The sequence below is a fragment of the Heliconius melpomene genome, unplaced genomic scaffold (genome assembly GCF_056956725.1).
Source record: "Heliconius melpomene rosina isolate 202511_hmr_F unplaced genomic scaffold, ASM5695672v1 ptg000026l, whole genome shotgun sequence".
Taxonomy (NCBI): Eukaryota; Metazoa; Arthropoda; class Insecta; order Lepidoptera; family Nymphalidae; genus Heliconius; species Heliconius melpomene.
Window position 1 is genome coordinate 198,219 of NW_028181862.1, and position 72,089 is coordinate 270,307.

At 35.1% G+C, this 72,089-nt stretch overlaps 3 protein-coding genes and 1 long non-coding RNA gene across 12 annotated transcripts in view; 3 read left to right on the forward strand and 1 right to left on the reverse strand.

Annotated features, from left to right (window-relative positions):
* Positions 1 to 24,319: 24,319 nt before the first annotated feature.
* LOC146526551 (uncharacterized) lies at positions 24,320 to 27,453 on the forward strand. 8 transcript variants are annotated; one of them, XM_085207003.1, is made up of 6 exons: positions 24,320 to 25,920; positions 26,021 to 26,379; positions 26,457 to 26,523; positions 26,600 to 26,728; positions 26,896 to 26,997; positions 27,338 to 27,453. In XM_085207003.1, the coding sequence occupies exons 1-2, from the start codon at positions 25,348 to 25,350 to the stop codon at positions 26,063 to 26,065; spliced, it is 618 nt and encodes a 205-aa protein (XP_085063129.1). In that variant the 5' UTR covers positions 24,320 to 25,347; the 3' UTR covers positions 26,066 to 26,379; positions 26,457 to 26,523; positions 26,600 to 26,728; positions 26,896 to 26,997; positions 27,338 to 27,453. The 8 variants fall into 8 exon arrangements, with proteins under 8 accessions (XP_085063129.1, XP_085063133.1, XP_085063134.1 ...); XM_085207007.1 differs by having other exon boundaries at positions 24,320 to 25,890; XM_085207008.1 differs by having other exon boundaries at positions 24,320 to 25,890; positions 26,942 to 26,997.
* A 3,272-nt stretch (positions 27,454 to 30,725) lies between these two features.
* Positions 30,726 to 36,197, forward strand: LOC146526552 (uncharacterized). Of its 2 annotated transcripts, none has more exons than XM_085207009.1 (2): positions 30,726 to 31,956; positions 35,630 to 36,197. In XM_085207009.1, the coding sequence occupies exons 1-2, from the start codon at positions 31,740 to 31,742 to the stop codon at positions 35,683 to 35,685; spliced, it is 273 nt and encodes a 90-aa protein (XP_085063135.1). In that variant the 5' UTR covers positions 30,726 to 31,739; the 3' UTR covers positions 35,686 to 36,197. The 2 variants fall into 2 exon arrangements, 1 of the variants encoding a protein (XP_085063135.1); XR_014879389.1 differs by having other exon boundaries at positions 30,727 to 34,314.
* Positions 36,198 to 46,427: 10,230 nt separating this feature from the next.
* Positions 46,428 to 47,673, reverse strand: LOC146526553 (uncharacterized). The gene is made up of 2 exons (XM_085207016.1): positions 46,605 to 47,673; positions 46,428 to 46,444 (listed from the first exon to the last, which is right to left on the reverse strand). The coding sequence occupies exons 1-2, from the start codon at positions 47,671 to 47,673 to the stop codon at positions 46,428 to 46,430; spliced, it is 1,086 nt and encodes a 361-aa protein (XP_085063142.1).
* A 14,569-nt stretch (positions 47,674 to 62,242) lies between these two features.
* Positions 62,243 to 72,089, forward strand: part of LOC146526554 (uncharacterized) — a 10,522-nt gene continuing 675 nt past the window's right edge. The window contains exons 1-5 of the long non-coding RNA XR_014879390.1: positions 62,243 to 62,324; positions 62,736 to 62,820; positions 65,293 to 65,474; positions 65,740 to 65,848; positions 66,817 to 72,089. The exon at positions 66,817 to 72,089 is cut by the window's right edge and continues 675 nt beyond it. This is a non-coding gene — a long non-coding RNA (uncharacterized LOC146526554). The remainder of the gene's footprint in view (positions 62,325 to 62,735; positions 62,821 to 65,292; positions 65,475 to 65,739; positions 65,849 to 66,816) is intronic.

The following is a 72,089-nucleotide window of genomic DNA, read 5'->3' on the forward strand; positions in this document are numbered from 1 at the left end:
AATACTGCCTTCTGTATCCGGTTCTTGATCCAACAGCTAAGCGATAGCCTCTTAAGGTGTTGGTCGAGGCTTTTCGCTATTAAACCGTTAACCAAAACCACTATCGGCACAATGATAGTCGCATTGACATCCCACATGGCGGTAATCTCATGGGCTAGGTCCAAATATTTAGATTGTTTTTCTTTTTCAGCCTTCACGAGATTTTCATCATGTGGGATAGTAACATCAACAATCACTGCGCGGCGCGCCACTCGGTCTACTAGTACTATATCAGGTCTATTGGCAACAATATACCTGTCAGTAATAATAGACCGATCCCAGTAGAGCAAAGCACAGCTATTTTCAAGAACTGACATGGGATTGTACCTGTAGTAAGGCACCTCCAATTCTACAAGGCCATACTGAAGAGCAAGTTGCTGGTGTATTATCTTGTCTACTTGATTGTGTCTATGCAAATACTCACCATTAGCAAGATGAGAACAACCAGAGACAATATGTCTGAGGGACTCCCCAGGTCGATGACACGCCCGGCAGATGTCGATAGTGCCATCTTTCATAATATGTCTCTGGTAGTTCCGTGTCTTGATAACTTCGTCCATAATTGCACAGACAAAACCTTCAGTTTCTCCGAAAAGATCCCCGAACTGTAACCAAGATAATGATGAAGCAGTATCCACGTCCTGGCCCACTAGGGCTCTATGGAATCTACCATGCAGCTCCTTGCTCTTCCATACAGCCATGCGATCAGAAGTAGTAAATACTACATGCCGACGCCAGTTCTCTTTGCCCAAGGAAAGAGGAGTAAGGCCTTTGTCAACTGTTACCACATCCTTGTGCATATCCACGTCAATCTTGAGAAAATATTCTCTAAGACTGCATACCTCGTGGTTATGGAGGTTCTTGACATTCAAAAAGCCACGACCTCCACACTTACGCGGGATATACAGTCTCATTACAGACGAACGCGGATGGTGCATTCGGTATGTCGTCAACAGTTTACGTGTTGGCGATCTACGGAGTCTAACTCAGTCTGCGTCCATCTTACAATGCCAAAAGTATAGGCTAAAAGCGGCATAACCCAACCGTTGAAAGCACGCACCTTGTTGCCACCAGATAAAAGGCTGCCAAGCACTTTTTTCAGGCGACTAAAGAAACGCTCCTTCACCAATTGCTTTATGCTCCGCTCATCAATACCCAATGCTTCAGACATTCCAAGATATTTATAAGTCTCACCTTCACCAAGAGTTCTGAAGGAAACAGAATCTGAAATGCAAATATTATCAGATCTTATCACACTCCCCCGCACTACATGCATGCTAGCACATTTATCGACGCCAAATTCCATTTTTATATCACTACTAAACGTTTGAGTTACCTTTAGTAGCCGCATAAGATCAGAACGTTTTGACGCAAATAATTTCAGATCATCCATGTACAGCAAGTGAGACCTTACCCCCCCGGCGAAGACGAAAGCCTAAACCTGAATCCTCTAACAAAGTGCTAAGAGGATTCAGAGCTAGGCAAAACCATAAAGGACTCAGACTGTCACCCTGAAATATACCCCTCTTTATCCTTATCGGTTCAGACGTCGCAGGAATATCACACTCCCCTAGATGACGAAGGACAGTGACCCATTGTCCCATACAAGCCTCCAAAAATGATCTCAAAGTCATATCAATTTTATATAACTCCAAGACCTTCAAGAGCCAATGTGTTGTGTTGTGTCAATGAGAAGAAGTTCCTTTGTACCACGGCCACCAGCCTTACATCCATTCTGAGTCGGTGCCAAAATTTTGTTACGAACAATATGTCCTGTGATTTTTTTATTCAGAATAGATGTAAGGAGCTTATAGATGGTAGGTAAGCATGTTATTGGGCGATAGTTTTTAGGCTCCGTGGTACATCCTGATTTGTATGACAGGAATGTTATGTTGTTAAAATGTTGGTAACGTACCAGAGTCAAGGGCATCCTGGAATTGTGTTGCGAAAACGGAATGTGAACTGCGAAACCACTTCAGCCAGAAATTATGCAACCCGTCTAGCCCGGGACATTTCCAATTACTAGCATAACGAATAGCACACCTCACGTCAATTTCGCTTATTTTTATTGATCTCATTGGTATAATATTTTCGCAATTTTTCGCAATATCACAAAACCATTCACCCTCAGTGTGTTCAACAGGAGCCGACCATATACTACGCCAAAAACCAGCACTAGCATCTGGATTCGGGATCTCGCAATTAACCACACTATCCCCAGAACGTTACCATTTTCTGTATACACTCCGTTGGTTCTTTTGAAAGGCACTATTCTGATTGTATCGATCCCATCGTTCTCTATATCTTCTAATGCGTTTTGCCAATGCATAGAGTTTCTGTTTCAGAAAGTCAATACGGTTTGTGACGTTAGCTATATACTCATTGGGCTTTAAATTTGTTCCAGCAAATGCTTCCGCCACAAACCGCATGACCCTCGGTCGACGATTACCCGACTTGAAACTTATTAGCTTACCAATGAGGATTCTAGTCAGATTGATACGCTTTTCAGTGTCGTACTGCCATGCCGGCACCGCATGCTTTGATGCCTTAGTACCCCCTTTATTTGGGAACTGTACACCAGCAACACGACATACAGCTACAGCACCACAATACAACAATGAATGCGTATCAGTAAGGTAGTTACAGTTGTTAAAATGACTTGGCAAATGTTGATCTAGAATTCTCACTAGCGCTATGTTACGTCTATGCATAGGCAAACGAGGTAATTTATTACTATTATTAATTCATTCATTCCACGTTACGTTTAGGCGTGACCCTCCCAGGCTACTTCTATGTTAGAAGATTCAAACTTGCTTTCACATTACTATTTTAATTTTGTGTACCAACCATAATTTGTATATTTTATACAAAAATATATATTGTACCAAGATTTTTAGATATAATAGACATATTACAATGCTGCAATATTGTACTTAGTGTTTTGTTAAAGTGGAATTAAAAATACATATTTGCGTAATTATAATGAATTTAGTAAAATTATCTGCTGAAGAATATTAGACAAAAAGAATTGTATAAGAAATGGGATTTTTATAATATTAATTCCATATGTTACTTTTTTGTTTATTTTGTTATATTTGACTTTTGTCAATGGCAACAATATTATCCGGGACTTAACTATAGCGGTGGCTAAATTAAATTTTATTACAATTTATGTGATGATGGAGTCTGTTATTCTTTCCGCATATCTTGTAAATTTGCTGTATTCTGACCTTATATATTTAAAATTCTTCTTTATATTTAAGTTTGTTTATTTCTTTTATATATTTACTTTAAGTTTATCTATTAAAATGGCTAAAAACCTCCATAGAAGATGTGCTAAGTGTGGAAAAACACGGTCTGAAGATTTGGACTTTTCCTTTTATAGGTTTGCAAAACCTGGAATATATAATATTGCCAAGGAAGTGATGATATCTCAAACATTGAATTGATATATCTTATTAATAATACTTTACTTTATTCGTGAAATTAAAAATTAGAAAAGCAAAATATATAATGGCGGCTGTTGTGCCACACCCAGTTTTTAAGTGAAAATTAAGTGTACGTGACCTACGTGACCAATATAATAGACTAGCGGACGTGCGCAGCTTCGCTTGCTTATTTAGGAGTGAATTCTAATAAACCACGAAACATGTGCTCAATGAAATATTTTTGAGTCTAAATTCCAAATTTCATCCCTTTAGGGTTAAAAGTTTTCAAAATCGCTTAGTGGATGTCCAGATTACGAAAGTAAATCTCTGTCCAAATATCACGTTTCTACGCACAGCGGTTACGGCTGTGCGTGCGTCTTACCTCAGTCAGTGAGGGCAAGTCCTTTTATATATATAGATTATTCTAAGTACTGTTTGATTTTTTATTTATTAAAAAAAAGATCAATAAATTTATTTTATATTTTCAGAGCACAAGCTTGGGCCAAATTTTGTTGGCCTAATAAAGATTTTATTTCTATAGAATCATTACAATCTATATATAATTCCAATAAAGTCCTACGTACGAGACATTTTAGTACATCTCAGTTTCATGTTATTGGAAAACGAAGACTGATCACGTATGCTGTGCCAACCTTAGTTGAGCAGCATGATTTACCTATGAATGAAAAAAAATATCAGGTTTAGTTTTTTATTGCAACTAAATAATATATTGTTAGCCATTCTGTAACTTTTTTAACTAACTAGACTTTATGTTGTCTATATACTTTTGGAGGGTAGGAGTAAAATAAGCAAGTCACCATTTTGTGCTCTATCTTTAATTTTACTTTTAAAAATATAAATAATTGTGAAATTAAAAGAAATATGTGTCAGTGATTATATATAACCTACCAGCTATTGTTTTTTCACAACTTTAACACTTATTATATCCTGGAATCACCAAAAGTGAATTGTGTTTTTTTATACACAATGGACTCCATTAAAGACACTCTAAATGAATTAACTGTTCACTTCCATACTAGGATGAATGAGTTCCAAAAAGAACTTAAAGGTTCTATTCCAGCCACAAGTCCTTCATCGAATATAAACTCACAGTTCAGTGCATTTCGTTCATTTGTTATGACTGTCTTAGAAAATCTGCAGAAACAAGTAGAATTGCTGTCAAGACAATATGATGAGTTGGAAATGCGTTCAAGGAAGAAGATGATCTTGTTGCACGGTGTTCCAGAGACTGATAAGGGAGATGCAGCAGCCTGTGTCTCAAAACTACTAGCTGACTACTTAAAAATCCCCGAGATTGGCCCAGAGTCATTTAGTCGTTGTCACCGGCTTGGACGTACTGTTTCTGAAAGACCTCGTGCAATTGTTGCCAAATTCAAGGACTTTTCTTTGCGAAATAAAGTTTGGTTAGCTAAGACAAACTTGAAAGATACAGGAGTGACAATGTCAGAGTTTCTAACAAAATGTCGTCGATTGATTTCTCGAAATATGGCGTTTCGAGCGTGCCAGTTGAGCACAATTCATTTCGCCAATGTCACGTTGTATGGAAAACACACGAAGGAAATTGACCGGTAATAAAAAAGATAAATATACACAATTATAGAATACATAGAATAGAATAGAATATACTTTATTGCACACATAAAAGAAATATATAGAAAGAACAACACAAATAAAATTTAAAGAAAAACACGTATGCAAAGGCGGTCTTATTGCTTTAAGCAATCTCCACCAGACAACCTTTGAAACATTACGGAAAAATTGTAATGAGGAGAAAGGGGACAACGTCTCAGTGCAAATCTTATGAAATATAATTAATTATTATATAATATATAATAAACTAAGTCAATAATATAAAATAAACTTACATAAAATGTGTTTAATGTTTATATACTTTACACATACATACATACAAATATTGAAAAATAATATATACTTACACATATATACATACATACATAAAACGTGTTCAAAAATATATACATAATATTAAAAAAAATAAATAAAGATAAACTATTATACTAAATTAAATAAGTACTCTTTTAGACGATTTTTAAAACTGTATAAAGATTTGGAATGTCGAACTTCTGTAGGAAGTTCATTCCAAAGAATTGCAGATTTCATAGTAAAAGACTTGGAATAAAATAGGGTATGGGAAGTTGGTAATTTAAGGAGATTATCACAACGGGATCTAAGGTGGAGGTGAAGAAGTGAATCGGCACCTAGGAAACAAAATCGATCTTTTAAGTAGGAGGGAGAGAGAGAGTTGTACAGGATAGAATAGAGGAGAGTCAGCATGCGGAAATTTCGGCGATGTCGGATAGGAAGCCATCCAAGCTGACGACGATGATCAGAAACATGATCAAATTTACGTAAACCGAAGATAAATCTAATACATAGATTTTGTAACCGCTCTAGTTTATTTAGTTGTTCCTCAGATAAGTCTGGGTAACACGAATCAGCATAGTCTAAAATCGGTAACAGTAGTGAATGAGCTAGAGCAGTTTTGGTCTTTATAGGTAGGAAATATTTCCATCGTTTGAGCGATCCGATAGTGGCAAATAATTTACGGCTAACCTCAGCTATCTGTACTGACCAAGATAGGGAATTGTCTATAATAATACCAAGGTTCTTAATAGATGGACTCAGGCTCAAATCGACGCCGCCAAACTGTATAGCAGGGAGGCTATTCTGGTCAAGTTTTTTTAGTTGCTTAGAGCCACCAATAATACTGACCTGTGACTTGGCAGGATTGACAGTTAAGCCAAAAGATTTGCTCCACCTACTAACATTCCGCAAATCTTCGTTAAGCTTATGAATAGCCTCACTAACATCATCAAACGGGGCGGCTAAGTAAATTTGAAGGTCGTCAGCATATAGATGAAAGGAAGAGCATAGATTTTGGGAAACTGAATTAATAAAAATGGAGAAAAGGAGAGGAGAGAGGACACCACCTTGGGGAACACCGGCAGAAAGAGAGCAAAGGGAAGATGACTTGTCATTGGCTTGAACGTACTGTTGCCGATCACATAAATAGCTTCTGAACCACTCAGTGGCTTCAGGAGAGATATTTATTGAACGCAGAACAGCAACCAAGAGATCAGTATCAACAGAATTAAAGGCGTTGCTAAAGTCCAGCAAAGCAATGACTGTAAGATTTTGTTTGTCCATGCTAAGTCTGATATCGTCACAAACTTTAATCAAAGTAGTGACTGTGCTATGCCCGTTACGGAATCCAGACTGGAACTCGGATAATATATGGTTGTCAAATAGATATTGATTTAGTTGCTGAAAAACAATACGTTCCAAGACCTTTGACAAGAAAGGAAGGATGGAGATAGGACGGTAGTGAGAGAAGGATTTTGGATCTTTGGTTTTGGGTATGGGGATAACGCGGGCAATGCGCCACAAACTGGGAAAAGTGTTATGGGAAATAGAAAAATTTAAAATATGCGTAATGACTGGAGCTAAGACTTCCAAGGGCAAAATAATCATTTTGCGGTTGATACCATCATAACCAGAAGCATCAGATTTGATGGCTAGGATACTGTTTCTTACCTGGGATGGGGTTATAGGAGCAAAGTTAAAAGGAACGATTGTGGGAGACGGCAAGGAGTTGATATAATTCAATGTATTTGCCTTAATTGTGTTGTCCATAGGTGTTATTGAGGCAAAGTGTTTATTCAAGGCATCAACGTCTAGATTGCAATTCAAATCCTTACGTTGCCGGCCAATGCCTAGCGATTCCAGAAATTTCCACAACTTACGTGGGCTTAAGTTTTGTAAGCTCAGGTCAATATAGTTACGTTGCGCGTCCCTGCAAACTCTGCTACATCGGTTACGCAAGCTCTTATACCTTGAAAGATTCTGATCGGTGGGATTATGCTTATATTTGGATTTCGCCACATTTCTTTTAGTCATCAGTGACTTAATATCTGGCGTAAGCCATGGAGCGGGTAAGTGTTTTAATTTAATTGGCCGAAAAGGAGCGTGCTTGTCATAGAGCTCAGTTAAAATAGAATTAAATATCTCCAACTTGTCATCGATAGTTGTTGTGTTAAAAATGACGTTCCAGTCGATGTCATTGAGATCAACCAAGAACTCGTCATTATTAAATTTTTTAAAACTGCGTCGCATGACGACAGATGGCTTGGGCTTAGGGGGACGAACATTATAAGACAAATACATTAAATCATGGTAGGAAAAGGCGTCAGCAGGAAGTTGACCATGGATCATAACATGGTCAACGGAGGAAACAATCATAAGATCGAGTTGGGATGGGGCACAGTTCGGAAAAAAATGTGTAGGATTCGAAGGAAGTAATTTTAAATTTGAGCTATTAATGATGTTAAGGAGTTGTTTTGCTCGTAAATCATTTTTAATAATACAGGTATTAAAGTCTCCAAGAATTATGGTGTGATCAACGCTTGGCACATGTTTCTCCAATAAGGTCTCCAAAGTGTGAAAATAATCAATATGTAGCGAAGGGCTGTAAAATACCCCAAGTAATAGCTTTAATCGACCAAGTAAAATTTCTATAAAAATATGTTCAGCAGTTTCAGAGTATTGCGATGGAGACTTACTAACAATTGTGAAAGGTAAGTGGTTGCGAATATAGATGGCTACACCACCACCACCTTTACCTGTACGGTCATTACGTATGAGATGGAAGTTAGGTATAGAGAAGGAGGAGGAAGGAAGGCAGGGTTTAAGGAATGTTTCAGAAATTAAAATCGCGTGCACGTTGGCGCAATCAAAGGAGGCTAATAAGTCAGGATAATGTGCAGGAACGGATTGGGCATTAATATGTAGGACATTGAAATTCTTGGGAAAATTGGAAAATGTGTCGACAAGTAGATTGGAAAGAGGAACGGAAGTACTATGAAAACTACTTACAGATGAAGATGATAAAGAACAAAATGAATCGTCGTTTGAGTTAGATGAAGCATTATAAACAAACATATTACATATACAATTAAATAAAATAAATAATAAAAAAAATAAAAAAAATATGTAAAATAAATATAAATACTAATTTATATAATATAATAAATGTACCAAATAAAAAAAAAATATATATAAAATAAAATGTGCAAAGATCACATTATTCACCCTTCACCACCAGCAGTAACAAAAGAAAAAAAAAAATTAAAGCGGTAGGAGATTACATACAATATACCTTACAAGAGACACCAGTAATAATAAAAAACCTTACAATCACAGACTACTTACACAAACAGAAAAAAAAAAAAAAAGAAAACTATAATAAAAAAAAAGGACAAAACTAATAAAGGTACTTCGTATCTACACTCTATACACTATAACAAAAATCACTAGAAAGTTAAAATATATATATATATATATATTGACTGTGGTAAAAATGAAACATAACAACTGAAGAATAAGTACACCAAAACTACACAAGATCATCGATAAATATAACTATATATATATATATATATAATAACTGAAATTTACATACTATATTATATACACTAGGAGAAAAAAAAAAAGAAAAATCAACGATTATGATTACATAAAACAATAGTGTCTATGTAATTAAATTAATTTGTCATCTGTAACCGACACCAACAGTGTCAACTGTCAATATTACATGAGTAAAAATAAAAATAACAAAAACAATAAACTGTGCCTGTCAATTAAGATTCTAAGTTGAATAATTAATAAATAGTAAATTTATTTAAATAAATGAAGATTTATCACAAACTACCACAATTAGACATAAATAGAAAAAGCTACATTATTTAAACTAAGATAGATTTTATATCAAAATATAATTATGAACAAAATAGGTAATAAAACATTTATAATAATATGTGTACAGAAAACAATTCAACAACATGATTTATGAGAAGTGAAAACAAACTACCACAATCAGACAGAAAAAGCTACATTATTTAAATTAAGATATATTATATACCAAAATATAAGTAAAACATTTAAAATAATATGTATATAGAAAATAAATCAACAAACAACATAATTTATGAGAAGTGAAAAACAAACTACCACAATCAGACAGAAAAAGCTACATTATTTAAATTAATATATATCACAAACCAAAATATAATTATAAGCTAGATAAGTAGTTAAACATTTATAATGATATGTATATAGGAATAGGATAAAGTAACACTCAACACTATTTAAGAAAAGTGAATACTCACAAATAGTGAACACTATCTACTTTTTCACCACCCTCTTGGGCCTAATATGAGAGACCTTGCTATCCTTATGGCTGGGATTTGGCAGAATAGTAGTAGAGGGAGGGCTTGTGCCTAAGGGAGGGCCATCAGAGCATAACGGTGGTACAGCATCCACTGCAGTCACAGAAGTAATACATCTTCGGGATCCGTCCTCCCCAATAACATATATATTACCATCTTTGGTCCAGCATTTATTAATACCATAATGTTGGCGAGCCAACATAAATGCCTTATGCCTGTCCTTTGTTAAAAACTCTGACATAGTGATGCCAGTTTTCTTGAGGGCAGTTTTAGCAAACCAAATCTTATTTTTGGATGTAGCATCTTTGAATTTAATCAGTACAGGCCTAGGCTTATTGTTATTGCTGCGACCCAAACGATGACAGCGACTAAAATGATTTGCATTGATATCAGGCATTCCAATATGGTCAGAAAATACCTTAGCAGCAACTAAGCCAACATGCTCATTTTTGCTCTCCGGAATACCATGCATCAAGATGATTTTCCTCCTTGACCTCATCTCCAAGGCATCACATTTACTAGTAAGGAGCTTGACCTGTTTGTGGAGGCTATCCAGAGCAGTTAAAACAAAAGTTCTGAACGCATTAAACTCAGCTGCAATATTTGATGTTGTAGGACTCACCGCAGGAATGGATGAACTTTGAAGATTTTGCTGGAACTCAGCCATTTTTTTATTAAAAACTTCACTCAATTCATCAATTGTAAGCTTCATTGACTCCATAGTTATTTATATGTCACAGTGAAATTGTATAAAAAAATAAAATTTGACACTTCAATATTTTGTTAGTGAATAAATTGTGCTTCTAACAAAGGATAATATGTATGCTGGTAGGTGGGATGATTTTTATTGCATTACAACACTAATATACATAAGTAATTAATATAAAAATGAAATAAAACCAAGAGCAACAAAAATTCGCGTGTAAGTATTTTGACGCCTACCCTCGAAAAGTCATGTAAAGAAAATACAAAAATGTAAAGAAAATACAAAAATCGAAAAGAAAATACATGTAAAAAAAAGAGATCCTGTGTTAGTACAGCCTTCACCTAAAACAAAACAAACACAAATTTACAATATATACACAACACATTAGATTAGTAATAAATAATATTTTACATGGGGGTTAATTTAAAGTTTTATTTTGTTAAGTTTAATATATTTACATAAAAATTTACATAAAGGACTAAACACAAACATTAACAAACACTGAACATTTAAAGGACGAGGGACTTTATGAGGGAGGACATCATATAAGGGACGAGTTAACTTAGGACAAGAGAAAAGGATGTGGGAAGGGGAGCCGTCGTCCAGGCCACATTCACACAGAGAGTGGTCCCTGACCCTGATCTTAGCTAGATGTACAGGAGTAGAAGCATGCCCAAGACGTAAGCGACAGATTGTTGTAATAATCCTCCGTTCAATAAACCTTTGAGAATAAAACCAAGGTCGCCTAGGAATATCAGGTTGAATAAGGGCGTAATACTTACCTTTATGGGATTTTGACTCACTCCAGGAATTATTCCAGGACTTATGCAGATGAATATCCGCAAGGGACATCAGATCTTGGGCGGAATTGGAGAAATGGTCTAATGTGCCACACTGAATAGCTGATTTAGCGCAGGAGTCTGCAGATTCATTCCCACTGATTCCAGAATGTCCTGGAACCCACACCAAAGTAACATCCAAACCCTTTAGATGACAAGAGTACAATTCTTTACGAATCCTTAAAACAATTGAAGATCTCAATCTACTATAAAATGGGCTTCCCTTTAAGGCCATTAAGCAGCTTAGTGAGTCAGTAAAAATAACCGTCTGTTTAAAATTGTGGGAATGTGTAAACAGGACTGCTTCTAACAAAGCAACAGCCTCGCCTGTGAACACAGATGATTCGGGAGGGCATTTAAATTGTAATATAATTTTGAATTTTGGTATCCAGCAAGCTGCACCAACACAGCTTTCTTTTGAAAGCTTTGATGCATCTGTAAAGATGAGGATGTGATTTGAAAAATTTTCATTTACTATGGATTGAAATTTTGTGTTGGTGCCAGGATCTCCCTTGGTTAGGCCAAGATTTGTGACGATACAAGGAGAATGAACTAGGGCGTTATACGGTGTAAGGAATAGTGGATTAGAAGGAAAACAAGTCAAAGGATTAGGAAGAGAGGTAAGTCTAAGGAAGCTATCAAGCAGGTATGGTAAAGGTTTGCCTTGAGGAATGAGATCAGCTAGCTTAGATAGCTTAGACCGTAGAGGATGGGAAGACAGCTGCAACATTTTACTCACAAATCGATCGGAAAGGAATTGTCGGCGGATAGGAAGTGGAGGATCTACACACTCCACCTGCAATGCATTGGTAGGAGTAGACTTCATCGCACCTAGGATAATCCGAAGACATTTATATTGTATTCGGTTTAATTTTTCAGTAGGTAATTTATTAAAGGGGTCTAACACAAATAATCCATAGTCAATATGACTGCGAATTATAGCATTGTACAGCAGTTTTTGAGTATAAGGGTGTGCGCCCCACCACCCACCAGACACAGCTCTCAAAGCATTAATGCCTTTTTCACATTTCCTGCTGAGATATTCAGCATGAACAACTCCGTTCAATCGCTTATCAAGTATTATGCCTAAAAATTTGACGTTTTCTGTTAGATGAATGGGAATATTATCACACAAAATTTGAAAATTTGGAATTACTCTCTTTTTTGTAAACACGACCGCTTGACATTTAGCTACCGACAATGCCAGGCCATGCTCAGAGAGCCACTGGTTAAGATAGTGCAAGGCAGTATTTAAACGAAAAGTTATGTCCTCCATAGAATTTGAGCTGTAATAGAGGACGATGTCATCAGCATACTGAAGGATGTTACAGAAATTATTAACAGATAATTCAAGGTCATGTGTGTATATGTTATACAACAGCGGACTAAGAGCTGAACCTTGAGGAAGACCTTTCCAGACAAGTCTGGAAGGTATAGTAAGAAGCGGATGTCTTACAGATACCGATCTCCCGGTCAGCAGATTACATATGTAATGGGACATCCTCGGCGGAATACTCAGCTGACGCAATTTCTGCCTGAGCACCGGAAGAAGAACATTATCATATGCAGATGCGACATCTAAAAAGACACCAACCAAATACTCTCCTTTGGCAAAGGCTCGTCGAATATCTGTAGTAAGAATACTGAGACTATCAATAGTACTTAGCCCCTTTCTAAAGCCAAACTGAGAGGCCGCTAAGATATTCCTACTTTCCACTATCCATTCCAGTCGATTTTTCAAAAGCCGTTCAACAATCTTAGATATAGTAGATGCCAGGGCAATGGGTCTATAGGAATTAAAATCTGAAGGACATTTTCCAGGTTTGAGGATAGGGATAACAATTTGGGACTTCCATGAGTTGGGTATATTGCCTGATTGAAATATTTTATTTATCATGTTTAGAAAATGGTGTTTAGATTTATCATTTAATCTTGTAATAAAGGAGTAAGAAATACCATCCTCACCTGGACTGGTATCCTTTAAATCCGTTAAGACGTTTTTAAGTTCTTCAAAGGAAAAAGGAAGATCCATTTCCTCCGAAGATTCAACCGGCGTGGATATAAATAAATCTTGGGATGGGACAAAAGGAGGAGCCAATTTGTTTGCAAAATCGTTGAGCCAAACAGAAGGATTATTGGAATTGGGACTGCTGACATTGTTAAGAGATCGGCGAAATCTCTTAACATTTGTCCAAACAAGGGAAGGAGAGGAACGAGGACTAAGGGATTCACACAAACTTATCCAACCACGTTTTTTCCTTTTCCAAATGCAATTTCTAAACTTCGCATCCTTGCGTCTGTAGTCGATAAAATTTTCCATAGTCATACAGGCTGCGTATGACTCCTCGGCAGATGTTCGCCGAAGGACAGAATCAGAGCATTCCTGATCCCACCAGGGATTGAAATGCATCCAATTCTGAATGGAGCGGTATTTGGGGATATGTAGGTCAGCAGCAGACATAATAGCAGAGACAAACCCTTCATAGTAAACAAAGATACTCTCATAATTACCAGACTCAGAAAGATTGCACAACATGCAATCCACAGAGTCGGCGTACTCGTTCCAGTTGGCCTTTTTTAAATTAAATCTATGGGGAAGGGAAGGACTAGGAGTGGAAGGAAGTCTATTATTTAAGGACAGCAAAATCGGGAAATGATCACTACCATGGGTAGATGGAAGTACAGACCATGATAGTTGGGAAGCAAGAGAAGGAGAAGATAAGGAAAGATCAATAGCAGACCTAGGGTTCTGATTTGGATTAACCTTACGAGTCGGTGATCCATCATTGAGAATGCAGAGATCCACATCATCAATCATGTCCAGCAACGAAGGCGAAAATCCATCACAGTAGTAACACCCCCACAAAGTGTGATGGGTGTTAAAATCACCCAGGACCACCACAGGGCTGGGAAGCGAAGAGATAATAGACTTAAGCTCTAGAAAGATGGAAGGGGAAGGATGAGGGATGTAAACAGAAAGGAAGGAAATACCAAGGGTCCTCACAGCAACAGCATTCAACTGTTGACTATGAGAAGGGAGAGGAATACGGGAATATGGAGAAGAGTGCTGGATGAGGATAGCACTACCTCCATACCCGTCATTTCTGTCCTCCCTTAAACAGGCGAAACCTGGCACCCTGAATCGGGAGTCAGGCACCAGCCATGTTTCTGAGAGGGCAATAATGACAGGATTATGCAGAGAAATAATAGAAAGTAGTTCATGCTTTTTAGCACGAATACTTTTACTATTCCACTGCAGGAAGAATAGTGGAGCCATTGTTGAGGATTTTAAAGATTTTGAGTAGGTTTTGGGCAACGTAGGACGGTAAAGGAAGTTCATCAGCAGTTGAGATTATGCTCACAAGAGTGTCAGTCAAAGCAATTAACAGATCCTTTGTAGATTCTGCTGGACTGTCAGAACCTTGATTTAGTGCACAACCATTAGGAAGGGACGAGGAACAATTGCTAATAATGGACTGGTGAGCTTGTCTATTGAATCCCTTTGCCATAGGAGCGTGGGGACGGGGAGCTTGGAAAACTGTTTTACAATAGGATTTAGAGGAAGTAGCAGGTCTGCTTTGTTGGGATTGGGAGTTTGTGAAAACAGGAGGTGAGAACATTTCCTTAGCAACATCTGCATAGGAACGTTGGACAGATGGGAACCGAGAGGATGCTTCCATATAGGAAATACACTCTTGCGACATAACCGTCTTAATGTTCTGTTGTCTTACAAACTCAGGGCACCCTTTATCAGTTGCAAAATGTTTAGCTGTGCAATGGATGCAGGTTGAATTTTCCTGCCGGATGTCACATGCATCACCAGTATGAGACTGGGAACACCTATAACACCTTGGCTTTGATCTACACTGTGACTTAACATGACCAAAACGACAGCAATTAAGGCACTGGGTTGTAGGATATTTATAAAGTTCAATATTAAGGACAGATTTATAGGAGAACACTCTTTCAGGCAATTGTTGGCCATGTATAGTAATTACAACAGTTTGAGTTGGAGCCCATGTAACTACACCCTCACTTACATTCTTGCGGTTCATTCGTCATGCTTTTATAACTTCTCCGCATGCACTAGGGAATATCAGTGAGCCAACAAACTCTTTCAAAGACCATTCAACTGGAATTCCTTTTACAATTCCCATCCTTGTAATATTAAATGTCGGGATTACACAAACATATTTACATAGACTAAGAACAGGGTTATTCAAAAATCTATTTGCTGCATCAGCAGATGTAAATTGGACACTGATTTTATTGCGACCCACATTTTTAACTCCATCATTAACTATATCAGTGATTTTATTAGTATGGAGAAATTGACCAAATTTAATGGCTCTTATAGAGGTCCCTGCAGATGGATCAGGAGATTCCCTTGACACATACACAATAAAGGGACCTTTATCAGTACTAATATAGGATTTTGGGGCATCGGATAAGGCAGGGTGGGTCCATACATTCTGGATGGAAGGAGTGGCGGTGGATGGGTCTATAATAGTTTTTTTAATAATATCCTGGCTTGAGGATGTTTCCTCAACTTGCCTCTTTCTATTAAACACTTGAGCTGTAGAATTTACATTACCCCCCCCAGGATCAGGGGGGTCAGGCGGAGGATCAGGATCCATCTTAAAATAAAATAACCTAACTATTAACTAACACTAATCTAAACTATAAAACAGCACAACTACTCACTATTACCAATTACCTTATTAGTATGGATCTATTTACATTATTATATAATGTTTCCACTAAGTAAATAAAGAGTTTCAACACTAAAAAAGATATATTTTCACTAACACGTGTGTCAACCAAAACAAACGTCAGCAAAAAAACCCAAAATGTCGTCACAAAACATTTTTAGCAGCCCGTCAACGTTTTGGTGTGTCTAAGTGTTGGACTCGGGATGGTGTAATAGTAGTGCTGGGCTCTGATGGTACAAAACACAGGATTGTAACTACAGCTGAAATGGATATGATTCCTAACTCTGTCACTGCTCCTTCAGTAATCTCCTCCGTATCCACTGTATCCACTGAAGCAAGGGATGCCAAAGCTACTAAACTTGTGAACCCAAGAACCAAAAGAATTATAAAGAAGTAAGGAGCTTCATGTTTATTGTATATTATTCAATATTTAGTTCTGCATTATGTATTATGTATAATGTTCATTATTTAACATGGCTCTCTAGTGAGCTTGTTGTATCTTCTTTATCATAATTTCCAAGTAGTTTTGTATTGTCATTTATTACAGGTTATTGTAGGTAGACAACTTGTTTAATCAAAGTACGTTTTTTTTTTTTATTTAGTGTGTACTTTGTGAATTGTCACTTTGTATTTTTATCTATTTTTTTTTTTTTTTTACTTTATGTTGTTTTGTATTTTAGTTCAGTTCAGTACAGAACTTAGTATTTTTTGTTTTTTTCTTTTATATAAAGAAATATATATAATAGATTTCCAAATAGTTTGCGGTAATAATACTATTCAATTAGCAGAAAATGTTAAATTCTTAGGCATGGTTCTTGATAAAAGACTGAACGGAATTGCTCATGCTGAACATATCAGTAAAAAATGTGAAAGCGGCATCAATGCTTTGAGAGCGGTGTCTGGTGTGTGGTGGGGTGCACATCCATATACTCTTAAACTACTGTACAATGCCATAATCCGTAGTCACATTGACTATGGATTATTTGTTTTAGACCCCTTTAACAAAGTTGCTACTGAGAAACTCAATAAAATTCAATACAAATGCCTAAGAATTATTATAGGTGCAATGAAGTCGTCCCCCACCAACGCACTGCAGGTGGAATGTGTAGATCCGCCTTTTCCTATCCGTCGACAATTCCTATCTGATCGGTTTGTTGGTAAAATGTTACAGCTTTCTTCCCATCCCCTATGGTCTAAGCTATCTGATTTAGCGGACCTCATCCCTCGAGGCAGGCCTCTCCCTTACTTGCTCAATAGTTTCCTTAAATTTACCTCTCTTCCTCATCCCTTGTCATCTTTTCCATCTAATCCTTTATTCCGCACGCCTTATAAGGCTCTAGTACACCATCCTACTGTCATCACTAATCTTGGCCTAATCAAGGGAGATGTTGACACCAACACAAAATTTCAAGCCATAGTAAATGAAAATTTTTCAAACCATGTCCTCATCTTTACAGATGCATCAAAGCTTTCTAAGGAAAGCTGTGTTGGTGCAGCATGCTGGATACCAAAATTCAAAATTATATTACAATTTAAATGTCCTCCCGAATCATCTGTGTTTACTGGTGAGGCTGTTGCTTTGTTAGAAGCAATCCGGTTCATACTCTCCCATGACTTTAAACTGACTGTCATATGTACCGACTCATTAAGCTGTATATTGGCGATAAAGGGAAATCCATTTCGTAGTAAATTAAGGTCTTCAATTATTTTAAGGATTCGTGAAGAACTGTACTCATGTTATCTAAAGGGATTGGATGTTACTTTGGCATGGATTCCAGGGCATTCTGGAATCAGTGGGAACGAATCTGCAGACTCTTGCGCAAAATTAGCCATCCAGTGTGGAAATTTAGATAACTTTTTTATTTCGGCCCAGGATCTGTTGTCACTTGCATTAACTCATTTGGATGTGTCTTGGTCTGAGTTCTGGGAATTATCAAAATCTCAGAAAGGTAAATTTTATGCTACTATCCAACCCAATATCCCAAGGCGACCTTGGTTCTTTTCTCAAAAATTTGCTAAACGGAGGATTATATCAACTATTTGTCGACTGCGCCTTGGGTATATAAAGAAATATAAATAGCTTATGATTCCATTCTAGTACTGACAAATGACAGCTGTCATTGCACAGATAATTGTGTTTAAAAATAAAATGTCAATTTATTTTTCGTTTAGTTTTGTAATTGATTTCAGTTATGATATTATTTTATTTTCTTTTTAAGTATAGTTGTTAATTGTAATAATTCCTTCTTTCAAAATGGCTGGCAGGTTAGGTTAAGTAATTATATTTCATATTATTATATATATTTTTAATATATATTATATTATATATTATTGTATTATTTGTATATATTTTGATTAAGTACGTATATTTGATTTAATTAATATAATTATTATTTTTCTTGTATTTATACTTATATATATACATATATATTACGCTATTATTTGTCAAGATGTCTGACAGTAGTGATTGTCATTTATCTTTATCATCAGTTGAATCATCAAGTGACGATAGTTACCACAGTACATCTATTCCTACGCTCAACGCCACCATTGATTCTTGTTTCTCAGACTCTCTGAAAAATTTTAATATTCTTCATATTAACGCACAAAGTATTCCGGCTCATTATCCTGATATGCTTGTATCATTTGAATCCCGAAACATCCATGCTATCCTAGTATCGGAGACTTGGCTTAAGCCTTGTTTACCTAACACATCCTATTCCCTACCAGGTTACCATTTGATACGCAATGACCGTATTGGTAAAGGTGGTGGTGGTGTCGCGATCTATTTACGATCCTATATCCCTTTCACAATAATTAGTTCGTCAACTCAACCACCTTTAGCAGACACTGCGGAGCATTTGCTTATCGAGGTTATCCTATCCCATACCAAAATCCTGTTGGGGGTTTTCTACAGTCCTTCTCCTTTACTTAATTATTTTCCCAGCTTTGAAAATATTCTAGAAAACCTGGTTCTTAACTACGATCACTCTATTATTATGGGTGATCTTAATACCTGTCTACTAAAAGATGACCATCGTAGCCGCAATCTGTTAAATGTTACAAATTCTTGTAACATGCACATTCTACCCCTAACAGCTACTCACAATTTTCCTGGCTGTAACCCTTCTCTCCTGGATCTGATTATAGTCTCTTCTCCCGATTTTGTCTCAAAACATGGCCAGTACGCTGCCGATTTATTTTCTTATCACGACCTACTTTACCTTTCGTATAAAATTCGTCCTCCTAAATTTAAATAGAGAATTCTTCTGCAGCGTAACTTTGGTGGAATGGACACTAGTCGTTTGCTTGACGACGCACGTTTGATTGACTGGTCTCCTGTCGTTAATGCTAGGTCAATCGATTGCAAAGTGGATGTTTTTAATGACATGCTGATTAAGTTATACGACATTCACGCTCCTATTAAGCCCGTTAAACTAAAACATCTACCAGCGCCTTGGTTAAATGAAGACATAAAGTTATTGATTGACAAGAAGAATAAAGCAAAATATAAATTTAAAACACATCAAACTGACGCCAATCATATTAAGTACAATAAAGCACGAAATCGCTGTAATACATCTTGTAGGGATGCTAACCGCCGTCATATCTACAAATCAATCGAAAATGGTAATTCCTCTAAAACCTGGAAATTTCTTGAATCACTCGGAGTTGGTAGATGTTCATCTAACAACAACTCTTTTAATATCGACATTGAGCTTCTCAACAAGCATTTCTCATCCTCTGATGCTCTTGATTGCGTCAAGAAAGAAGAATTAATAAACGCTCTTTCGTCTTTACCAACTCACGAGTTTCCACCATTCTCTTTTAGTCCTTTCACGGAACGTGATGTTAAAAGGAGCATATTGTCTATCTCTTCGAACGCTGTCGGTACTGACTGCATTAGTCGCAAAATGATCACGCCTATCCTTGATACTGTAACTCCTATCCTGACCCACATTCTCAATTTTTCTATTTCTGTTGGCAAATTTCCTGAAACATGGAAGAATGCACAAATTATCCCTTTTCCAAAAAAGCCCAATCCTCAACATCTAGCTGATTTCCGCCCTATTTCTATTTTACCGTTCCTTTCAAAAGTCCTAGAAAAGCTTATACATAAACAACTTATTACCTTCGTTAACAATCACTCCATTCTTAGTCCTTTCCAATCAGGCTTTCGTTCTGGTCATAGTACTACAACTGCGATAATAAAAGTCACAGATGATATTCGAAGAGCTATGGATAATAAACAACTCACAATTCTTGTACTCCTTGACTTTAGCAACGCTTTTAGCAACGTAGATTATGAAGTATTGTTGAGTTTGTTAAGTTCTATTAACATATCTCCGTCTGTGGTGGACTGGTTTCGAAGTTACCTTAATGGCCGTAAACAGCGCATACGAATTGAGGAAAATTTCTCTTCGTGGCGTGTTGTCCAGGCTGGGGTACCTCAAGGCGGTGTTTTATCTCCTTTGCTCTTCTCAATTTTTATAAATTCTATCACTAACCACTTTTCGTGTCCCTATCACATGTATGCAGACGATGTTCAAATTTACGCCCACTCAACTCCAGAAAACTTGGTAAATTCCATTCAAACTATTAATAATAATCTCCTTGCTATATCAAACTGGAGTAACTATTTTGGTCTGAAGGTTAACCCTATAAAATCTCAGGTTATAATAATTGGGAGTCCAGGTATGGTTTCGAGGGTTAAATACACATATTTACCGCCTGTTGTATACAATGATACGCATTTACCATATTGCACGTCAGTTAAGGACCTTGGGGTACATTTAGACCAGAACATGTCATGGTCCGTACATGTAAATAATATAAGTCGGAAAATATTTCATGCGATAGGCTCTCTCCGACGTCTACGATCTGTGTTACCCATTCCAACCAAAATTATGTTAGCAAATTCTCTATTACTACCAATTCTCGATTATGCCGATGCAAGCTATCCCAACTTAACCGAGGACTATCTGAATAAACTTGAGCGACTTCAAAATCTCGCTATTCGGTTCATATTTAATTTGCGTAAATATGACCACGTATCTGAATTTCGTGCTAAGCTCAAGTGGCTCCCAATACGCAGTCGCCGGAATCTACATACACTTTCTCTTCTGTACTGTGTGTTACACAACGAAAAATCGCCTCCTTACCTAAAGGAGATGTTCGAATTTTTAGGTGCGCATTCAAATAGATTGAGATCCTCCGAGAATCTTGCTCTTAAAACTCCTATACATTCCACTAGATTTTATGAGCACTCCTTTGCTGTGAAAGCAACTAAGTTGTGGAATGATCTACCGCTAAGTATTAAACGTTCTAAATCTTTAAATATATTTAAAAAATTAGTTAAACATTATTATTTGAAGGATGATTCACCTTGAAATGACATCAATATGTACAACTCATTGTTATAAATAGTATTATTATATATATTAGTATATTATAATGGTATGTATTTTTTCAAATATATATGTATTATGTTTATGTATTAGAATTTAATATGACATGTAAGTTTATTTACACCACCCGCTCTATTTTATCACAGATTTCCTAACCCAAAGGTTGTCTGGTAGAAATCGCTGATTAGCGATAAGGCCGCCTTTTGTGTGTCAATTGTTATATTTTTGTCGTTTTTATACTCTTCTTTTTCTTCTTAATATGTAATTGTGCACAATAAAGTGTAAATAAATAAATAAATAAATATTTTTGCAGATTGATAATCAGACAAATAAAATGATGGATCAGAAGCCATCAACCTCTAGAATTCCTTTGACACAAATTGAAAATGTGAATGAGCTCAATGCGCAAATTACAACAAATTATTTTCTTCAACAACCCAGAGACATAATTATAACTACACCTAAATCAACAACAAAAGTAAATGTATTTTATAAGTATTTTATTATATTATTTTTTTGGTAAAAGTATACAAAACTGTTTGTGTTTCAGAATGATGATTATGCAGCGGTAACCCCAAAATCAATAGAAACACATTCACTTCCCCACTCTTCTCCTAAAAAAAGAAAAGGAATGCTCAGATCCTCGACCGTGAGTAAAATTAGTGACATGAGCCCCAAAGAATTGAAACTATACAATATATGCCAAAAGAGAATAAAAGAAATTATGAGATTAAGGAAAACATTAAAAAGTAAAAAAAATAAAAATGTTATAAAAACATTAACAGAAGAAGAAAATGTCCAGAAGCTGTGCAATTTAAATATGGGTCATAGTTTTGCCATATTATTGCAAAGCCAAATAAAAAATTGGCCAAAAAAACCGAGAGGTAGAAGATATTCTCTAAACCAAAAAAATCATGGCTTTGGTTATTTAAAAACGATCACCAGCATGTTATAGACTTTTAAGAAGAATTTTTGCTCTGCCATGCCAAAGTAGTCTGAATAAACTTCTGAATAGATTGCCCTTGAAACCAGGAATAAATGGACACATATTTTCTGCTTTAAAAAAAATGGCTCAAAACTATAGTGATGAGAACAACATTTGTATTTTGTCATTTGATGAAATGTCCATTAAAAAACATCTGTATTATAATTCTCAAAAAGATGAAGTTCAGGGCTTTCAAGACCACGGTCACCATGGCAAAAGTAATGGAGTTGCTACCAAAGCCCTTGTATTTATGCTTTCTGGAATTAAAAGAAAATGGAAGCAGCCTATTGCTTTTTATTTTTCAAACACCTTAAATGCAGATAGGTTGACTGTGATTTTAAAAGAGGTAAATTTATTAACTATTTTAAAAGATTAATTTAATTTTTGTGACTTCACTAGTGTTAAACTTTTTTTTTTCAGGTGCTGAAAGAATGCTTCGATGCACACATGAATGTAGTTGCAACAGTGTGTGAGGAGGAGGGGGCATTCAGGAGCCATTCTTTACTTTGTATGGACGAGAAATTTGTTCATGAAGCATGATATTGAGTGCAGTACTGATATTCAAAATAATGAAAACCCTGTAAAGGGTAAGCACATTATTTTTATTTTGCTTACTTATAATAGATTTCAGTATTATTTTTTAGATTATAGTTTTGTTGTTTTTATCCACTCTATAATTATACTGTTTAAAATAGTTTTTTTTTTTTAGTTAATTGTCACATTTATCAAGTGTATTGCAAACTACTCTCCCAGACCATTTATATAGTCTGTACATTGTAGCACATTTTATGGAATAAGCATTTTTAATTTATTATATATAAAAATTGTTTTGTTAAAGGTGTTGCAAAATGGAGTCACATTGAGGCATTTTATAAATTAGACAAAAATAATGCTAACTTTGTCTTTGCTCCTGCTCTGACCGAAAATCATTTACATCCAAATTTAAAACAGCAGATGAGGGTAAAACTTGCTGCACAAATATTTAGCCACTCTGCTGCTGCTGGGATTTTGGCAAAAATTGTATCCAGTGAGTATTCTCATTATCTATTGAGAAACAACCATGGTACATCCATATAACAATTATTTATTACACATGTCTCTAATATTTATTCTAGTATAGAAAAGAGAGCTACCCTCTATATATAGGAAATATTTAAGAAAGAAATATAGTATAATTGTAATTAGTTCATTAAATAATCTATTTCTTATTATATTCATTTAATATATAATATAAAAAAATAGCAAAAAATTGTAAAAAAAATATCTAAAACAAAAATAACTATATATCCTTCATATTATATTTAGGTTATGCTTTTATGGTATATGTAAATGTAAAAATGTGTATGCATAGATATATATATGTAATATTTATGTTTAATTGTATGTATTTATTTATGTGTATGTTTCTGTTGTGTAAATGTATTTTTTTATGTTAAATGCAATAACGAATATTATTATATAACATGCAGCAATACTAATTTTAATATGTTTTTTTTTATTGCAGATGAGCTTCCCTCTGAAGCTCACGCTACAGCAACATTATTAAAAAAATTTGATAATTTATTTGATAGTGTTAATGCTGACACCGCGGGCTTGCGACGAGGAAAAAAATATTCAACTATTATGACCAAAACAAGCCCTCATTTAGCTTTATTTTTTGAAATGAGGAAATTTATTTCTTCAATGAAATTTCTTAACAATCGTACCATGCCTCCTTCCCAAGAAGGCTGGATACACACACTTAACGCAATTGAATAACTGTATGATAATCTTAAAAAAATTAATGTTAATAAGCTTTCCACCCATCGTTTAAATCAAGATCCCTTAGAAAATTTCTTTGGATGCGTCAGGTATAACTGTGGGTCAAATACAAATCCGACGATACAACAATTTATTGCAGGGATAAAAACGGCTTCTTCTTCTTCTTCCTGGCATTAATCCCGGCTATTACCAGGGTCTGCCTTCCTAGTCAAACTACTCCATTTTGCACGATCTTTTGCGTCCTCGGTGGTTAGACCATTGGCTCTCATGTCCTGCATCACGACATCCAACCAGCGCTTCCTTGGGCGTCCGGGAGGTCGCGTCCCAGGAACTGGTATACCAAGGCACTTGCGTCCGACATAGTTCTTAGGCCGGCGCGTAACGTGGCCAAACCATCTCAAGCGACGCTCTTGGAGCTTATCCGCTACGTCACGGACCCCAAGACTACCTCGAATGAATGTGTTGCGTATGCGGTCAGACCGCGTTACGCCGCACATCCACCTCAGCATCTTCATTTCCGTGACGTGAAGCTCCTGAGTGTGCCGAGATAGTGCTGGCCAACATTCGCTGCCGTATAAAAGAACCGGTCGGACGATGCTCTTATATATCAGCCCCTTGAGCTTGGGCGACCACACCAGTGACCTCCCGCCATTTGGCCCAGGCAGCGCTTATCCGGCCATGGACATCGTGATCGATGCCTCCAGACTCGTGCATAACGGATCCAAGGTACCTGAACTTCTCCGACTTAACGGCTGGCTCAGGACCTATAAGGATGGTGCTCGAGTCGCGGCTCCTGCAGGCCATGTACTCTGTCTTCGACACATTTAGTTTAAGACCGCCGTTCTCAAGCGTACCCTTCCAGAGGTTCACTTTACGCTCCAGCGTCAGTCGGTTCTCGGCAATGAGTGCTATGTCGTCGGCATACATCATCAGCCATGGAGGCTGGTCCTGGATGTGAGCCGAGACAGTATCGAGCACTACATTGAATAAGAACGGACTAAGAGCCGAGCCCTGGTGAACCCCCACTGTAATCGGGTAGGGTCTAGTGTCGCCAACAGCAGTCCTAACCATAGAAGCGGAATCGTGGTACATGTCTCTGATAATCTCAATATAGGCCTCAGGGATCCCTTTGGATCGCAATGCCCACCAGATACACTGACGAGGCACACAGTCAAAGGCCTTCTGCAGATCTAAAAAGGCCACATGCAGAGCTCTCCTTTTTTCCCTGTATGCCTCCATCAAAGTTCTGAGGGCGAAAATGGCGTCCATGGTGCCCGATCCTGGCTGAAATCCATATTGAGACTCAGAGATAGTACACTCTCGGCGGAGCCTGAGGTCGTTCATGCGCTCGAAGAGCTTCATGGTATGACTCATAAGCTTAATGCCCCTATAACTACCACAATCTTGAACACTGCCCCTTCTCTTGTAAATAGGGGTAATAAAGCTAAGCCGCCACTGATGCGGCATCTTACCAGTGTTCAAGATATGGTTAAAAAGGTCAGTAAGCATGAGCACACCAAGAGAGCCCAACGATTTCCAGGGATAAAAACGGCTATTGTCAGCAACTTGCGACATTCAGGACAAAAGACAAATTGCGAAAATGATACTGCTCAAATTGCTGACAATTTAATTAGTTTTCTTACAGAAGAAGAATCTATCATAGAAAAATTTGACGATATGAGTGACATTGAGTATGACATTGATTTTGGAAAGGTGGCAGCTGGAGCAGTTGACGAAGTAGAGAAGGTGACACCAGAGTCTCAAGCTTGTGCATATGTTTGTGGCTTCATTTTTGAAAAACTAAAGAATAAGAACTGTGTACATTGTAAAAATGCTTTGCTTACAGTTTCTGAAAATGCCATTCATATATTTACAGGCCTTAAAGAATATGAAACTAACCTTAACACCTCAACCTCTTTAAATTATGTCAACGAAAATTTTGTAATAAGTGTTCAAGCTTTAGCTACAATTATAAATAAATATTTAAATGTATCAGCATGGAAACCACATCTAAAAAAGAACATGTTACTATCTCTTAATCAATTTAACTTTGATTTTCTCTATAATTGTAGAGATCATTTAAATACAAATATAGAGCATATAAAAAACTGTACATTTCATACAGTAATATAACGTTTAAACAGATATATAACTTTAAAAAATAGAGAAATGATTAAAGATGACAAACAGAAAGTTTTAAGTTAGGAAATTAAAAATTTTCAGAAACAAATAAAAGTATGCATGTGTGTTAATATTCAATTTTAAATTTATTTGCTTTTTACTAAATACAATAAAAAAATCTAAATTCGTAGGGCGGAGCTAAAGCTACTCCCCTTCAAGAGATCAAAAAAACCGAAGAACAGCCTGTTCCAGAGCAAGGTAATCAAAAAACAAATTATTTTAAACTTTACCATAAACCAACACACATAATTATTATTCTTTTAATTCATAATAGATTAAGAAGAAATGGATATAGATGACACCACCCCAGGGAGAGGACACTTCAGAATCTGAACAAGAAGAAGCTGCAGGAAACTTCAGAGCGGAAGCGGCATTTCCTGCAGTTAAGTTATTAGACTTTTAAGTAAGTATTTAGACTATTTTTAAATTGGATGTTTAATAATTTAAATTTCACATATGTTGTGTTAGTTGATAATATATTTCAATGTTTAATTAAATTTGAGTATCATTTTTTTCATAACACCAAATCATTTTGCTCTGCATGCTGATGTTCCCTATGGCACGGAAAAGTCCCCTATGTTCGACTGTCCAGCAATAACAATTGAAGATGTTGCAGTAAATGCTGCCTTAGCACCATAAAAATTGGAAAATGTCCCATTGCAGATGATTGAGGTGTGTTTTTTTAAATCATGTACATAGCAATAAAAGAGATTTTATTTGTTTAGAAAAGGAATAAATTATAAGTTTATTTTAAAAAATGGATTCCATAAAGCAAACTTATATGTCCATAACATAACCATCATGTATTAAATTAATCAATTTATTGCATGATGATTATGGTTTATTACTTTATATGATTACTAAAATATATAAAATTTTCTGGCCGAAATTGAAGATAATCATCAAAATCAGATGTACCTATGACATAAAGAAATAATAAAACAAATAAAGAAAAAAAATAATAAAGAATAAAACTATATATAACTATATACAACTATATATAAACTTGCAGGCCGCTACTGAAGGACCCTCGAGAAGAATTCCCAGTTCAGTGTATAATAAATAATGAGAAATGTGAAACAGCCATTTGTAATTAATGTTTGATATAAAATAAAACATTTTTACATATTTATGTTCTTTTAATAATATACTTACCAGTATCATTATAATTTAACAATAGATAAATTTTTATTACAGTATTCATGGAAAATTCAAAATTCTAAATTCACATACAGGGAAAATTCTAATTCAAAAGCATAATTACTAGTACGCAGCATTGGGGTAATTTTAATTGCAATTGACAATTAAATATTAATAATAAAACATTTGTCTGTAGGGAAATCAAAATTACCAATTAATTTTGATTGATCATAATAAACAATCAATTGTGATTTCCGTACAGACAAAATATGTTAAATTGTTAATATTTAATTGTCAATTACAATTAAAATTACCCCAATGCTGCGTACTAGTAATTATGCTTTTGAATTAGAATTTTCCCGCTTTTCCGAAAAAGTTTGGTGCTATAAAATGCGGCGCTAGTAGTATAAGCGTGTAAAGCTATTGGTAAAATTTTTTGTATGGGAGTTACGCTTCTTCTAGTATATGTTCCTTGGACCGACAGTATGAGGCTTTATTTCTACAAATTGTACAATGTTTATGCTTTACAAATACTATTACATTTTTAAAACAAAATAAATTCAAATTACTTTTGGCTAGTACATCAAGTTTGATGAATTTAAATGTTTCTTATTTAACATATCTGATAAATTATAATTTTTGTAAATAAAACACTTACAATAATATACAAACAATATTAAAACTATTCAGTAATGACAAAGTACCAAAGTTAACCTTTAAAGTATTAAAATTCAAAATTATTAAACAAATTATTATTATTTAATCATACTAACAAGTAAATATACTTGACTGAAAGCATTTCAAAATAAAGTAAAAATTAAATTCAAAATGTGTCTTGTATGTCTTCTTCTGTATATTGCCCTCTGAAGCTGATTGTCATTGTATACAATGGTTCCCGAGGATGAATCCTAAAAATAGGAAAAAAGAAAGAAATATTTAATATATTTTAAAACTTGTCATTTCCTATTTTAGATTTTTTTATAATAATGTAAACATTCAACACTAAACAATATAAACCTATTTTCATATAGCTATACATATTTTAGCCATAATGATGAGAAGGCAGGCATGCTTGATAATTACATTAATATGATTCTAATGGACTAACTTCAATGTAAAATAAATATTTTTGATAGTTTATGAATAACAGACAAACAGTGGCGTAGCTAGGGGGGTGCGAGCGGGGCGGTCGCACCGGGCATCAACAGGAAAAGGGCATCAAAGTCGACGATTAGTGTGTTTTTTCTTTGTTTTTTGGACTTTACCATTTTAAAGGGCATCAAGTCCTCTAAGCCGCACCGGGCATCAAAAGGAAAGGGGCATCAAAGTCGACAATCACTTTGTTTTTTTTTTAGAAGTCATCGTCGATGATTACCTTTTTTTTTTAGAACTCATCAACAGAAAAGGGGCATCAAATCCCCCGAGCCGCACCGGGCAGCAAATACCCTAGCTACGCCACTGCAGACAAAGAGATATTATTAGAGTTACTTTTACCTTGCTTCTGTGATTATTTTAAGCATTTAAATGTTTATTGATTTCACCTGGATAATGTCCTATCATCCTGAGAATGCTGTACTTCTAATAAATCTGACCTCATCAGTGAATACTCTAAAAAATTTACAAAATTATTATGATTTTCATCATAAGTAAACTTTATGAATGTTATTCACTTTAAAATATACAATGATTAGTAACTCTAATCTTATAGAAGTATCTATATTCTATACAGTTAAAATAAAAAAAGAAATACATGTTTATTATAATACTAGTAATACATACCACTTATGTTGTCTTCAGTAAGAGAGATTATTAAGTGTATGGAGTTTTGTAGCCATTATTTTACTTAGGTTTAGAATTGTGCAAAAGATTTTTTTTTGTATAGAATATTTTAACATACTTAAACAATGCACTAAGTATAGTCTGGCAAATATGTTATTGATAATGGGAAGCACGCGCGGCAAATTGCGCAGAAAGCGTATTTTGATGTCTGCACATAGACACCCGCTCACGCCGGACCGATTCCCCGTTAGGGCTCGCGGGGAATCGTTGCGGGGTGTGACCGGGCTACGGTACAGTCGAGTGCAACGCTATCAGTTCATTACTATGAAATATGAATATAATATCATATGCTAGCATCATATATACGGAATGGCGTAGTAGAGCATATTTTTCTTAAGCAACATGCAAAATGAACATATGGTAAATTGAAAAATTAAATAAAAAACTGAATTAAATTATTATAATGAGGCCACGGCCACATACAAATCTTCTCAATCCAAATTCAATAAAAAAAGTAAAATTTAAAAAGTAAATTTAATATATAAAACAAGCAAACAAATACAAGATTTTGGCGTTAGGCAACATGCAAAATCAACTTATGGGTAAGTAAAAAATTTTTTAAATAATGAAAATAGAGGTCTTACCAATAAATTATGTTAATAAATTATATCTCCAAATTAAATCAAAATTTTATTACCGTTTTATTTAAAACGTTAATTAATGCATGCAAGAAAGTAAAAAATGAAAATTGACAAATAATAAAGCAAATAATGAAAACGGTAAAAGGCATTTTTGTTTACAATTAATTATATTCTTGTTTGAACAATATAGTGTGAGCTCGATAGTACCTTTAAAGATGTGTGGGTGCGAATTTCCTGTAAGGACGTAGCGCTCACACTGACGCAAATGGCAAACTATGGCAAAGGGATACCGCACTCTCATTTTTTGTACCTCAAAATTTATTGAAATAATTTACCCAATATTATTTTCTTTTATATAATCTTTAAGAAGTTTAAATATTGCCAGATATTTCTTTATTCATATTGCATAGTTTATAAGCTTGTATTATGCACACTGAATGTTTATCTTGTACATAAGTGTGTATATACACATCTACGTAAATATCATGTGCCATTAGTTATATAAACAGAAGCTTAGAATTGATTAATTATTTATTGAGTCAAAAATGTTATTATACTTTTCGGGCTAGTCTTGATTTTATTCTCGACAACAATGTATAAAACAGCTGATTATTTTGCGATATTTAGATATCCTCATTAAATTTTCGTTTTGTATAATTTACTTCAACATAAACATGATAAGATATTTTAATTATCGTATAGGTAAATGTGATTTGCTAAGCGTGAGGTAAAACAACATAACAGGTAACACTGATCGAACGTTCTCTGCGCATACATATACTGCGCAATTTACCGCGCGTGCTTCCCATTATCAATAACATATTTGCCAGACTATACACTAAACTTTAAGCTTCACTTCAATAATAATTTAAGACGTGATAGAATTAAATTTTTCATATAATGTAATTAAAATATAGTTAGGAGACTTCTGTGCTACAAATGTCAACTGTCAAATATAGTACTGCAATATGTCAATGTCACTGTCAATATCAAAATGCCCGCGCTTTTCATTTGTTATTAAGTTACTCATTTTAGCGGGAAGACATATTTGCCCCTCATATACTTGAGGTTACACGTGTGGTATTCGATGTGATTTGTTACTAGGTTGTTAATAGATCATTATTAGCAAGTTATAAAGTAATTTAAATGTTTTAATTAATAAATAATGTGAATTGGTTAAAAGAGCTGCTATAACTAACACTGAGTAAATACCTATATGTGTTTTCGAATGTTGTTGGTGTTTTATATAAGTTTCTAGTTATTTATACTTCAGTTTATAGTTATTTAGATTTTTAATAAATAAGATTGTATTTGTAACATTAGTGTTGTATAGTTTTATTTTCATATTTCACTTCTGAAACCTAATTTCAGAAGTGGGATACCTATCTAAGCCCATCAGGCCAGATCCTTGTACCTTATAATTTTGTTATTTTTGTGAAAGCAAATAAAACACCAGTTTCATCATTTCTCTTTTCTTAAATTATTTATTGCCTATATAGAAATACAGTGTTAAATATGGGTGATGCTGGAAGTAAATCACAAAACAAATCACGTCGACCGGACACGACACGTGGTCGCGGTTAGCGAGATAGGTTAAGTCATTTGAAAGCCATGTTGTGGGACTCGAGCGCTCGCGCTGGTGCTTTCATGGTTCTGTTGCAGGGCATTCATGCCGCCGCTGTGCCGCTATGAGGTGCTTCTACTCTCACGACAAGTGATGCGTCTCTGTGTACCTCAGCTCGCGATGCGCGACGCTTACCTGGGCGTCTTGGTGTGCCTCTGCACGCCCTCAGCTCGCAATGTCCGACGCATTCCTGCGCATCTTGGTGTGCGTCTGCACACCCTCTGCTCGCAATGTGTGATGCGTCTGCGAGACTGCTTGCGATGCGGTCCCCGCGCATATCTGCGCGCCACTGCTCTCGATGCGGTCCCCGCGCGTATCTGCGCGCCACTGCTCTCGATGCGGTTCCCGCGCGTGTCTGCGCGCCTCTGATACAGATGAGCGACGCGTCCCCGCACGTGTATGCGCGCTTCTGCTTGCAATGCGCGACGCGTCTCTGTGTGTCTCCAGGTATCTGAGTGCCTCTACTGGTGAGCATTACAATGCATTTCTTTGGAGATTAGACAAACTTGAAAAAGGTACACAAAATAATATTTCTTCTCATAATTCAACCTGTCATGCTAGTTTGTTAAAAACAAATTTAAATGATTAACTGTTAGATTTGATACTTTTCCCAAAGGTGCATTATCTGAAAGTATGGCCTCTGATACCTCATCACCTTCTCAATGTACTTCAGGGGTTACCAAGTTAGCCCGTAATCTTTCTGATGCAATAAAATCTTTAAATAGTTGAATAATACAAAACTATTTTATATCAAACTGACTCTGTTATCAATAATATTGAGCTATAGTGTGAGGAGGTGGAGAGGGTTAGAAGTGCTAGTAACTGGAATGATTCAGAATGTTTATCACATGACTCTGGGCGCCTTAAGGGTGATGTTCATGGTTGAATGAGTGAGTGAGTGATTACTGGTGATCATAGGTGGTTGATGTTTTATGCAGGCTGATTCTGAAGAGTCCTGTGGTTGTGCTTAGTGTGCTAGAGGAGAGACGGAGAGAGTTTGCCTTGAGATGATTCTTGTCAATGTATATAGGGCTTAGTGAATTGAATTAAATTCTTGATATATGGCGTTTCGAGCATGCCAGTTGAGCACAATTCATAGTGACTAAAAAAAAAATAAAAAAAAAAGAAGAGATTCATAGCTTAATAATTAGGCGTTCGTTACACAATTCTTTTAGATTGGAACAATTTTATTGATGGTGAAGGGGGTGTGAGTAACATTGGATAAGGAAACCTAGAAATGGTAGCAGTATGACTTGTAACTTTTGTTTGTTCTGAACTGTTTGTTGTGTGAGGGAAAATCAATAAACTGTACCTTAGAGGGTGAATAATACTGTTACTTTGTTGGAAGGAAATGGTTTTGTTTCCTTGGCTATTGATGAGCTCTCACTTGGAGGGTGAGTAATACTGTTAATTTGTTGGAAGGAAATGGTTTTGTTTCCTTGGCTATTGATGAGCTCTCGCTTGGAGCCGACTTGATAGTTGTTCTGAGATCTTGCATGCCTGTTCTAGTTATTATAGATGCTGATGTTATTGTATGTAGAATGTGTGTGCTGTTATGTACATTTGACTTAAAGTTGTTTTAAAAAAAAAAGATTTAATCAATTAAAAAGAGATTTGGTAATAATTTAAAACATATTAATTAAAATCTCAATCATAAAACAAATAGAATTGAGTCACAGTGGAGATAGAAAAATGTGTAGCTGTTAGGAGAGTTTCAGGTAGACTAACTATGTTTTATACTAATGACTTATTAATGCATACATAGTATTGAAGTGATGCAATGCTGCAGATAAGGGTGCAAACCTTGTATATAACTTAGGATTTATTAAATTAAACAAATTAGGATTATTAATATTTTTAATTTATGTGCAATTGCAACAATTGTCTGCTATAAGATTGAAATCAGAATAAGTAGAATTTAATTTAATTGTTGGATTAATTGAACTAATAAATTTTACATAACAAGTAAATATAAAAATTGTAAATTTTATGTTAATAAAACCAAATGTAATATTTTCATGCCTAATGGTATATGGAGACTAAATATTAATAATTAATTAATTACATCTGTAACATATGTTGTAGGTAACATTCTGAGTAAATAAATTCAGCTTCAAAGTTAAAATTCCAGTGTCAAATAAAGTTACATTGAAATAATTGTTATTACAATTAACATGCAATTTAGTAGATTTGAATAAATAAAGACTCATCAGTTATTACCTAGTGATTGACAAAAATGTAAATTTCCTAAAATAAAATTTGTTTTACAAATAGTAGGAAGTGAATTAAAAGCCATAACATACATAGACATAATTTCAGTTTCACAAATAGGATTATCGATTACATCAAGTTCATTAAGATTACTACATAAATAATTTTTGCTAAGACTAAGTTTACAACTATTACTTATATAACTGAGGATACAATATTTAGACTTACCTCTATTAATAGCTATATAAGTAATTAGCGGGAGGGATTATTGTAGCAAAAGATTTCTGTGTATTACTATTATGAGGTTACAGAGTTTGAATTATTTTAAACAAATTAAAATGGGAAATTGAAACCAGAAGAATGTTTATAGTAAATAATAATTTATTGTTTATGATATAGGAGACAATTTCAGACAACTTAATTAGTGAGGAGTAAACAATGCCTAGGAATGTCTATTGAAGTGTCTGTCAGCACATTCAGCGTTTGGCAACACATTAATGTACCACTTAAGTTATTAGCTGGATTCTCTTATGTACATAATAAATAAATTTTCACATTATTTGATCGCCGGTGCCATTAAATGTGCAAACAACGGTAAATATGGAAAAATGCTTATCTTCTATATGGGGTGGGGACAAGCTTAAAGTACATGAAATTGTCAGCTATCTTGAAGAGAGGAGTGTAGTATGTGTATTGGAGGGTGCAATCCAAAGTGTGTATGACTGGATATGTGTTGATTGTGGGGCACTGAAAGGGTTGGATGTCAGAGGATGTTATCTTCTCCCTTTGATTGATGATGACACAAGGATAATTTGGGTGGTTATGAATATTTTATGTAAACATGTGTTGAATGTTGTCATATTTTATGTAAACACATATTGAATGTGGTCATGTTTTAGAATATGTTGATGACGTGTTGATAATGCTTTATGATGGGATTCAGTTACTATTAATACTCAAACAAAAAAAAAGAAAACCGATTTTCCCATAAAATTTCGAATATGTTTATTACTTCAACAGAAATTGAACATGTTGGTTGAATTATAAATAGAGGTCAGGTTAGGCCGAGCTTCTATAACACTGAGGCAATTAATTATTGAGTGGTGGTAGTTAAACCACTCGAGGAGCTCTAACATGGTACAATGGCATGGGGATTAGTAACTGAAAATTTGTACTGCCTTTTTCGTTGTCAAGTTATTTTAACTGTATTGCATTAATTCTTGCTTTGTTGTCTAGCATAATTTCTTTCTAAATCATTACATGCTTACATACATACAGACCAACATTTTATTTTTCTCTTCCTCCATTAATTCTTTTTCTAAATGTTTAATTTTTGTCTGACAACCAAGGTGGGGCTTAGTGTACAATACTGGTGTAATGTGGCAGTTTGTTTATTGAGTTCAATTGGATGTGTGGTCCCTTTGGGCACAGACATGGGGTTGGGTTGGGTGTTTTGACTTTGACTTTTGACTTTGACTTGTATCAGACGTTTGGTCTGATGAGGCATATGGCCTGAGAAATTTTGACGGGTGTGTGGCCCTGAAAGATTTTGTGAAGAGCATGTGGCTCTGAAGGACGTTTGGTCCTTGTGGTCAAGGTGGACATTTGGTCCTTACTGACATTATGGCCTTGTGGACGTTTGGTCCTTGCTGACGTTTGGTCTTTGTGGACCATGTGACGTCTATGTGGACATTTGGTCCTGGCAGACAGAGGGGACGCCTTCTGACTGTTCTGTTCACAGGTTCCAGAGTTTGCTGCACCGGACTGAACATACTTGGATATGAAGATTTTACAGGGTTAAAAATGAGAGCTCTCAAAACTTTTTATTTTTATATCTTTTGTCTGTACCTTTTGATTGCCTATTCATTTATGTTGTAATGTTTAGACATTTATTAACTTTAAATTTTAGATGATGAAGACAGCGAATATGGTACTACTGTAGAATTTTCATCAATACAGCCATGAAACGACGCCGATGACTTTGGGGCTAATCGGGATGCACCAGCATGTGATCAGGCAACTGGATATTAATTCAGCTACGTCGGGGACGACGCAGGGTCAGAATGGCCGAGTTAGGAGACTTCTGTGCTACAAATGTCAACTGTCAAATATAGTACTGCAATATGTCAATGTCACTGTCAATATCAAAATGCCCGCGCTTTTCATTTGTTATTAAGTTACTCATTTTAGCGGGAAGACATATTTGCCCCTCATATACTTGAGGTTACACGTGTGGTATTCGATGTGATTTGTTACTAGGTTGTTAATAGATCATTATTAGCAAGTTATAAAGTAATTTAAATGTTTTAATTAATAAATAATGTGAATTGGTTAAAAGAGCTGCTATAATTAACACTGAGTAAATACCTATATGTGTTTTCGAATGTTGTTGGTGTTTTATATAAGTTTCTAGCTATTTATACTTCAGTTTATAGTTATTTAGATTTTTAATAAATAAGATTGTATTTGTAACATTAGTGTTGTATAGTTTTATTTTCATATTTCACTTCTGAAACCTAATTATATATTTAACAAAATAAATCTTGTTTAACTTTCACTAACAAACTATATATCAATCATTTTTCTCTTATTAAATAATAAGAGAAAAATCTCTTTATTTGTAATTATTTACTAAAGACATCATCGAATAAAACACCAGTTGACGGCTGTCAACTTTAATCATACTGCGTAGTGCGTAATATAAACTACTTATCTCCAAAGCGCCATCTTGTATCTAAAAACTTCCATATAATACTAATAGATGGCAATGAATCAAAAATTATAATAAATAATACGAAATTCTTTAATAATTTTATTACGATAAAAAAATATATATTACAAAACGATAAATTAAATTTAATAGATAACGTTTTTTTTTTGTAATTACTATTAAGCTCAACAAATGTTTTAATCGAAATTGTCATTTTTTTTTGTTTATTATATATTTTTTTAATTAGTATAATTTTCATGTTATATTGAAATCTGTTTTATTTTTTTCTGTTTCTGTTTAGGTTTAGGTTTAGGTTAGGTTTTTTTTTTTTTTATACTTGCAGCCTCCATCATGAGGAACGGAAACTTTGGTTTCGAATTGTTGTGTTGTTCTCGGCTTTTGAATAATATATTTATGGGGATACTACTTTATTGTGATATTTTACTGGTTTTTAAAATTGAATCTTAAATTACGAAGACTAGATACTGTTTTCTTTAGTAAGCTATATGATAAATTTGCTATTTGCGGTAATTTGGAATTCGTTTCTAAAAATACACTTTTGAAGTTATGAATTTCAATGTTATTACTTTTTTCTTTTTGATGATGCGCTTCCAACTTTGTGAGGCCCTTTCTGGCGCATTGGTGTTTTGTCACTGCTACCCGTTTGTACCATTTTCCAGAATGTGCTAGACACATTCTGGTCAGGAAACACATTTTCCAGTCCGGTGTATATTGCCGGGGAGTGAGGACCACATTTTGCCAGACATGCCATTTTTGCGATGCATGTGGCCTGGATTTCTGCCCATTTTACTGTGCTGATGAAATCCAGGCACATATGTTCCGCTGGCAGGAGGTGCACTCGCTTGGTCTCAACGTGTTTCGCCGACACAACTTCAGCAGTAAGCCACACTTGAGCGAGCCAGGGATTCCCACCGCTTCCGGACGGGACAGTCCTCGCTGAAGGCGTTGTGATCCGTACGGTCAATCTTAGCCCTAATGCAGTTTTTGCAAGTAGGGGTAACATTGACCGACAGCATTTCACAAGCTGCCTTTAGGTGTGGGCCCCCACAGTGGCTGCAGACGTCCGCCTCCTCAGTGCAGTACCTCTTCTTGTGGCCGTATGCCAAACACCGGGAGCACTGCACTAGGGGCGACTGGTCCAAGACCCTGACCCTCTGCAGATCCACTCTTAGAGCTCCTAGTTCTGTCGTTCTCCTCCATATGATAGGGGAAACCGACAGCACCAGGTGGCTCGTGTGGGGGTTTCTGGCCTTTTTTCGGAACCTGACCTGGATCCTGCCGTCCTCCTCGGCAAAGCCGTCCTCGGCAAGGCCGAGCACCTCCTCGTCTGAGTTGATGTTCAACAGGTCTCTCAGGACAATCATTGGGTGTCGGTTCTTGACCTCCTCGACGCGGAGGCGACCGGCCTCCAGTCGTTCCCTGGCTTTGTCCCTGTCCTCTAGGGTCGGACAGCCGAGGACAATCCTCGCGTCCTTAGCTTTCCGGACCCTCTCTACCTTAATCCAACCCTCTTTTGCGTCCACCGCTTTGCGTACTCGCTCCAGGACCTCCTCCCCTGTCTCCAATACATCCTCCGAGGAGACGATGATGGAGTGCAGGGCAGGTTGTACCGGCTTCGGCTTGGACGCAAGTGCGGTGACGCAGGCATACGAAGAGGGTGGATTTGCCATTGCAGTGGTTTTTGTATCGAGCGCCATCTTTAATTCTCGCATTTGCTCTGCATTCTCGATCAACAGCCTCGAGTGCTCCTCGATTTTTCGAGCGAGCTCCCCCTCCTGCTCATTGCACTCGGGCTGTTTTTTAGGCGGCTCCTTTGACGCCCCTACGCCATTTTGTTCGTCCTCGAGCTCTTTGACAAGGGCATATAGTCTCTCCAGGGCCTTTGTTACGCCTATTTTTATGTCGGTGTTTAAGTTTCGAGAATTTTTCAGGTGGAGTTTGGCGCTCGTCAGACACGCCTTCGCCTCTGAGGTCCTACTGAGGTAAGTCTTTTTCTCTGCGGTCTCGCTGTTCTTCGGTTCTTTAGGTTTCCTCATTAGGAACATAAATTTTAAAACTAAACGTATTTATAAAACAGTAAATTTAAAACTAAACATATTTATGCATAAATATTTTAAATAACATTTTAAATTAAGACAGTTACTACTGGTTTTAAATAACAATTGTGTGTAATTTTATTTACAAAAATTATAACATAATGATATTAATTTATGGTAATGTATGTACCAATAGAGGGCGCTTTTAATGTTTTAGTGGGAACCATAATCAATTTTGTTTTTTACTTGATTTTTCATATAAATTACAGTTGGACAAGAATTTGACATACCGGAGTGTTCACAGTTTAAATAAATTAATTACTATTAGTTTTATTGTTAAATTTATTACAGTTGTAACATTTAGGGATTGTATTGTTTACTAAATTTGGACAAACGGGATGTTGGTGGTTCACATCAGCGCAGTGTGAACAAGGCTTGCAGTCGGACGCACAGTTTTTACTGATGTGTCCAAACTGCAGGCACTTGTAACACTGCATGAAAGGTGAGAAGTCACCAACATAGACCTGCTGGTGGTCTATATTAAGTCAGCCCAGTCGGTTAGCTTCCCGCGACGACTTACTATAACGACACGACTGGACTTACTATAAAAACGGCATTATATAAATTTACATTGCGATTATTATTACGTTTAAACCTAAGTTTAAAATCATTCTCTTCGTTTACAAGTGCTTTAATTGATAAGTTTTGTTGAATTATTATTGTAGCCAAATCGTCAAGGGAAACATCAGTAGATATTCCCTTTAGAATAAGCATAGGTCGAAGCTTCTTGGCGGGTTCCGCGGTAACTATTTCAGACTGTTTTAAGTGTTCTAGTGTTTCATTGCAATGCAATTCGTTAAGAAATTCCACCCATAATTTATTATTTTTAATAATTTGTACTCTAGTGCATAAGATTTATTGCGGAATGTGATGCTATTTTTGAATTTTTTAATTGTGTCCTGCTTATTATTAGTATTTTCTTTGGGTGTTATTACTAAGGCGGGCTTATAACTGTGCTTTGGAGATTTTATTAAGGGTGGCTGGGGTTTATCTACTACTATTTCTAATTTAAATTTCGATATCTCCTCCCTAACTGCTGCCACATATCCTCTCTCAGTGTGCTATCGTCCACTGGGGGTGCTATTGGGGGTGTGGGGGGTGTTGCTGTTGGAGCTGTGACCACAGGTGTCGGATTCGAATCCCCTGGTTCCATCACAGCCTCCATGTATATGTCTGTAGCTAGTCTAATCTCCTGAGCGGCTTGTACAATATTTTTTTTATTTTCAGAGGTAACTCTTTTGTGTTCCTCTATTGCAAAAACTATGGCCCGAGTCAGTTTATGGACGACAGCATACATCGAGTGAATATCCTTCGCTTCCACAGCAACAGCAGGGAGGGGCCTCGCGACTTTCGAAGCCTTCGACCTAGACTTATTTTTAGCTTTAGGTGGAGTTTCGGGGCGATCTAGACCGAGATCTAGGTCGAGTTCCCCATCGAGAGACATTTCTAAAAGTTGAGCAACTGAATCTGGAGTGCTGCACCTGCTCTCTGTGGCCTCAGCAACTTCAGAGCCAGGGTTTTGAGTTATATTTTTCCTCTGGCTACTCGCCCCGGCCTCCAAAGTAGGCTGAGTCGAGGTCTTTTTAATATTACTTGGCGGCGTTGAAAACATACGCTTGTAATCCATTTTTTAAAATTTAAAAATGAGAGCAATAAAAATTAAAAATTAAAATTAAATTAATTTAAAAATAAAAACAAGCTTAAAAAGGTTACGGTTAAAGATATTTATTTCCATTAAAAAAAAGATATACAATTTAAAGTTTTAAATTAAATTTAAAATTTTAATTAATTTTATTTACATTAGGATACAGCGCGAGCCAAGATAACTTTGTATTAATCTAAATCTGAAAAGTAGAAATTTGCAAAAAAATAATAATAATATTTTTTTATAATAATAATAATAAACTAAAATTAATACTAATATACTATATAATACAGTCACCAAATTATACCTCTCGAAAGGGCAATTCTTACAAACTATTACAAGCGATTTTTACTATAAGATAGAATAACGTCGACTATTGCATGAAGATTGATTTACGTAATAATATTCGGAAATTCACTTTTTTGTTTTACGTCGGATTTTAACACTGTTTTTTCTAAAAGGTTGAGCAGGCCGAAAAAATGATTTTGGGAAAGTTTCGAAAATGTGGCTTATATATAAGTGGGTGTTTTAGAGTATTTTAGATACTCTAATGAAGTTTTACAGAATTACACTATGGAGTCCGCTGGTGTTTCCTTAATATCTATTTTATTTATTGTCCGAAAATTCTAAAACTTAACACAAAAATCTTCTTTATTAGATTGTCTTTAAGTAAAAATTTTAAAAAATATGGGATTGTCGATTTTGATTTTTTGTAACTGACCTTTAAAGTTTAAGTTTTTGATGCACTGTGTCCGTTTTCGAGTTTTTCCCGAATATCTCACGATTTTCCGGCTGGATTTTCAATCAAAAACTAGATTCTTGATGGTCTCGTCCAGGCGCATGGAACTATGTATATCACTTGACTCTACTTATCTCCGTTTGGAAAATGCCCCAAAGGTCATTCAAGGTCAAACTACTCTAAAAATGCTAATAACTTAACAACGGAGAGTCCAAAAATTCTGAAATTTTGCCAAAACGTGCGGGGCCACTATATACACTGGTTAGTAAAATAAAAAAGGGGGGTTACTGATCTTATTTTCACACCGCACGCGAAAAACTAGTCTAAATGTTGCACTTTTTCACTATTTTGAAGGTTAAACTACAATAACTCAGTAAATAACTGTCCGATTTTAAAGATTTTTAAATATAAATGTTAAAAAACTTACTGGCTATTACTGTGTGATAACTCAGCTCGATACACAAAGATGTACTATTTTTAAAACGCTTATTTACACTATTTGAGTCAATTTCTCCACTAAAATAACAGTTTTTTGGCACTTTCACTAAACGGATTTTCACGATTTTTTCACATTAATGTAGATGAGTTCAGAGCGCTTCTTTTGACATATTTCACAACTTTCTACGATAACTTTTGAGTAACTTATGACTTTATCTTAGGACTTCAAAGTAATTATGAGACTCAAAACTTTAATATAACATACAGGAATTAAGACGCTTTTTATACAAAGAAGATTTTGTTGTTCACATGTTATTTCGTTTAACAAAAATAAAATAACTTTCATATGACATAAAAAATTAAGACCATTTTTGAACAAATAATATTCAATAATCACATATTTTTTATATAACTTATTATATATACTATTTTTTAACTTACAATTATTTAGATGTAGCTTATACTATATATATATGTATAAATACATACTTTTTTTTTTTTCTCTTTTTTGTATATTATATATATATATCTTTTTATATACTATTTTTATATATTTTTTAAATATTTTTATATATTTTTATATGTACATATATATTTTTTTTATATTTTTGTATATTTTCAAAATTTACATTTCGTTTGAAACACTTTAACTTTCTTTAAACTAAACTGTACAATAATCTTTGTAGCTATAAGCTATGACCTTAAAACTATACATAATTATAGAAACATAAATTTATGACTAACATACTTATAAAAACATAGATTTATGACTAAACATATTTATATAAACGTAAACTTAAAACTAAACATATTTATAAACCATAAATCTAAATTAAAACATATTTATACATGAATATTTTTAAATAACATTTTGAGTTAAGACACCGGTTTTAAATAACAATTATGTGTACATTTTTGAACTAAAATTATAACATAATTATATTAATTTATGCAAGAGTATATATCAATCAAAGGCGCATTTGGATTTTAGTAGGAACCATAATCAATTTTGTTTTTAACTTGATTTTGCATATAGATAACAGTTGGACAAGAATAAGACATGGCAGAGTGTTTGCAATTTAAATTACTGTTAGTTTTATCCCATCAAAAACATAAATGTAAAATGAAAGCCAAGTTTTGTAATAAAACGTATGCTTTCAGCGATAAAAGAAGTGAGATGTAAATGTATGCCAAGTTCAATGGTCAGTCCTGAAATTTATTTTTAACAATATAAAATATTTAATAACAACTGAAAATGCCCATTCTTCTTACAACTTGGGGACTTTATTTATGTGTAATATCTGACTTGGCTAGTTTTCAAATGAATTTACATCGATATAAATGAATGTATTCAAATTCTATTCTATTCAGATTCTATTGTAAATTCATATGAAAACTAGCCAAGTCAGATTTTACACATAAATAAAGTCTCCAAGTTGTAAGAAGAATGGGCATTTTCAGTTGTTATAAAATATTTTATATTGTTAAAAATAAATTTCAGGACTAACAATGGAGAATAATCACAAAATTTAAATTCTAGCTCATCGTATTGTCTTTTAAAAACAAAAAATACGTGTGAAAGAATTATTTTGATACGTCTATTAGTTTTTGAGATATTGTCCTTTAAAGTAAGCGCGCGACGCGAGATTCCGTCGGGCCATAACCGACTCGCGTGACGTCACAGGTCTTGCAAAACTCGCTCGCTCAGTTCGTCTTCGTTCACTCGCAGTTCGCGCTCTTCTTTAGCTGGCGTTCCACCACAAATTTAGTTTTGTTTAATAAATAACATATAGATATATTTTTAAATTCTTTTTTTTTCACAAACATAATGTAATAGCGAGCATTGTATTTTAAGATATTGAAGTTTTGATAGTACTTTGTCAAAAAAACAGTTCTATCTTGCTCGGTTTCATGGCGTGTTGTACCAAAATCTTTAGCTTTGATTATTTTTATTATAGTATCGATACTAGAAAGCTTGAATTTTTTCCAACAAGACTTAGCTTGGCTTGAGCGTTACCACAAACTTAATTAGTACTTTAATGGAGAGAATACTCAGAACTTTGATGGAGGCATACAGGAAAAAAAAGAAGAGCTCTGCATTAGACGGCCTTTGTAGATTTGCAGAAGGCATTTAACTGTGTGCCTCGTCAATGTATTTAGAGGGTATTGCGATCCAAAGGGATCCCTGAGGCCTATATTGAGATTATTAGGTATATGTACCACGATCCCGCTTTGCGATTCGCGATGGTTAGGACTGCTGTTGGCGGCACCAAACCCTTTAGATCACAGTAGGGGGTTCACCAATGCTTGGCTCTTAGTTTGTTCTTATTTATTGTAGTGCTGGATACTGTCACGGCTCACATCCAGGACCAGCCTCCATGGCTGGTGATGTATGCCGATGACATTGCACTCATTGAAGAGAACCAACTGATGCTGGAGCGTAAAGTGAACCTCTGGAAGGGTGCGCTTCAGAACGGCAGTCTTAAAATGTGTCGAACTCCGAATACATAGCCTGAGGGAGCCCGGACTCGAGCACTGTCCTTATAGGTCCTGAGCCAGGCGTTAAGTTGGAAAAGTTTCAAGTACCTTGGATCCGTTATGTGCTGTCTGGGCCAAATGGTGGGAGGTTACTGGTGTGGTCTGCGACCGCAGAATATCACCCAAGCTCAAGGGGCTGATATATAAGAGCATCATCTGACCGGTTCTTTTATACGGCAGCGAATGTTGGCCAGCACTATCTCGGCATGCTGAGGATCTTCACGTCACGGAAATGAAGAAGCTGAGGTGAATGGGCGGCGTAATGCGGTTTAACGCATACGTTACACATTCATTCGAGGTAGTCTTGGGATCCATGACGTAGCGGATAAGCTCCAAGAGTGTGGCCTAAGATGGTATGGCCACGTTGCGCGCCAGTTAGGAACTGTGTTGGATGCTGGTGCCCTGCTATGTCTATCCTGTCCCTGGAGCTAGACCTCCGAACGCCCAAGGATGCGGTGTTTGGATGTCGTGATGCAGGACATGAGTACCAATGGTCGAACCACTCAGGACGTTACAGATCGTGTAAAGTGGAGTAGGTTAAGCAGGAAGGCAGACCCTGGCAACATACGCCGGGATTAATGCAAAGAGAAAGAAGACTTGGTTGCAGTTGTTGAAGACTCGTCGCTTCGACGATGTAGCATATTATAAATGTCATGGTATGTTTACAATCACCTCTTCTGGCGGCACAATCTTCGCAGATTACGTATAAACTTGTTGGTTCTTTTCATTGCATTCTAAACTGCAATAATATGGTTTAATACGTGCACGGTGTTCTGCTGTAATCTACATTTGGCAATACATACATTACCTACTCTTTTAACTTATGCGTACGCAATAGCATCATGACCATAACTCTCTCTTGCCGATATTATTCAGATATACATATATAAAAATATTACAAATCTACATAAAAGAAAATGTACATCTGCTCAACTTACTGCATGTATTTAGTTATATTATTATTATATTATTTTCACTTATAAAACAATCTTACTACTTTGAACTGGAATAAAAGGTTTGGAACTTTTAACGCAAATAGCGTTACCTCCAATATGAAACTAGTTAGGTTAGGTTACATTACAGCTTTAAATAAATAATTTCAAATAAATTAACATAAGATATTATTATCTATCCCTACCCCAAATCGACATAATATTACTAGTTAGACAACAAAACTTATCTTCGCATTTTTACTCCTTGCATTTCTGCGGCGATGAAATCACTATTATTCCATAAATAATCGGCAACCATAAATCCATCTATTACGGGTAGGTTATCCGATTGCCCTTTTTCGAATCCTTCATCCATTTTAATTAATTGGATTAACACTTTAGCACAGGTAAGTATCAAACAAACAAAGTACTGCGCGAGATCTCCTATCACCGTTGGCGACTAGTGAGTTCTGCCAGACCTGTGACGTCACCGTCCGACCGCGGGACTGTTAGCGGCATTTAAAATTTTTGCAAACTTCAAATGCCTGTAAAATCATAACTACTTGGTTTTTTTTAATGAAACAAAAACTAGTGTATTTGTATACGTAAAAACATTACTGTAACGAACTTTGAAGCATTATTTCATACCTATTACCATTCCTCATTGAACTTGGCATACATTTACATCTCACTTCTTTTATCGCTGAAAGCATACGTTTTATTACAGAACTTGGCTTTCTTTTTACATTTATGTTTTTGATGGGATATCATTACTTTTTGTACAGAAATTATAAGTAGGAAGGTTCATAGTGTTATCAAAATCAAAATATTCTTTATTCAATTTGGCCATTACAAGTACTTTTCCTATAGGAAATTACTACGGCAAGAAACTCAAGAGTTGCTCTTTTTAAAACATAGTTTAGAGTAAGTGCTTCATAGGACATTTCTCTTCGCCGAATAAACCAAGTAGGACACCATTGTGATAATACTCTTCTATCTTAATATTGTATAAATCTACTGCAGCCTTTATTTCGGAAGTAGCTCCGTACGTAGTTAAGCAAAGCATGTCTTCTTTAGAAGAGTAAGGATTCCCGTTTCGAGCGCTAGTGTAGATACTTAAATCATTCCAGTTACGACATACGTACTCTACTATAGTCTCGCGCAATTTATTAGTTTGTTGTATATCAATACGCTCAAACAAAGAATATGCAATAGCATGGAAGAGACAGCTCCCATCGGGAGGCATTGGAACAATTCGGTGTAAGTTCTTGTTTCAACCACAAGCAATTCTATTGAACGACTCATTGTTTAACATGTCTTGGAAAAAATATAAACAATAAGTTTATTAAGTACTGACAGTACAAATCTGAATTGATATGATCCCAAAAGTCGACTTCGTTCTCTGCCGTTTTCACAAGCGTGGTATGGCATGGTATGGTTCTTTAAATCTGGCGTTCCGAGCGTGCCAGTTGAGCACATATCACTTCGCCAATGTCACGTTGTATGGAGAAGACACGAAGGAGGTTGTACGGTAAAAAATAGACAATGTTACACGATAGGAAAATGCATGTAGAAAAAAAAGATCCAGTTAAAAATTGCCTTCACCTACAAATAAAGTTAAAATTAGTATAATACATTATATACATAACACAGAGATTAGTAATAAGAAATATAATACAGAGGTTAGCTTATAATTTAATTTTGTTATATCTAATATATTTACATAAAAATTTACAAAGAGGACTAAACACAAACATTAACAAACATTGAACATTAAGAGGACGGGGAACTTTATGAGGAAGGACGTCGTATAAGGGACGGATTAGCTTCGGGCAAGTGAAAAGGATGTGAGGAGGGGAACCGTCGTCTAGGCCACATTCACACAGTGAGTGGTCCCTGACCCTGATCTTAGCTAGGTGCACAGGCGTACATGCATGTCCTAGGCGCAAGCGACAAATAGTTGATATAATCCTCCGTTCAGTAAATCTTTGGGAGAAAAACCAAGGTCGCCTGGGGATATTAGGTTGAATAGCACCATAGAATTTACCTTTCTGAGATTTTAACAATTCCCAGAATTCAGACCATGACACATCCAAATGAGTTAATGCAAAAGACAACAGATCCTGGGCCGAAATAGAAGAGTGATCTGAATTACCACACTGGACGGCCAATTTTGCGCACGAGTCTGCAGATTCATTCCCACTTATTCCAGAATGACCTGGAATCCATGCCAAAGTAACATCCAAACCCTTTAAATAACATGAGTACAGTTCTTCACGAATCCTTAAAATAATTGAAGACCTTAGTTTACTATGAAATGGATTTCCCTTTATAGCCAATATACAACTTAAAGAGTCAGTACAAATAACAATCTGTTTAAAGTCATGGGAGTCTGTGAACTGGATTGCTTCTAACAAAGCAACAGCCTCTCCAGTAAACACAGATGATTCGGGAGGACATTTAAATTGTAATATAATTTTGAATTTTGGTATCCAGCAAGCTGCACCAACACAGCTTTCTTTTGAAAGCTTTGATGCATCTGTAAAGATGAGGATGTGGTTTGAAAAATTTTCATTTACTATGGATTGAAATTTTGTGTTGGTGTCAGCAGCTCCCTTGGTTAGACCAAGATTAGTGATAACAGAAGGATGGTGTACTAAAGCTTTATAAGGTGTACAGAATAAAGGATTAGATGGAGAAGAGGACAAGGGATGAGGAGGAGAGGTAAATTTCAGGAAACTATTGAGCAAGTAGGGTAGGGGCCTGCCCGGAGGAATGAGGTCCGCTAAATCAGATAGCTTGGACCATAGAGGGTGGGATGACAGCTGTAACATTTTACCAACAAACCGATCAGACAGGAATTGGCGACGGATAGGATAAGGAGGATCAACACACTCAACCTGTAGTGCGTTGGTGGGAGAAGGCTTCATTGCACCTATAATAATTCGTAGGCATTTGTATTGGATTCTATTGAGTTTTTAACCGACTTCTGTAAGAAAAGGAGGTTATCAATTCGATTGTTTTTTTTTTTTTTTTTTTTTTTAATATTTGTTACCTCATAACTTTTAACTGGGTGGACCGATTTTGATTTTTTTTTATTTTATTTGAAAGGTATAGCTTCCCGAATGGTCCCATTTTTTTTTGGTCCATGTCTGACAATGGTATCCATGAGAAAATCACATAAGTCTTAAATATGCATTATGCATGTGCGCGACTAATAGCCGAATAACTCAATGTCGCGCTAACCGATTTTGATGATTCTTTTTTTATTTGAAAGGATACATACACTTCAAGGATAATTTGGTGAAAGTTTGGTTAGGTTTCGATTATGAAATCCGGAGAAAATTGAGAAAGTTTGTTTTTTTTGGTCAAAAATTTATTATACTGTAATAAGTAGTTACAAAAACTTTTTAAATTGATGTCAGAAGTGAGATTCCTGATCGTTGCATTTCTTTTCAACCAATCTCAAAAAAGAGGATGTTCTCATTTTCAACCAACTTGTAAAATAAATTAATTTTTAACAAAAACAAAAACCGACTTCTAACAACGAACTAAAAAGTGAAAAATAATTATATAAAGATTTTATAATTTTGAAGTCGGTGTCAAACTAATGCTACAACACCTTTACTACAATATCTATTTACTAAGCCTCTTTGTTTTACTTGGCACCGACTTCAAAATTATAAAATCTTTATATAATTATTTTTCACTTTTTAGTTCGTTGTTAGAAGTCGGTTTTTGTTTTTGTTAAAAATTAATTCAGTAGCAACTTTGTTAAAGGGGTCTAAGACAAATAATCCGTAGTCAATGTGACTACGGATAATGGCATTGTACAGTAGTTTGAGAGTATAAGGGTGTGCACGCCACCACACACCAGACACAGCTCTTAAAGCGTTGATGCCGTTTTCACATTTTTTACTGACATGTTCAGCATGGGCAATTCCGTTCAGTCTTTTATCGAGAATCATGCCTAAGAATTTAACATTTTCTGCTAAATGGATAGTATTATTACCGCAATAAATTTGAAAATCAGGAGTTACTCTCTTTTTGGAAAATACTACCGCCCGGCACTTTGCTACTGATAGTGCCAAGCCATGATCAGAGAGCCATTGGTTTAAATAGTGTAAAGCAGTATTCAGACGATAAGTTATGTCCTCCACAAATTTTGAGCTGTAGTAAAGGACGATGTCATCAGCGTATTGAAGAATGTTACAAAAACTATTAACAGACAATTCAAGGCCATGAGTGTATAAATTATACAACAGAGGACTGGAGGAGCAGAACCTTGAGGCAAACCTTTCCAGACAAGTCTGGGAGGTATAGTAAGAAGTGAATGTTTCACAGATATTGATCTACCGGTCAGCAGATTACATACGAAATGAGCCATCCTCGGCGGAATACTCAGCTGGTGCAATTTTTGCCTGAGTACCGGAAGAAGAACATTATCATATGCAGATGCAACATCTAGAAAAACACCAACCAAATACTCTCCTTTGGCATACGCTCGTCGAATGTCTGTAGTAAAAACACTGAGACTATCTGTGGTACTTAACCCCTTTGTGAAGCCAAACTGAGAGGGTGCTAAGATATTTCTGCTCTCCACTATCCACTCCAAACGATTTTTTATAAGCCGTTCCATAATTTTTGATAAAGCAGAAGCTAGAGCAATGGGTCTGTATGAATTAGGATCAGAAGGACATTTTCCAGGTTTTAGGATGGGAATAACATTTTGGAACTTCCAAGATTCGGGGATGTTACCTGATTGAAATATGTTATTGATTAAATTTAAAAAGTGCCTCTTAGACTTCTCATTTAGTCTAGCAATAAAAGAGTAAGAGATACAGTCCTCACCTGGACTTGTATCTCTTAAATCCGTTAAGACATTTTTGAGTTCTTCGAACGAAAAATTTGCATCCATTTCATCCGAAGATTCAATCAGTGGGGATACAAATAAATCATAAGATGGTACAAAGGGAGGAGCAAGTTTGTTAGCAAAATCATTAAGCCATAGAGAGGGATTATTGGAAGTAGGACTGGAACTATTGTTAAGAGAACGACGAAATCTCCTAACATTCGTCCATACAAGTGAGGAAGGAGAACGAGGACTAAGGGATTCACAAAAATTAGTCCATCCAAGTTTTTTCTTTTTCCCAGTTAAGTTTCTAAATTTCGCATCTCTGCGCTGGTACTCAATTAGATAAATAATTCTCCATAATCATACAGGCAGCATATGATTCTTCGGCAAATGTTCGCCGATCGACAGAATCAGAGCATTCCTGATCCCACCAGGGATTGAAATGCATCCAATTCTGAATGGAGTGTTTTTTAGGGATATGCAAGTCAGCTGCAGACAAGATGGCAGAGACAAAACGATCATAGCAAAGAATGATATTCTCAAAATTACCGAATTCAGGAAGATTGCCCAGCATGCAATCCACAGAGTCGGCATACTCATTCCAGTTAGCTTGTTTTAAATTATATTTAGAGGTAGAATTTAGAGGGGGAGCAGGGGAATGTCTATTATGTATAGAGAGGAGTATAGGGAAGTGGTCACTACCATGGGTAGAAGGAAAAACAGACCATGATAGCTGGGAAGCAAGAGAAGGAGAAGATAAGGAAAGGTCAACAGCGGTCTTAGGATTCTGATTTGGGTTAACCCTACGAGTCGGAAAGCCATCATTGAGAATGCAAAGAGATACATCATCAATCATGTCTACCAACGAAGGAGAAAATCCATCACAGTAATAACATCCCCACAATGAGTGATGAGTGTTAAAATCACCCAGGACCAACACAGGACTAGGAAGAGAAGAGATAATAGACTTTAGCTCAAGGAAAAGAGAGGGAGAGGGGTGAGGGATATAAATCGAGAGGAAAGAGATATTGAAAGCCCTCACAGCAACAGCATTAATCTGTTGGCTGTGAAGAGGGATAGGGATAAGGGTATAAGGAGAGGAGTGCTGGATAAGGATAGCACAACCTCCATACCCGTCACTTCTGTCCTCCCTTAAACAGGCGAAACCTGGTACCCTAAAACGGGAGTCAGGCACCAACCATGTTTCCGAGAGGGCAATAATGACAGGATTATACAGAGAAATAATGTTAAGTAATTCGTGCTTTTTGGCACGAATACTTTGACTATTCCACTGTAGGAAGCTCAGTGGCTCCATTGTTTAGTATTTTATAAATTGTTAGTAAATTCTGGGCAACGTTGGACGGTATAGGAAGTTCATCAGCGGTTTGGAAGATACTCACAAGGGTTTCAGTTAGTGCAACCAATAGATCTTTTCTAGATTCCATTGGACTGTCAACACCTTGGTTTAAAGCAGAACCATTAGGAAGGGAAGAAGGACAATTGGCAATTAAGGCTTGATGAGCTTGTCTATTATATCCCTTTGCTAAAGGAGCGCTGGGACGGGGAGACTGGAAAACTGTCTTTCGGTAGGATTTATATGGAGTAACAGGGGCAGCTGAGTTGGGTGATAAGGTATTAGAAGGTGCGGGTGGGGAGGATATTTCCTTAGCCATATCGGCATAGGATCTGCGGACAGGAGGGAAACGAGCGGAAGCCTCTATATATGATATACACTCCTGAGACATTGTAATTTTGATGGACTGTTGCCTTGCAAACTCAGGACAGTCCTTGTCTGAGGCAAAATGTTTGCTCTCACAGTATAAACAATAAGAATTTTCCCTGCTTCTGTCACATGCTTCACCATTGTGGGACTCTGAACACTTGTAACACCTTGGCTTTGATCTGCACTGTGATTTTACATGACCAAATCGACAACAATTTAAACATTGGATAGTAGGGTATCTATAGGGTTCAACTGGGAGGGATGAATGATATGAAAAGATCTTTTCAGGCAACATTTGACCACGGAATGTGACTACAACCGACTCAGTCGGGACCCATGTAGTCACACCCTCACTGACACACTTTCTATTTAAACGCCTTACTTTCATCACCTGTACACCACTAGAGGGAAACTCCAAGGAACTTACAAATTCATCTAGTGAAAAATCGACTGGGACGTCCCTTACAATACCCATTCTAGTAATATTGAACGTTGGGATAACAGCAACATATTTACATAAGCTGAGTATGGGATTGGATAAAAACAAATTCGCTGCAGTAGCTGTTGAGAATTCAACGCTAATTTTGTTGCGACCAACACTCTTTTATTTTTATTTTTTTTTTTATGTTGTGTGAAAGATATTTATTTGAAAATAGTTGTTTGAGGCTTTAATATGCTGTAAATATTAGCATACCTGTTACTAAATACTCCTTTAAGTGCACCTATAATATAATTCTTAAGAATAGTGAAGAAATAAACTACCTACAATAATGTCACAAGTGGAGGTTAGTAACACTCAATGGCTCAACTTTCGGAACATTTCACTCAGCAAATGGCAGAATTTCAAAAAAACCTACATAGTGCTTCATTACCAGCCACCAGGCCCACAGCTACCTTGACTACACAATTCAATATGTTCAAGAATTTTGTGATGACTTCTTTGGAGGCGCTGCAAATGCAAGTTAATCTTCTTTCTAAAAAGTTTGATAATATGGAGATGAAAAGCAGGAGGAAAATACTTTTGATACATGGTATTCCAGAATCTAAGAAAGAAGATGTAACTCAAGTCACTGTGAATGAACTATCAAGTCGCCTAAAAGTGGATGGTCTTTCCCTTGAAACTGTAACCCGATGCCACCGAATGGGTAAAAATTCTTCTGATAAACCAAGGCCAGTATTAATTAAATTTAAAGAGCTGTCCCTAAGAGATAGAGTGTGGTTTGAAAAGTCTAATCTCAAAAGTTCTGGTATTACAATATCAGAATTCTTAACTAAAGAACGGCATAGTGTCTTCATGGCTGCCCGACAACAACTTGGTGTTTCCAAGTGCTGGACAAGGGATGGTTCTATCTTTGTTGTCGATGCAAATGGTAAGCGTCACCAGATTTTAACTGTAGCTGAGCTTGACGCAGTGGGAAATGGTTCTGTGCAGGTTTCTCAAACATCTGTGATATCCACTGGTGCTGGTGCTCGTAACATCCATAAAGACAATAAGCAAAATCTCCAAGCTATGAGATCTAAAAGACTTGTTAAAAAATGATTGCATTATTTATTTTGCTTAACTAAATAATTATTTTTCTTGTTCCTTTTGTGTAAAGTGTTATGCTACAATAGTTTGGTTTGGTTATTTTTATTACTTTTAATAACTACTTTCATCACTTTATTTATTGAGATTAGTAATTACTGTTTTACCTAGTCCACAATTGATTGTTATTATAGTTACATTGAAATAAGAAACTATTGCCTTACTATATGTGTATTAAATTATTATATATGTAAAAATAAAACAGCTTCAATTTTTTTTTAAATTATATATTTGCTTAGAAATCTATTTTATTTGTCTTTTACAGAATTTAAATTTAGTTTTAGTTAGGATCTCTTTTAAGCAACAAATAAATACTACTTTCCATATTTTATAAGCATTTGTCACAATATCCAGTGTCAATAAGCAACAATCGACTTGGCTGATACACCGTGTGATTACTCTTCTTAAATAATATAATTATCCATATTACTTTAAATTAGTTTGGTCCTCCCTATTGTATACTTTGGATTTAATAACTAATAAACTAATTAATTAACAACAATCACACAAGACACTGTATCTAGTGACAGCTGTCATTTGACGTTGAGTTAAATGTCAATGTTATTTCTCTTTTATATTTATAGCTTAGAAATCTTGTAAACATTGTTTTATGTCATATTATGTAATTGATTTGACTGGTTTACACATTATCTAAAATGTAGGTGTAGACTTCTTTTTTTTTAATTTATAGTTTGTTTATAATAGCAGGTATGTTAATTGTTGTTATTATTATTTTTTTTATTTTTATATAAATATATTTATATATTTATTATAATTATCTGTATTGTCTTTATATGTATTATTTATATTGATTTTATATAACAATAATCTATTATGAGCCAAATATTGAATATGTCCAATAGTTCATTGAACGCTGATAGTATATATGATTCTATTACGGATTCCGATGACAGCTTTCACAGTACTTCCTTGCCTTTAAACACGCTCTTGGATTCCAAATTCTCCTCTGTTCCTAAAAATTTTAATGTCATTCATATAAATTCTCAAAGCATTCCAGCTCACTATCCCGACCTTCTTTCCTCACTTGATGTAAAAAATGTGCATGCTATACTGGTATCCGAAACCTTCCCGAAACCCTGTCTTCCTTCCACTTCCTACTCTATTCCAGGTTTCCATCTGATACGTAATGATCGAGAAAACAAAGGTGGTGGTGGTGTAGCTATATACCTCCGCAGTCATATACCTTTTACAATATTAGATAAATCACACTCCCAGTACTCGGAAGCGGCTGAGCATATTTTTGTTGAAATACTGTTTGGTACCTTAAAAGTTCTGTTAGGTGTCTTTTATAATCCATCATTGCACATTAATTATTTTGAATCATTTGAAATACTATTGGAGAAATATGTATCTACCGTAGATCATACTATACTTATGGGGGACTTTAACACATGCTTAATTAAAAATGACAAACGTGCAAATTCTTTAAAAAATATAATTCTTAGCTCAAACTTACATCTACTTTCATCTAGTGCTACTCATTTCTTTCCTCATTGTTCTCCTTCACTCCTAGACCTGATCATTGTTTCCTCTGTAGATCATGTACATTTCCATGGCCAACTCCCCGCCGAAGCTTTTTCCTATCATGATCTCATTTACCTCTCCTATAAAATTAGACCACCAAAATTAAAACCCACGGTTGTCATGCGTCGCAACTTTAAAAATTTTGACAAACTTAAATTTCTCTATGACCTAAATTTAATAGATTGGGAAAGTGTGTATGCTGCTGCAACAGTGGATTTGAAACTTAACATCTTCAATTCCATTTTAACTGAATTATTTGATGTTCATGCCCCCTTAAGACCTATAAAACTAAAACACCTTCCTGCACCTTGGCTAACGCAGGAAATAAAGATCTTAATGACTAGGCGCAACAGAGCTAAAGGTAAATACAAGCGCGATTCATCTGAAGCTAATTTGACGAAATACAAGCGATTGCGTAATGAATGTAACAAGGTGTGTAGAGATGCGCAGCGAAGGTATATTTATCAATCTTTAGATGTAGGTGATTCGGGGAAGGTTTGGCGGTTCCTTGAGACTATGGGCATTGGACGACAAGCAAAGGATGTGAATCCCAATATCAATATAGATAGTCTTAATAGTCATTTCACCTCGGCAGCTGTAAATGTTCAGAATAAATCAAATACGCTTTACCATCTAAAGTTACATTCAAAGCAAGCTTTGACTGGCTTTATGTTTGATGAAGTCTCTACTGATGATATTATAAAGAACATAAAAGCCATACACTCGGATGCCATTGGAAGTGATGGCATTAGTCGCAAAATGCTAGTACTGTCCCTTGATATCATCCTTCCAGTCCTATGTCATATCTTTAATTATTCCTTATCCTCTAGTTCTTTTCCTAATGCATGGCAAGCTGCTCACGTTATCCCTGTACCCAAAATATCTAACCCCACATCTTATTCCCACTTCCGTCCTATTTCTATCCTTCCCTTTCTTTCTAAAGTTCTTGAGCGTATTGTCCATCGTCAAGTTTCTCAATTTCTAGTAAAAAATGACCATTTAAGTATATTTCAGTCTGGTTTCCGTCCTGGGCACAGTACTACCACCGCCTTGCTTAAACTATGTGATGATATTCGTTCTGGAATAGATAACAAGCGGGTCACTGTCCTAGTTTTGCTTGACTTCTCCAATGCATTTAATACTGTGGACTTTGACATTTTGCTTGCTACTCTTGAACACCTAAATATGTCCACTGACGTCATCACATGGTTCCACTCCTATCTACATAATCGCCAACAGAGTATACGTTATGATAATAAAATTTCCATACCTTGTTACCTTAAAGCAGGAGTTCCACAGGGAGGAGTATTGTCTCCTTTGCTATTTTCAATATTCATTAACACTTTAACCAATTTACTCACTGTACCTTTTCATCTATACGCTGATGATCTGCAAATATATGTATCGTCACCTATTGACACCTTATCAGAAGCTATTGAACGGATTAATCGTAATCTTCAAACAATATTTCTATGGAGCAAAACGCATGGCTTAAATATAAACACAAGTAAATCTCAGTATATTATCATTGGTAGTCAAAAACAAATTGCTAAATTCAATATTACACATTTGCCAGCAGTTACTTATGATGGTAATCCTATTTCCTATAGTAATTCCATTAAAAACCTAGGTATCATCATGGATAACACCTTATCTTGGGCTTCGCAAATTTCACATGTTAGTCGTAAAATATTTGCGACGATAGGTTCTCTCAAGAGATGGAAAAATTTCCTTCCTATCAAAACAAAAATATTATTATCCACTTCCCTCCTTCTTCCTATTATTGACTATGCCGACATTTGTTACCTTGAACTTTCACAAAAACATCTAGATAAGCTTGAGCGTCTACAAAATCTCTGCATCAGATATATATTTGGGTTTAAAAAATTCGATCATATATCAGCTTTTCGTGATAAGCTTCAATGGCTAACAGTCCGGCATCGTCGATATCTCCACGTCCTATGCACACTTTATTCTATCCTTTTCCATCCCAACACTCCCCGTTACCTTAAAGAGAGCTTCACTTTCCGTAGCACCGATTCCACGCTTCAGCTCAATCTTCGCTCCAAAAGTGACAACAAATTAAAGATACCTACCTTCAACACGGTAGGTTATAAGGAATCTTTCACTGTTAAAAGTGTTATCTTGTGGAATGATCTTCCACGATATATCCGACATTCAGAATCAATTAGTATATTTAAAAAATCCCTTAAGCGTTATTATTTGGCACAACAAAAAACTTTATAGTGTATGTATATATATGTGTGTATTTATTATCTATATGTATATTGTATGTATATATATAAAATATGTATTTTATTAATTATCTAACATGTATAATTATTATATGTACCCTTTTGAATATATTATAATTTGTATATATAATATAAGTATCGTCTATGTATAGTATATCAAAAAATATTATGTTATCTATTGTATTCATATCGCTCTTTATTATTTATGCACTACCGATATATCCTGCTCTATCATAAGTTTATGTTAGTTAAGGTTACCTGTAAGAGATCACTAATAGTGATAAGGTCGCCCTTGCATGCTACTCTATGTCTTCTGTCTTACTATATAGATATGTGTTTGTTTATGTATGCAATAAAGAGTTTTATCTATCTATCTATCTATCTAACTTTTCACACCATCGCTGGTGATACATATTTGTTATTTTATTTATGTGAAGGAATTGGCCAAATTTAATGGGTTTAATGGAAGTCCCAGCTGCAGGGTCTGGAGTTTCCCTTGACACATATACTATGAAAGGGCCTTTGTCTGTATCAAGGTAGGACTTAGGACTTTCAGATAGGGAAGGGTGGACATATAAATTTTGAATGGATGGAGTCGCAGTGGCCGGGTTAATGATTGTTTTTTTAATAATTTCATTATTATTAATAGGTGTATCATCACCTTGCCTTTTTCGGGAAGTCGTTTGTAAATCACCTATGCCACCTCCAGGGTCAGGGGGATCGGGTGGATGCTCTGCATCCATTTTAAAACTAGCTAACCTAACTTACCTTTTAATATATCTTATCTAACGACAAAAACAACACAAACACTTACACAAACCTACCACCTTAATAACACAGATCTTTTATTTCAAAAACTGCAATTTGTACAAAAAAATTATGAATAATATACACAAAAACAAGAAACTTTCATTAACACGTATGTCAACCAAAACAAATGTTTGACGAGATCTTCACAAGCGTTCCTAAAACCAGTAGAATCATGAAACCCAGGCCAAAAAAACCATTAAAATATGAGTGTGTTAGAATCATGATAGTAGATATAATAAATAATGATAAATTAGAATAATTGTCTAAATGAATAAGAGGATTGTCGTATCGATCAAACATCAGAAGCAGTTGGTAGCTATAAGTAATGTTATTCTACCTTTTAAATGATCTGAAGCTTGGAGCAGTGCCGTGGACTTGTGACCACATCTGTAGGCTTAAGGGATCCCTTTACAGTACTAACACTCGCCTTTCACTGCTCCAGCCCAGTGTAATTACATATAACTTACCTGTACTATACTTATCCCTTTTGCAATCACAGTAATATTTGATTATATTGATGATAAATCTATTAACATTTATAATTAAGATAGCCGAGGATATATAATACATTTACAATAATACTATAAGTCAAATATTATCGTAATTCCATTGTTTTATATCACCAGCCAGCAAATCATAGGCAGATGTATCAAACTACAAATCCTAGACAAGTGTCCATTATCAATTATAATATATTATTTATTGTAATTATCATATATGTATTATTTATTATTTAATTACTATTACCTTTATTAATCTATTAAATATAATCATAATTCTATAGTAATCCATTACTTAACTACCAAATCATAGACGGATATTTTAAACGCCAAATCAATGACAAGTGTCAAATGTCAATTACAAAACATTATATATGATAACAATCATGTATGTATTATTTATTATTTAATCACCATTAATTCTATAAACCTATTAAGCGCCTTCGTACAATAAAATATATCTAATATAATTAGGTATTTACTTTTTTATTATGGTCAATAATATTATGTTTTATTACTCTTCAGACGATATTTAATTATATATGAAAATAGATTATATTTATCTATGAATCTCGAGTATAGTTTTTATTTTGTTGATTAAATGACAGTTGTCAGATTAGAAAGTAATGAATGTATGCTGCGTTTAGAAATCTGATATATTTATTATTATTTTTTTCCAATTTTATTATTTTGTTGGAATAACTCAACACGCAATGCCTCCAGAGTCCGATGGAAAGAGGGGAACTGAGTGTCTTAACACTAGGTTCCCTCTGTCTACCCCGCTATGTGTGGGATGCATCGTAAAGCGGATTTATTTATTTTTTATTATTTTGTTAAGTAATTTTTAATTTTCTCATGTTTAAGTAATTTTTTAATTTTCTCTTTTATTCTCTTATTTTTTTTATTAACAATTACTTAAATTTTTACTGTTAATAATTACTTTATAATTACTCTGTTAAGATAGCTGGTAGGCTGACAATATATCAAATTAAAAATCAAACCAGCTTCACGCTGTATCCCGCACACAGCAGAGTAGACAGAGAGAACCTAGTGTTAAGACACTCAGTAACTCCACTTTCCATCGAATTCTGGAGGCATTGCGTGTTGAGTGGCGGAACTCTACGCCGCGCCTTGCCTCGACACCAGAGCGAAAAAATGGAAATATAAGTTTAAATAAATATTTCAATTCCTCGAGTGGGAATCGAACTCACAACCAGTCGGTTTTACAGACACACTTTGTGTCCCCGTGCCACGACTAACTTTACAGATAGTATATTATTATTAAATCTATATATATAAAGTCTAGTCTAGTCTCTGGAGGAACTCAGTACCATGCTAGGGGACCTCCATAACGCCTCAAAACGGGTGGGTCTTAAGATGAACATGGACAAGACAAAGATCATGTCTAACGTCCATGTAACACCCATACCGGTCGTTGTTGAAGGCGAACCTCTGGAAGTTGTTGACGAGTACATCTACCTGGGACAAGTGATCCGAATGGGTAAGTCCAACTTTCAGAGAGAGGTCACTCGTAGAATCCAACTCGGCTGGGCAGCGTTTGGGAAACTGCAAAATATCTTCTCGTCCAGTATACCTCAGTGCCTGAAGTCAAAAATGTTCAATCAGTGTGTGTTGCCAGTGTTAACGTATGGCGCTGAGACGTGGTCTTTCACCGCAAGCCTTATCCACAGGCTCAAAGTCGCTCAGCGAGCGATGGAGAGAGCTATGCTTGATATTTCTCTACGCGACAGAATTCGAAATGATGAAATCCGTAGACGAACGCCGGTTACCGACATAGCTCTCAAAATCTGCAAGCTAAAGTGGCAATGGGCAGGCCATATTGTCAGGAGGACCGACAACCGATGGGGAAGAAAGGTCCTCGAATGGCGACCACGCCTCGGCAAAAGGAGTACAGGCCGCCCTCCAACCAGGTGGACCGACGACCTTAAAAAGACAGCGGGAACCCGCTGGATTCAAAGGGCGCAGGACCGGACGGAGTGGCGAGCATTGGGGGAGGCCTATGTCCAGCAGTGGCCCTTAAAAGGCTGATGGATGGATATATAAAAGGACTTGTCCTCACTGACTGAGGTAAGACGCACGCACAGCCGTAACCGCTAATAGTAGAAACGTGAAATTTGGACAGATGTTTACTTTCATAATCTGGACATCCACTAAGAAGGGATTTTGAAAAATTTTAACCGTAAAGAGGTGAAATAGCGGTTCAAAGTTTTTATGGAAAAATTTTTAAATTGGCACCGATTTTTCTAAAATTTGAAATTTAGATTTTTAAAGGTATTTAATTGAACACGTGTTTCATCGTTTTCTAGAATTCTCCCCTCTTATTATTCCCCCCCTAGAGAGAACCCTTAGGGGTGCAAATATTCATAAATTTTCATAAAATTTGAAATTCAGACTCTTAAACGTATATAATTAAACATATGTTGTATGGTTTTCTAGAATTCACCCCCTAAGGGTGCAAATAAGGGGTTGAAAGTTTATATGGAAAAATATTTAAAACGCCACCGATTATTATAAAATTTTAAATTTAGACTCTTTAAAATGTTTAATTGAACATGTGTTTCATGGTTTTTTAGAATTCACCCCCTAAGGGTGCAAATAAGGGGTTAACATTTTTTTATGGAAAAATCTTTAAGTCGTCACCGATTTTTATAAAATTTGAAATTTAGACTCTTAAAAATATTTCATTGAACACATGTTTCGTGGTTTTTTAGAATGCAACCCTAAATACGCAAGCGAAGCTGCGCGCGTCCGCTTGTTTTATATATATTTCTATCAATATAATTTTTTTTTTTATATTTATTTTTTAGTGTATTTTTATTCTATTTTAGGTTTCCGTACCTCGAAAGCAATAAAACAGAACCCTTATAGGATCTTATATAGGACTTAGTACTTAAATATTGTAATAATAATTTAATATCAAATACGTTAATCGAATATGCAAATACTCTTAGTATAATAAGTACTAAAACATATGTTTAAATTATAATAAATAATAATGAAGGATGTTAATTCATTTATTATATTTTTATATCTTTACGTGAAGCCCTTGAAGTCCACATGATGGCAGGCTTTCTCAGGACATAAATTAGAGTCATTTTCAGCTACAAATGGAGACATATCTTATCTTAAAATATACTTGAAAGCATCGTGTTGTTTGAGATGGCTTACGTAAGTAATAGTGAAGTCTACAAAACAAATAAAATATTTACTAACGCGTGACATAAATTAAAGCAACATAAAATAAATATATATATAATATATAAATAATGCATTGCTCTTATTTTGTTGGCAGGCGCTATGCCTAAAAATCAATTATCATGAACTTTGATTGCTATGCTTTCATTACAGGTGCTATAAGTAAATGTTCCTAATTGAATCCATTTATTGAAAAATTATAAGAAAATATTTTAAAAAATACTACTATATATATATAAATAATACTAATAGTTTCGGATTTTTCCCTTGACATACACCCAATTACTTAACCGGATGCTAAATTTCACCATTCTAGGTCATCTGGAACTTGGTTAACATTAAGGTTTATAGGTCAGTCACCCAGGGGGTTTTTTTTAGGGAAAAATTAACGATTTTTGGACGTCATTATCTAAATAACTGTTTGAGCTGTGTTAATGAAATTTAATGCACGTATACAGGTAGGGGGTCTAAATATTTGAGCCAAATATGACAGGTTTAGGTGGAATAGTTTTTGGGTTACGAATAGGTAAAAAGTGGCTTCAAATGGTTCGTGTAAAATAACACACGGTGCTGCTCGCCAGTTCTGTTTGTAAAAGAACTTGGCCAACGCGCTCCGCGGGTTTTAAATTACTTTACTCTTTGCCATAAATGAAGGCTAAACGTTTGTGAAGCCTAGGAGTTTGTAAGCGTTTGCCGAGCCATCACAAGCGTATGAAGCACATATTATAATAATATTTTAAAAAGTTTGTAAGCGTATAAATTAATAAATTTATAAATATTACATACAAATTTTAAAACAATAATCTTTGAAATATTCACTATTTTAGGTAAAAAAATAAAAAGAATGATACAATAATATTCTAGATAAATGGTTTATAATCTGTGATAATATGCTTATATTGAAGCAATAATTATCTGTGCGGACAATCGTCATCAGTAATTTTGAATATCATTCCTGTTTCCACTTTCCCTGTGTTCGCCGAACGACGCTGACGGGTAAGTGTACTTCATTAGTTCATTTGTTTGTGTATTTACTTTATTTGGTAATTTCACTTTGCTTTGTTTTATTGTATAAGTTATGCATAATTATTTCGTAAATTTCAATTTAGAAAGATGGCGACTAAAATTGAAAAAAACTTTAATTTTTGTCGTGTTAGTTTTGAAATGTGATCTTTAATTACATTTATAATAATATTTAAAGTAATTATCCCAAACGAAGCTAATTAAATTAGTCCACCAATACAATATATTATATTTATTTTATTAGTACCTACCTAAGGTAATGGCGGACTATGCTCATTGCAATTGTTAACATTTCAAGTTATAATAACTTAGCTACAAATAATTAAATATTCTCTAGATTATTCCATGATATTAGTGTTTGACAATTATTTATTTCATTTCCAGTTGTAATTTCAAAATGTATCGCCGCCACGTGCTGTGTCGTCAGTCTTCTAAAAGTAAGTGTAAGAACATTCGAGCAGTTTCTAAAGTGAGTATTTTATTATTTATGATATTTTAAGAAATTATTAACTATTGAGGCCAATCTAGCGCAGGGGCACAGTGTGACAGTTTTATTTGGGTATAAAGGGTAATTCTACGCTGTAATAATAACATTAACTCAGGGGGCGCGATCCGGATAGTGTTCACATGTTGAGCGAAGCGAGCATCAATTGTTTTCTAAACTCAATTATAGTTGCATTAATGACCTGACCGGTATCTATAGCAGGCGCCCAGTGTTACCCCGTTAGAGGAGATTATTCCTCTAGTCCATTGAATTTTTAGAATATTTTTTCGCCTAAAACCATCTACGTGGTCATATCTATATGTTTGCAACCTATTGGTGACAAAGAGTGTAAAAAGTCTCTACAAGTTTCTCAACTATTCTTATTTAATTTGCAATTCTATTTGGTTTATAATGGTGGTATAAATTCTATAGTTACTTTGCAAAATCTTTTGGCTTACTTTTAATAAAACAAGAAATAACATTAATCTACTAGTGGCCTGCCTGCGGCTTAGCTAGCTTGAACTACATGATTATTCATTTAAGTTACATTGCAAGTTAAATAAAAGCTTTTAAAAACAGAATTGACTGACAGCCATTTGTGTTGATGTCAATGACTAATTTAAGTAACTTGTTCAGAAACAGCCTTAAATGTAATGTTATTGATTGAATCAAATAATCCAATATGGTAATTAAATTCAAAATAATTAAATGAACCTAATCGAATTGAAAATATTTCCTCTTCCTTGTTTTAAAAGATGGTTTAAAATACAGATTTATTATAAGTATAAGTATGGATATGGATTGCTATTTATTCGCAGGCAAACTCATACCTTGGAGTTCATTCAAATGCCGATAACTTTTTTTTAATGAACAGTTTTAGATGAAACAAATTTTAATATGTTGAGTTACAACAAAGCAATTGGTGAAAGTTTGAAGTAAATTGTTCAATATTTTTGAAGATTAGCGTGATCATACATACAGACAGACAGACAAGAAATTAAAATAAAATATTTTTGCTCTTTAAGTGTTCCCCTGTCCATTTCAGTCAAAAATATTAAATGTACAGACAAAATATTTTCACTGTGTTATTATATATATAGATTATAAAATTATATAAACAATATTACATCCCATCTTTATATTGTCATTCAGCTACATTAATGTAGAACTCTATATTGAAAACTAGTGAGACTATTTAAATTTAATAGTAGCTTTTATTTTGTCCGCTATGTCAGTTGGAAACAACTACTGGTTGTATATGAGCTTCTCACTTTTTATAGCCCAACACTACATGTCTCAAGTGGACTCAAAGATAGAAATACAGACTATGAAGATGTCGTGTCGGTATGGAGAAAACCAAAAGATACATTTTTACTCATTGTTAAGTTGACATTTTTCTGTTAAAAGATATTTGATATTGTTGTCTATCACTGCTGCTGCCATGGAAACAGCTTGCCTTTCTTCTTTTGGCTACTTTGACCTATGGTATTAATTATATAGTATTACATCAATTGCATTTTGTCTTGCATAAGCAAGGGATTCATGCTATCTCTATATAACTTAAGCCCTAAAGGTGTATTACAGTAAACATGTTAAGAAATTAATATATTGACTGTTACTGTATTAAAATGTTATGTATGTTGGGAAATATTAATAATTTTATCAAAATGGGTGGTGTACATACTATTAATGGGTACTAGAAATATGCTAACTTATCACACTTGTAATTGGATTGCATAAAGTCCATAATTCTTGTATGGGACAATATGTATGTTTTTACCTGTTGTAACTGTTGAGTTTCTTGCTGGCTCTCTCAGCAGAACTGCCTTACGAACCAGTGGTAGCTTTTTATTGACATGTACATTCCATGATTCAAAAGTGCTTTTATAGTTTATTTGAATAAAGAATATTTTGAATTTGAATTTTACAATAGGATAAGGTAAGAGAATGTCTATATCACAATTTAAAAAAGTTGGGAAAAGATGTATGTGTATTTAGTGTTATTTCTAAACTAATGATTTCATAAATGATAGAATTACTTGGAAATTAAATGCTCGCTCCATTATTATTTTTAACTTGACTTCCCTTTGAGTTTCCTTTGCCGTTTCTTCTCAGTTCTGAGACACCAACTATTGAAACAGTGGAAACAGATTAATCAACATTAGTTAATTTACCTTGTAAATAAAATTATTTGACTTTGAAAGAGTACAACAGGACCCTATTACCTTTATACCTCCTATAAAAACTAATGACTAATTTCTATATTTATGGTGTATTCTAATCAAGTGGTGTAGTAGTACAGTCTGATATGTTGTTTAAATTTTCTTGCTCGGGTAACTTGGTAGAAAGAGGAGCGACAAGATTTGCCACTTAACGTGATCTTACATTGGAACAGAAAGTGCTGCTAGAATTGTGTAATCATGGCTATAAATTAAAATACTGGTATGTTTTTTTCAGATGGCGGTGACGGAGAGTGTATTGGAGCATACAAATGCAAGTGTCTGACGCTGCTCGCGATTCATCGTACCGGCTGCTTCCTGCACCTAATACAGAAGAACTAAAAAGTCTTCAAAAAAGTTGACAAAAGTAGTTCTTCAGAATGATTCTGATGTGCAAAGGAACAAAAGGAACTGTGAAAGGTATATAAAAGGTCTTTTTATTTTCAGTCTGTATCCCACACTCAATAGGGTGGCAGACTGGGAACCTGGGAACTCAGCTTAACAAAAAGTTGAGTTCCATGTATTCATATTTTGTTTATGTGTTATCATTTGTAAGTTCATGTATGTATTGTGTATTTATATATATATTTTTCAATTACCAGAAAATTTTTGATAAAAACATTGGATTGAGGCTGTCCACCCCCCCAACCGAAAAATAATAATTGCTTATTTAATGTTATTACAGGAAAAAATACAATTTGAGATTACAGATTGTATTTTTTCCTGGTTCCTAATTACAGAGAGTGACGAGGGCGGGAGCGGGTGAGGGGGGATGGGACCGCCGCGAACATCTGGTAAGCTTATTCATAATTACTTTCTCTTATTATATTATGTGGATATTTCATTAAATACGGTATTATATTTATCGGGTTTTATATCATATACTAACGTTTGACAGTTATGTATTGAAAGTAAAATAGTGCACGATAAATGAAGTTCTCTTCCCTTAGCTGCTGTGCTATATTAGTAGCGTATCTGGAAATATTTTCTGGCTTTGACTTCAGTGTTGAACAGATATGTTCGTGTAAATGTTATTCTTTAAGGTTCCTTATCTTTAAAGGAAAAAAGAGGAACCCTTATAAGATCACTTTGTTGTCTGTCCGTCTTTTTGGTAAGAGTCTTTATCTCAGAAATGCTTGGAAATATAGAGTTGACATTTAAATTTGATTTACTGTAAAAATCGTATTTTTTACATTAACTAAAAAAAATATATGGCCGAATATGGCAATTGAATTGAATTGAATACATTTGTGGTTAAATCCTAAAATTAACAGCCTTAAAACGGAGGCAAGTATCAGATGAAAGGGCTCTCACTAAGCTAAGCTTGAATTTCACAAAGGCTCGACACCTTCAATTTTTGATCGAAACCCTAGAATTGTGATCCCGAATCGCAAGCCCGTTTTTTTTTTAAATTTTTTATGACAATTTTGTTGTAAGTAAAATTTGATGTGACCCACTTCTACGCTCATCCCTGCTGTACGTGGAACCACCAGTGGGCACAGTGTAAAGATGAATTATTATTGACTTAAATTAGTGTGACTGTAGAACCGACTGGGTGTTGGTTCCATCCCCACTCGAGAAGATGAAATATTCATTTAAATTGACATTTCCATTTCTTCGCATTTGGCAGAAAGTAGGGAAAGGAGTGTCTTAACACTAGGTTCGTTTTGCCTACCTGTTGTATGCGGGATACATCGCTATGAGGCTGATTATTATTCAGTTTTTCATAAATAATAATGTTTGTTTATTATTTATATTAAAGATATGCGGGGTGCTGTACGAGAGGCGCCTTTGAAGATATAACCAAGATAAGATTCAAAAAATATATTAACAATTATTTATAGCACATGTAGTACAATCTCAGTAATCCCAGGAACTACTTTATGAATAGTCTGTTTATGGAAGTAGGCTGTTGGCTAGAGGCTAATAACTTTCACCAGTGAACATTTCTTTATTGTTTTCTCTTATGTCATTAATTTAAAAAATATTATATTATTTTTAACTTAACCTTTGCTTGAGTTGGAATAACTTACATTTTTTATTTTAGTTAGATTACTGAGATTGTTCTATTATGATTAATTAATTAGACATACTAGTAATGGTATTTTAGTTATAATTATAAATAGTATTATTATCATTAATATAAATTTGTAAGTTGGTTGTGGGTTGTGTTCCCATTTGCAATTTCTATAATCTTTAATTATTAGTAAATAATGAAATGTAACTTATATACCTGAGTATTATTATACTGTAATTTTTTTTATGATGGAATTAAAGTATTAAAAAAACCAGATTTTTTTTAAAGAACTCTTTAGATATAATTCCCATATACGAGAAATAACTATTATTTAATTTTCCTGTTGTTGAGTCCCACAACTCTTCGAACTATAGGAGTTTTTAACATTATTTTTTATTATTTAGAGGTATGATGTATGTAGTAGCAGTAGCAGTAGTAGTAGTAAGTAGTCTAGTAGTCGTAGTAGTAGACATGTTTTACTTTTTAATGTGTTACAATATTTTTATAATAGAAATCTCTATTAAAATGAATATGTTTTTATATTTTCTACTATGAACTTCAAATTGCATTAACATGTACGGGGTGCCGTTTATAAATAAAACAGTTTTCTATAAGAAATATATAATATTAAAGTATAATGAATTAAAGGCAAAAATAAATTGAGCCACGCGCGGTACTAAAATATTGGGATTGCGTAATTTAGGTCATATAAAAGAAATGCAAGCTAAGCGCTCATGTACACGCTTGCTCGTACATATTCCCGGGCGGGAAAGATGAGGGTTAGTAGAAGAGATGAGATGCTGCGATGATAACAAGGTGATAATTACAAAATTGCTCAACTGCCATGAACCCCGTGATTAGTAATAATGATTACTTTTTTTTTACTATTTTTTTCTTAACATCTAACTTATACTGAAGAATTGTTCAAATATCCATCGGGAACACTAAATCTAGGTGTCTCTTTCACTAAGACATTTGCACTTGTATTACTAACATCTACCACTTCACTATACTGAACTGGTTGCATTGTAGACTGAGTCGAGGGGGCCGCCTGTGGCCCTCGCTCCGGTGCCCATTGCGCTCGCCTGTTGCTGCAATTGTAAACCCATAGTGCTCCACCGAGGCCCACTAAAGCGAATACCATGTATATCGCAGCATAGTGGTGGACGTCGTGTAAATACATTTCTGCTAAGGGTTCGGTATTTTTCATTAATTCGATATTTCTCAGTGCGTTTTAGTAAATTAAAGTCTAGATTCTTCCATAGCTTCCAGTGACGTCCGTTATTGTTTACATTGTGCGTTAACTGGCGGCTAGTGTAGTATTGCAGTTCGCTCACGTCATGCCGTAATTGAATTTCGTTCTTTATTTACGGGAAGCCTACATAATTTTATAACTGGCCTTTTCATGAACCCATTTTTGGGTCTAAGCGTCACAACTCTTACGCAGCCGTCGCTACCGGGGTGTGGCTCTAGTACGCGACCTAAGGCCCATTTCCCGGCGGGAGATTGTATTCCTTACTTATTGATGACAATATCGTCTAATTTTATATTTGATTTAGGCTCCCTCCATTTACTACGAGCGGTAAGAGAAGTTAAATATTCCTGGAGCCATCTATTCCATTTTCCAAGTAAAAACCACCCTTCTTCATTAAGTTAGTCATATCTGTTTGTAGTTGTTTGGCAGCTTGAAGCGAGTGGGCCCCATGAATGAGGTCATCCATGTAAAAGGATTCTTCTAGTACGCTAGGCGCTAAACTATCTTGAAAGTTCGGCCTCTCGTCGTGAGCTAATCGTTTAAGCGTCATCATTGCAAGGAATGGAGCCGCTTTAGTTCCATATGAAATTGTAGTTAAGTGATATTCAAGTAACTTTTTATTTGGATTATCTCTCCACAGAATCATTTGCATCTAATCTTTATTACTAACCCATATTTACCTAAACATTTTTTAGATATCGGCAGTAAATGCATTTTTAAATTGTCGCCACTTAAGAATGAGATCCATTAAATCTTGTTGAAGTAATTAAAGTAAAAAAGTTGCATAATTTTGTTGTCGTCGTATCGTTTCGGGTGACACAATGGTGAGGTAAATAACATGTAAGGAATGCATTACGGTCGACCGCCGCTGGTGTCATGTCCGAGCGACAGATATTCTTGAATGAATTGCGAATAATCATTTTTAATTGATTTATTTAATTGAAGTTGTCTTTCTAAATTATAAAATTGAGCTATTGCTTTTGGTTTTGAATTCCCTAATTTCTCCTGGTACTCTGGTTTCAGTGGTTAATAAAGAACGGTTTATGATAATACTGCATCTTCTGTGCGTCACACATGTCATTATTTATATGAATAGTCTCACTGTAGTCTCACAAGTCAGCTCGCTGTCTAGCTCCCAGTGCCGGGTGTCGATAGCGGACCAGCGGGACTGAATCGTGCGAAGCAGATCTTCTAATTTCCATCTCTCGCTTTTTAAATCTAAAGTCTTATCTTACACTGACCTGTGGAAGGCCCTGAAGCATGTCTACGGTTTTGCTATCCGTATGTGAGTGTTGTAGAGCAGCCCTACTGCCGCTCGGTTGTGGTTTATTTGGAAACACTCCTTTATTAGGCTCCTGTGTTTTCAGTGTGAACGTGGGAGGTTTACCGAGGGGAGATTGTGATTTCTCTCCGGCTGTAATATCACAGCTCTGGATACGAGTCTTAATAGTATCACACCTCTCTTTCATCCTCTCTACATCCTTAGTAATAGCCTCACGAGTGTGAACCTCTAACTCCTTACTCAATGTACTGTACTGTATGTACTCGGGAGTTATCTACTTTCATCTACTTTCGCTGTCTTTCTTGAAATTTGTATATACTCTTTGAAAGAAATAATCTATACTAATAATAAAGCGGAAGAGTTTGTTTGTTTGTTTGAACGCTAAGATCTCTGGATCTACTGGTGCGATTTACTATGTTTTTGTTTTGTATGAAAGCTGCATTCTTCAGAAGTGCTATAGGCTATATAATATTACATTACACATATATACTAATAAATTAAAATACTTTCTAATTTGACATGCAATTTCATCCTTATGAAAATAAATATAATAGTCACTTTTAGCATTTCATCTAGATTGAAATTATATTTCTATAGAAATTATGTTTTTATATTTCAAGCAGGCGTAGCCGCGTCCGGGTCCTCTAGTATAAAATAAATGGACAGATCTTACTTGGAATCTGCGCGCCTGAATCCAAAGTCAAAGTCAAAATATCTTTATTCCATAAAAATGCTTAACATATACTTGGACATGTCATAAAAGTAAAAAAAAAAAATGCAAAACAAAATAACCAAAAAAAAATGTGCAATTTTGACTTGAAAAAAATTTCAAATGGTTGAGCTCATGAGAAGATACAGGCAAAGAAACTCATGGCCACTCTTTTTAAATGCCAATATTTGTTACAAATTACAATTAACAATTTCAACTTAGAAATAGAGCAACTCATTTCCAAACATCTTTATCGCGAACATAATCTTTAACAGAGTAATATGCTTTTTGGCAGAGCCTGTGCTTTACCACTTTTTTAAATTTGTTCAGTGATAAATCAACCATGTCGTTTGGAAGTTTGTTATAAAAGTGTATACTTTGACCTACGAATGAGTGAGACACTTTATGTAGCCTAGAGAAGGGCACAGCAAGCTTATTTTTATTTCTTAAATTATGTTGATGGAGGTCACTGTTTTTAGTAAATTTATTAATATTCTTATGCACATATACTAAGTTGTCGTAAATATATTGGGAGTGTAGTGTGAGGATGTTTAAGTCTTTGAATTTATTCCTTAGTGACTCCCGTAGATCCATATTATAGACTGCTCCGAAAAGCCCGTTTTTGGAGCACAAAAATGGTATCATATCGTATTTGTATGTCGCATGATCTCAATACTTTGAAAGAATGTTAAATGATTTACAATTTTTTTTGGCATAATGTGATTGTTGACTTACCCACATTATTTTTTCTTTTTTTATCTTACTAGCTGACCCGGTGTCCGGAATAGCAGAATACGTATTAAAAAAATAAAAATTAAACAATGACTGTTAGGCAGTACGAAGTTCGCCGGGTCAACTATTACAAGTACATATATGAATACATTATGGCAGATTCCTTTTAAGTAATATTTCAAGATTGTAGGTTCCATTCTTATTATCAAAGGAATAGATCATATTAATACCGCGGCGTTAAGTTGCACCATCCGCCATCTTTAAAGCGGAATGGATTGGAGTGTTATGACACTAGTCTTGACTAGTTGCTATTTTGGATAAAGCAGAAAGTTTATTTATTTATTTATTTAGGATCGTCAACAGAAGAAACATTACAACATGGCCAAATTACATCGAGGTCTATTTATAAACTAAATGCTTTTCCAATTAAAGACAATCACAGCATGTGTCTACTAATAAAATTACAATTGGTATTAATTACATATAGACTAACAGAATAAAAATTGTAACTGTAAATTAAAGTAATATAAAAGTCATACAGTAAAATAGTCTTAGAAAAATGTCAATTAATTGAATGTCTTAAAATATTGTATATATTTATAGATTTATATATATTAAAAAAATTTAATTATTTAAAGAAAACTATTGCATTGGTCTGCGTCATAAATTTGCTAATTTTGTTTTTAAAAATGGTATATGTGTCGTGAGCTATATCTAAGTCGCAAATTAATTTGTTCAACTCATTATATGTTCTTTGAAGCCTCGCTAGCGAAGAATTCTTTCCTAAATTGCTTTTGCAATATTTGGTGGCAAATAAGGGTCTATGATATCGTGGTGTCACTGGTGGTACGTTGACATTTAGCTGTTCAAGGAGAGCGCTACAATCTAAGTTACTATTAAAAAGCTTATGAAGAAATGTCATCTGTAACAGTGCTCTTCGTTCTTGCAAAGAGTGGAGCTTAACCCTTAATCAAACAAACTTTATTTTTCGAGTAATTTGAAATCTGGTCACGGCGTTTGGGTAAGTGGGTGCCGTAGAT

Bases quoted from the DNA above. Each gene is read 5' to 3' on its own strand.
- LOC146526551 (XM_085207000.1), top strand. From the start codon at position 25,348: ATGCAGAGCTCTCCTTTTTTCCCTGTATGCCTCCATCAAAGTTCTGAG. The intron at 25,921-26,456 runs GTTTGTGGCTTC...CTAAATTCGTAG, and splicing joins AGTCTCAAGCTTGTGCATAT to GGCGGAGCTAAAGCTACTCC.
- LOC146526552 (XM_085207009.1), top strand. From the start codon at position 31,740: ATGTGTGATGCGTCTGCGAGACTGCTTGCGATGCGGTCCCCGCGCATA. The intron at 31,957-35,629 runs GTATCTGAGTGC...TTTAAATTTTAG, and splicing joins GCGTCTCTGTGTGTCTCCAG to ATGATGAAGACAGCGAATAT.
- LOC146526553 (XM_085207016.1), bottom strand. From the start codon at position 47,673: ATGTTACAGCTGTCATCCCACCCTCTATGGTCCAAGCTATCTGATTTA.